At 43.1% G+C, this 72,089-nt stretch overlaps 2 protein-coding genes and 1 pseudogene across 4 annotated transcripts; 1 reads left to right on the plus strand and 2 right to left on the minus strand.

Moving 5' to 3' along the window:
* The first annotated feature begins 15,127 nt into the window (after positions 1-15,127).
* Positions 15,128-46,399, plus strand: LOC117455506 (zinc finger protein 638-like). Of its 2 annotated transcripts, none has more exons than XM_034095033.2 (25): positions 15,128-15,252; positions 22,024-23,803; positions 25,588-25,649; positions 26,740-26,769; positions 30,493-30,638; positions 30,989-31,090; positions 32,003-32,196; positions 32,700-32,888; positions 33,246-33,344; positions 33,539-33,573; positions 33,682-33,728; positions 34,726-34,757; positions 34,959-35,075; positions 35,321-35,452; positions 35,571-35,612; positions 35,950-36,087; positions 36,222-36,386; positions 40,437-41,102; positions 41,239-41,691; positions 41,794-42,084; positions 42,273-42,462; positions 43,057-43,392; positions 44,661-44,783; positions 44,875-44,996; positions 46,154-46,399. In XM_034095033.2, exons 2-25 carry the CDS (start codon positions 22,427-22,429, stop codon positions 46,193-46,195), a joined length of 5,130 nt encoding a protein of 1,709 aa, XP_033950924.1. In that variant the 5' UTR covers positions 15,128-15,252; positions 22,024-22,426; the 3' UTR covers positions 46,196-46,399. The 2 variants fall into 2 exon arrangements, with proteins under 2 accessions (XP_033950924.1, XP_033950912.1); XM_034095021.2 differs by having other exon boundaries at positions 15,132-15,252; positions 34,956-35,075.
* A 5,697-nt stretch (positions 46,400-52,096) lies between these two features.
* On the minus strand, positions 52,097-55,264 carry LOC117445533 (hatching enzyme 1.2-like). 2 transcript variants are annotated; one of them, XM_034081303.2, is made up of 11 exons: positions 55,155-55,264; positions 55,010-55,063; positions 54,891-54,926; positions 54,753-54,803; positions 54,628-54,681; positions 54,501-54,547; positions 53,759-53,828; positions 53,559-53,673; positions 52,907-53,079; positions 52,554-52,635; positions 52,097-52,397 (listed from the first exon to the last, which is right to left on the minus strand). In XM_034081303.2, the coding sequence occupies exons 1-11, from the start codon at positions 55,186-55,188 to the stop codon at positions 52,265-52,267; spliced, it is 849 nt and encodes a 282-aa protein (XP_033937194.1). In that variant the 5' UTR covers positions 55,189-55,264; the 3' UTR covers positions 52,097-52,264. The 2 variants fall into 2 exon arrangements, with proteins under 2 accessions (XP_033937194.1, XP_033937268.1); XM_034081377.2 differs by lacking the exon at positions 54,891-54,926.
* Positions 55,265-63,023: 7,759 nt separating this feature from the next.
* LOC117445717 (hatching enzyme 1.2-like) lies at positions 63,024-66,173 on the minus strand (annotated as a pseudogene).
* Positions 66,174-72,089: the final 5,916 nt, after the last annotated feature.

A 72,089-nucleotide genomic window follows, 5' to 3' on the forward strand; every position in this document is an offset into this window, starting at 1 on the left:
TAACAGCATTTGTGGCAATGACTTAGTTACAATTTTAGTTTAGTTATTTACTTACAATTAACCTAAATGCAGCTTGGGGTAAAAAACACATTATTTATGCAGCCAAACGTTGGTTTTATTTATTTTTCTTAATAATTGTCGGTATTTGTTTTAGTAACTTAAATTACATTCATTTGATTAGGTTACTGACAAAAACCTATTCCCGTTCTCTTAGGCCCAGGTTGCAGCACAGTATTGGCTGCAACACTATCACAAATTGCAATATAAAAGATGTATTCTTTTGGAGGGGGGCCACAGGGTGGTCCAAGCAGTGTTACTGTAGAAATGCCCATGCTTAGTGAACATTTTCCATTCTTTAAACTACTTCCATTTCGGATACTGTTCATCCTTAAGCGTGTCTCACTCAACCTCCCCCTGCTTTGCATTCCTCTAGGCCTAATATAAACCGACACAAACAACAATTTTTCACACCACCAACTAATTTTGTCACCTTGTTTTCTCTTCAGCCCCACTCTCACTTAATCAATCTCTCCTTACTGGCTTACATAGTAACGACAGGCTTCTAGCTTGTATGTGTGTGTGCATACACAGTACTGTGAAATCATCACTGGGATTTAGAATCAGCAGCTAATGATTTAATAAGTCCTTGATGACTGTTATTTATGTTGCATGCACTAACAAGTTATTGGCAGCACATTTAAGGATGAGTGTGCATGATGGTGTAAGAAAACACACCTCTAAACCAGTTTATTATATTTCTACAACAATTTGCCCCATTAATTTCAACTGTTTTGGGAGTGGAGTGGTGAAGTACTTTATCATACGTCAACCAAAGGTCCCTTTAAAAAGTTGAATTTGACATACAATAAAAACCTCTTGAAACTAGTGTCCCTCTAATGTGTACAGAGTCCTTTAAATTGGGTATGGACATAAACGTTAAATTATGATTTAAATCTTGTCTTGATATATGTGCTGAATTCCTTCGAACACCAATACTTCTAAATTGAACTCTAGTATTTATAACACTGGGTTATAAAAACTATCTATAATATAACCATCTATTTCTTGCATTTAATTTAAGGACGTTTCATCAAGTTTTGTCCATACATTTAAACAGCGAATTAGTGAAAGAGAGGTTACATTCAGGTGCTATAATAGTCACAATCTTAGTGATTTACCACAAATGTCAGAAACCATTTAAGATTTAAACCCTGGTGTAGGCTGCATGTCATCTGTTCAGATTCATAATCTCTACGGGCTACAGCTGCTTTTTCAATCTGAACGCACTGAGGACTATATTACTTACCACGGTGCATGTTTCATCTTTGTCACATGCCGAGACTGTTGCTTGCTCATCACATGCTCTCTTATATCTTCCCTCTCTCTATTCTCCATTCCAGTCACTCAGCAAGGTTTCTCTGTTTATTCTGGGACACAGTGGCGGTTCTAGACCAATTTGACTGGGGGGGCCAGGCGGGTGCCAGTTATTTTCTGAGGGGGGCACAATAAATGCAGGACGAAAAAGACAAAGACAGTATGAAGTAATTGTGCATAAGAAAACAATGCAATACAGTTATTGGTATTTGTTTCATTACACATATTTATTTCAGATACTTATAGTTACAGTTTTTACGCTCTAATGCAGGGGTCTCCAACCTTTTTTAGGATGAGAGCTACTTTAAAAAAATAAAACAAGTTATGAGCTACTTTTACTCTTCTTTTGTTGTTTTTTGCAGTGTATATATTTAGCACATTTTAACATCATTATATGCTGACCTTTAACCTTTGTGTGCTGTTTGGGTCTGTGGGATCCGTTTTCAGTGTTTACTAAAAGAAAATGTATCCAATTTAAATTATTTAACCTGCTTTATTTGGGGGTGGACCTCGCATCCTCTAGGGGGGTCTGGGGGCATGCACCCCCAGGAAGATTGTTTTTTTAAATGTCGAAGTGAAATGCATCAATCTGGTGCACTTTGAGCACAAAATGAATTTATGGATACAGCTCTCAACACTCAGATGAAAGGGAGCTGTATACTTTTCAATAATCCAAACAGCTTTAGGCAAGGCAAGGCAAGGCAAGTTTATTTATATAGCACCTTTCAACACAAGGCAATTCAAAGTGCTTTACAAAAAACGAAAGACATTAAGAAAATGGCATTTAAAATCAGTCATTAAAAATAAAAGCTAATAAAATAAACATTAAAAGAAAAAATACATGGATAAAAGTTACAGTGCAGTTTAAGATGTGAATAGTTCAATTAAAAGCAGCGGCAAAAAGAAAAGTCTTCAGCCTGGATTTAAAAGTAGTAAGAGTTGCAGCGGACCTGCAGGTTTCTGGGAGTTTGTTCCAGATATTTGGAGCATAATAACTGAACGCTGCTTCTCCATGTTTAGTTCTGACTCTGGGGACAGAAAGCTGACCAGTCCCTGAAGACCTGAGAGATCTGGATGGCTCATAATTTAGCAGGAGGTCAGAAATGTATTTTGGGCCAAAGCATTCAGTGCTTTATAAACCAGCAGCAGTATTTTGAAATCTATTCTTTGACACACAGGAAGCCAGTGTAAAGACTTCAGGAGTGATGTGATCCACTTTCTTAGTGTTAGTGAGGAATCGAGCAGCAGCGTTCTGAATTAGCTGCAGCTTTCTAATAGATTTTTTAGTGAGACCTGTGAAGACACCATTGCAGTAGTCCAGTCTACTGAAGATAAAAACATGGACAAGTTTTTCCAAATCCTGCTGTGACATTAGTCTTTTAATTCTAGATATGTTCTTTAGGTGATAGTAGGCTGATTTAGTAACTGTTTTAATGTGACTGTTGAAACTCAGGTCAGAGTCCATGACTACACCTAGATTTCTGGCTTTATCTGTTGTTTTGAACATTGCAGACTGAAGCTCAGCGCTAACTTGTATACGTTCTGCCTTGGCTCCAAAGACCATTACCTCAGTTTTATCTTTGTTTAATTGGAGAAAGTTCTGACACATCCAGTCATTGATTTGTTCAATGCACTTACTCAGTGTTTGAATTGGAGCATAGTCTCCTGGTGAAATTGTTACGTAAATGTGTGTGTCATCTGCATAACTATGGTAACTTATTTTGTTGTTCTTCATTATCTGAGCCAGTGGTAGCATGTAGACGTTAAAGAGAAGAGGCCCCAAGATGGAGCCTTGAGGTACCCCACATGTCATATTTGTCAACTTAGATGTGTATTTAGTATTTACCTATAGAAACAAAGTTGTTTTTGTCCTTTAAGTAGGATTCAAACCAATTTAGAACTGTTTTTGAAAGTCCCACCCAGTTTTCTAGTCGGTCGAGTAATATGTTGTGGTCAACAGTGTCAAACGCAGCACTGAGATCTAATAATACTAACACTGAAGTTCTGCCACTGTCTGTGTTTAAGTGGATGTCATTGAAGACCTTTACAAGAGCAGTCTCAGTGCTGTGGTTTAGACGAAAGCCTGACTGGAACACATCGAAACAACTATTTAAATGCAAGAAATTACTCAACTGTTGAAAAACAACTTTTTCAATGATTTTACCTAGAAATGGGAGGTTTGATATGAGCCTGTAATTGTTCATTACTGAAGCATCTAGATTATTCTTTTTTAAGAGCGGTTTAATGCCTGCAGTTTTCAGGGCCTGTGGAAAAATACCTGAGCGAAGAGATTTGTTTACTATATGAAGTAGATCTGAGGCCATGCAACGAAAAACATCTTTGAAAAATCCTGTTGGAATAATATCAAGGCAGCAGGAGGAGGACTTCAGAAGTTGAATAATGTCCTCTAGGTTTTTATCATTAATCTGATGGAATTGTGTCATGCTGTTTGAATTGATATTAGGTGGACACAGAGACAACACATTTGCTGTACCTGATGCAGAGGCACTGACTGCTTGTCTGATTTTCTGAATTTTGTCAGTGAAAAAGGAGGCAAAATCATTGCATGCACTGACACTGGGGGGTTAGTTAGTCTGTCGACGGTAGCAAACAAGGCACGTGCATTGTTTTTGTTTTTAGTAATGATGTTAGAGAAGAAAGACTGTCGTGCGTTTTTCAATTCCAAATTATAAATTATAAATTATTTATAGATTTCAAGGTGAACCTGGAGATTTGTTTTTCGCCACCTACGTTCAGCTTTTCGACACTCTCTTTTTTCTGCTCTCACGGTCATGGCCTTTCGCCATGGAGATATTTTCTTGCCTTTACCTTAGTTGGAGCAATGGCATCTATAACATTTTTAATTGTTGAATTAAAATGATCTACTAGCTCATTTACTGAGATGTTAGCAGGGGCAAGTGTGGAAGAAAAATTCTGAGTAAACATTTCCCTAGTATTTTCAGTTAAATATCGCTTTGTGGTTACCTCTTTTTGAACATTTTTGTGAACAGAAATAGAGCTCTCAAAGAACACACAGGAATGGTCAGACAGTGCAACATCAGTCACCACAACCTTAGAGATATTAAGACCCTTTGAGATAATTAGGTCCAGAGTGTGCCCCTTATTGTGCGTGGGCTCCGTCACATGCTGAGTCAGTCCATAGTTATCAAGAACACAAAACAGTTCTTTAGCCCCTCTGTCCTGGGGGTTGTCAACATGGATGTTAAAATCACCAACAATGACTAGACGATCAAAGTCAATACACACTATAGACAGCAGTTCAGTAAAGTCATCAAAAAAGCTTGCACAGTATTTGGGTGGTCTGTAGATATTTAGGAACAGAGCTCGAGAGGAGCATTTCAGTTGAAGGGCCACATATTCAAAAGAAGCAAAGTTCCCATAAGATGTCTTCCTGCATTGAAGGGAATCATTGAACAGAATAGCAACTCCACCTCCTCTCTTATGCATTCTTTCCTGACTGATAAAACTAAAGTTGGGAGGGGTTGATTCGATAAGAACAGCTGCACTGTTATTTTGTTCAATCCAAGTTTCCGTTAAAAACATAAAATCAAGATTGTGCTCAGTGATAAAATCATTGATTACAAATGTTTTTCCTGCCAGAGACCTGACATTTAATAAAGCTAGTTTAAGTTTGTTAGATACACTATCAGTAAGATGTTTTGTGACAAGCTGTGGCTGTCATGGAATCACTGCTAAATTTGATAAACTCACACAAACGTTTGAGCACTTCCTGTTTCTAAGATGATTCACCGCTCTTAATCTATTACCTATCAAGTTACTGTGGTGAGAGTCAAGCAAGTCAAGTCAAGTCATTGCTCAGGTCAAGCAAATCAAGTCATACAACATTCTGATGAATAAGCCCAGTTTCCACATTTAAATCAGTTAAAAGACAGTGGTTATGAAATGGATTTAACCCACACTATGATCTTCATTACATACACAGTTAATCATTTGAAATCTAATTTAGACCGATGGCAATCATATTAGGTTCATATTAACCCTAGAACGGCAGACAATATAGCTAGGACTCAAAAAGCCTTTTCAAAAAGGCAGAACTCCAGGTGAGAAAATCATATATGGCATTTGCAATTACACATATTTAATTTAAATTGATGTTAACACTAGAACCGCCAACAGCGTCAACACCTACATATCATCACCCGTATCAGGGTTAGTCAAAATGAATCCCTTGGCGGTTCTAGTGTTAATTTACCATTTTGTCTTCTCTTTGCAATGCTTAATCGAAGTCTAACGTAGCTTAAACTTAACGTTAGCTTTCTAGCTAACACAACACATGCACGCACCTTTCTCTGTGTTTTTTTTTGTAGTGACGAGAATGAAGTTGGATGTTGTGGTGCAGACTCTGCATAGGCCTACCGCTGTTCTCATTACCGTCATCGACAAAATAATCCTTGAATCCAAACTTCACTATTTTTGGAGTAACGCTAGCCGCTGCCATGTTAACTGAGACTCCTGCCTTCTAGTGGGTTGCCAGGTTTGCGCGCATGGCGCTATAATCACGTTTTTCGAAAAAACTCAACGTAATATCTCACGCCAAAAACAAACGCAAATATTTAATTTTCAACAGTCAAGTCCTTTCAAGTCATCTATCTCAAGCTTAAGTCAAGTCTCAAGTCATGAATACCAAGTCAAAGTCAAGTCAAGTCTTTTATCAATGTTAGTCAAGCAAGTCTCAAGTAAAAAAAGATGTGACTCGAGTCTGACTCGAGTCATGTGTCATGTGACTCGAGTCCCCACCTCTGCTAATCACTCCCCTTTTAAACTTTTTTTTTTACTGTCTTATAGTACACATTGGAATGATCTCTTACTTTATTTTTTACAACTATATTAAATAGATAAAGGTGTGCTCTCTCTAGCTCTCTCTAGCTCTCTCTGTCTCACTCGCTCACAGAGGCTGTGTGCTCCTCTGTGGCGATGACGGCTTGCGTTAAACATATTTGTCAAGTGGGGGAAACAGGATTTCGACATGTCCCCCTTGTCCCCAGTGTAATTATGCGGAGACCCCTGCTCTAATGGGATGACAAATATCGTTAGTTCCGCCTATTCCGTCAGCCAATCAATCAATCAATCAATCAATCAATCAATCAATCAATCAATCAATCAATCAATCAATCAATGTTTATTTATATAGCCCAATATCACAAATGTTACATTTGTCTCAGTGGTCTTCACAGTGTGTAGTATGACAATACGACACCCTCTGTCCTTAGACCCTCACATCGTACAAGGAAAAACTTCCAAAGAAAACCCAGCCAAGAAATCGTTTAATCATAAACTTTTTTTTAAACTTTTTTTCAGGGGGGCCACAGGGGGGTCCAAAGTCAGTGTTAGATGTTAGTCGCTGTTATTTATATTTCTTCAATATTTTAGGGGTCAGTGGCTTACACAATCGTTTTGAAAAGGTCTTGTTTTAAACATCTTCTGAGCAGATTATAATATTCCATGTTCAGGAGAACAGGTCCGGCTCAGTCGATAATCACTTGAGTAAAGCTGTGTATAGGAAATGTTAAAAAGCGCATTATTTCCAATTGAAATATTTTCTCTTCAAATAATTTTTTTCCACAAAAAATTGATAATAATAAAAGGACAGAATCTGGGAGAAGAGAGCTGTTAATATAGTTGATATGGTGTTTCTGTCCCCCCCTCCTCATAATCATAACATGTTTGGAGGAAACGCTCTTTAAGTATTGGAGCCCTGCCTAACATAAAAGACAATGATTAGCTAGGATCTTAAAGTGCACATAGCCTTTGCTCATTTCCATTTACAGACGTGGAGTTTGGAAAATACCTTAATGTTTAAAAAAATAACTACCTATAATTTATAAATTATACAAAATAAAATTATACAAATGAACATGGCTCACCGTCACGAAGACGGTTTTATTCTGAAAAACTAGGGCGGAAGTGTATTTCGTTGTTTCCGATGGTGGAACACAGACAGTTATGTGAATAAACCGAATAAGCCGCTGAACTGGACTATCCGGTACCGTCCGGTACCAACAAAGACCCACATACATCGACTCATTGACAGGTATTTATAGAACGTGTGATAAGGTCAGAAATGGTGCCAGTGGACATTAATGTCACGGAGCTGAAACGCTTTCCTCTTGGTAGCTAACGCTAGCTAGCCGGCTAGTGAAAACACCCAAAATGGCTGGCGTGGTCTATGACGGATGGCTCTGTATTTCCCTGTTCACGTTATTATTTCTCGAAACAATACCGCATGTACATTACAGTAAACAAACGTGTGTATATGTTAAACAGACGTGCGCATTTTACATGTTCGTTTTTACAGATAGTGATAATGCAAATGTTACCCAGTTACTCGTGATTGAGAACCATCTATCCCGCGGGATGTAACGTTACTTCACGAGAGATATCTGAATATTGAGCTGGTTAATATGACGAGAGGGAGGAGAAATGCACAGTGAAAATATGATGTAACGGAAATGTTATTATTAACTAATAATTTAAATCTTCAAATAATTCACATACATGTTGACCATGTTATAGTTTGCATGTACTTCCGTGCGTAAAATAATCACTACTCGTGGCATCTATATCACCTCTGTACGATGGCCGGGAGTTGCAAACGCGGAACAACGGCCAAAAACGCATACATAAGCAGGAAACAGCTGCAAATAATGAAATGAAAAACAAACAAATCCTGAAAACAAATATAACAAAATAACGCTGCATTTACAGAAATGATGCAAACTAAATACAACACACAAACCCCGAAAACAAACGCAATTGAAAAACGCTACAAATACATTAACGATATGCAAAGTCAAAAACACATACATAAGCAACAAACCCCAAAACACACAATGCTCCAGGCCTCTAGGGGGCGCGTTACGTGGAACAGATGGATGTCTGACCAGGCTTATACCTCATTCACACCAACGGTTCCTGTTCAGACCGCAGTGGAGCAGCCTCTTAGCTCCGTAATCCGGTTAGCATCAAGCACCAAACAATTGTCCGGCTGAAGCAAAAGCACCGCATACGTCACGCTTATGTCGAGGCGGGGGCAGGGGGCGGGATCAACTCCTGAACAACAACAAAAAGCCGGCGTTTTATCCAGTTTGTACACAACGATGGAGAAACTTAACAAGCAGCAGTGGTCCACTGAAGAGACCAGCTACCTACTGGGAATCTGGTCTTCCGAAGAGGTACAGAGGAAGCTGGAGCACAATCGGCCATTGTTGTTGTTGTTGTTGTCGGTGTGAGCTGTGAGGGGTTTCCGCACGGTTTGGCTTTATGAAGCAGGCACGCAAACGGTTACGCCATGACTCAAACGATGACGCAATGACGCAGCACCAGTCGGACTCTGGGCGGTGTGAAAAGAGCCGGAGCTAAACCGAAGAACCGGTTCTGAACCTGAAAAGCTATAGCACAGAGTTTGAACCGGAGTTGCGTTGGTGTGAATGAGGTAATCGAGAGAACGAACGAGAGAGATGGAAATTGAAGCCGGAGAAAAGAAAGTTGATCTAATTGTTGTCAAAAAGACAAATACATCTTGCAGCAGGTTCAATATTAAGAGCCAGTGTGTAAAATCTGATTCTAAATGTATAATGTTCTCTATAAAGATACAACGAATACACAATTATTAATGTATACTATAAGCTGTTTTGTGTATTTAATGCATTGGTCTACAATTTAATGATGGCTTCTACATATTTCACATAAACAGACAATGAAAACATTTGTCCTTCATGCTGATAACTAGTGTATGCATCTGCAATTAGTATTCATAATAGAGCAGTGTGTTGAATCCTTATTTCTTGCATTTCAAACGGATACATAATAAAAGTGAACTTACTGTTGTGTTCAACTTCTGCCAAAAACATTTTTGCCACAGAGCACTTGAACTGTCCCCAGATGTTGGCCACAGAAAGGACAAAACATGGCAGCCTGAAAAGACATACATTAATGTAGTAAATCCATTTAATCAAGTCAATCAAAAATACATAGTCTAAATAGTGGTTAGCTAAATAAATAGAAAGATACATCATGTTCACCGTTGAATCTGTGTTTTGTCTCTTTCTCTCTTTGAATGTCTTCTCTATATTGTTCCAGGGCTCTCGACTAACTTTTTTCACCATCCTCCCGGAACCGTCCCGAAATACAATCTAAGCCGCCCCCGAAATGAATGTGGACCGTCCCGAATATAAAATGTTAGTTTTTCTACATTATCATTAGTTAAAATCATTCAAAGTGACCTTTAACATAAATAAAACATCATACAAATCATTAGATGATAATTCATCAACCTTTTTATTTGAGTAAATCATTCAATCACATGAACAAAGGCCAAATATATTTAAACAAACGAGAAAATTACTCTAATATTGAATCCAATCAAGTCCCATCCAATTAACAAAAAAAATCCAACACTGTGTCCTGAAGACAGAACCCAGAGTAACCACTAACCAGGATGACAGTCTGAAACACAGTCAGGAGACCTTTACAAACGGCCCCGCCCCCTCGCACACAGACGGGAGAGAGAGATCTCATCTGGATTGGAAAGCTCGAAAATACATCATAGACGCATGTTGTAGTCTTATTGCATATTAGAAACAGAGTTGGCGAAACTAAAACTGCGATATAATGTATATGTAGCAATAATACATATATTTTTTTTAAATGTCTCCAGTACCGTTAAAAAGTCCGATAACGTCGGAGCTTAACGTTACCACTGTCTTTAATAATTCCGGCCCGGGGCTCGGTACCCATCCCTACATGGGGAGAGGACTAAATCCGATGGAGGGTTCTCTTGCTCAGCCTTATTACTCATAGGGGACTGAAGAGGATTAAGTAAATAAAGAGGCCGGCGCTCCAGGGTCTGGTTCTTCTGTGCGGTTTTGTGATGTAACGGTGAAACATTTCCAGAATTCCTCCACGGGATGCCATTGTCCTTAGTACATCACTCAACCCCGGGAAATGTTGCGGGTTGCTAAATGTTTTGTGCGTGTGTGTTATGGTGACAAGGAGGTTTAATAACTGTGCTACACAAAACTGCAGTCGGTTTCATTTTCATCGCCGTTTGTAGTAGAGTTAGCAGGGGTATTGTTATTATTTTAACTCGTCCCAAAATAATTTTTATATCCCCCGAACACTATTTTTCCGCCGGCGGGACGTCCTTAAGCTCGAGCCTCGATTTGTCTAATGCAAACTACTCTCCTGTCATTACTTATGCCCCTCTTCACATTTTATCACTTCTCCGCCGACCATAGTTACATATATAGTATTGCTAAAGCTCTGTATAGTTGCAACATCTATACACAAATACATATAAACAACTGCTAAGAATGTATCTCTCCTCTTCACAATGTTTCCGCGGTACTCACTATGGCCCGTGTTTATAGCCGCTTTCACACCAAGTACTTTGGCAATGTTCTTCCCTCACTTTATCTTCTCTTCAGGTGAAGCTCTCCTCTCCTCAGTCGGTGTAGTAGTTACTGTAGGGACGCTAACGGTAGTCTGCGTAAATATGACGCTCTTTGTATAAAAACAAAACAAAACGTACCCTTCTTATATATCGACTTTGTCCACTTCAATCAAACTTTGTTTCCTCCGGCTTCAATTTGCATCACTCTCGTTCGTTCTCTCTATGTCTGGTCAGACATCAATCTGTTCCACGTAGCGCGCCCCCTAGAGGCCTGGCGCACTGTGTCGTTTTTGGGTTTGTATGTGTTTTTGACTTTTGCATATCGTTTTTGTTTTTGCACCGTTTTTCTGTTGCGTTTGTTTTCTGGGTTTGTGTGTTGTATTTAGTTTGCATCATTTCTGTATGCAATATTTTTTGTTGGATTTGTTTGTTTTTAATTTCATTATTTGCAGCTGTTCCGCGTTTGCACCTGCCGGCCACCGTACCCCTGAACTTTACAAATAAAACAAGTCGACCTGAGGTGAAGCCAGTTACTGACAGTAGGGCTGCACAATTATTATTTTTTTCATTATGATCTCTACCAAACAAGGATTGTAATGATATTTTCACATCATTTGCCCGTACCAAATAATGTGCTTACTGCGATTTGGAAATTGCAGTAAAAATAATCAAATATTATGTGAACTGAAAGTTGCAGACAATGCACTGAGTTAACATGTCCTATATTCAGACGATTAATGCACATATCTTTCTGTGACATTGTGCAGATGTTTCTATCATTTGTATTAATGTTAAAAGTCCTGTGGGAAGTTAGTCCTCTGAGGTTAAAAAGAAAGAATTTGCTCTGATTCTCTGACTCTTGATGATATTCTGGACTGTAGATGATGATATTTCTTTGCAATTTCACATTGAGAAACGTTGTTCCTAAAACTGTTGGACTATTGGCTCACGCCAGTTGTTAACAAAGTGGCAAACCTGGCCCCATCCTTGCTTGTGAATGACTGAGCCCTTCGGTGATTGCTTCTTTTTTTGACACTCACCCAATGGACCTGTGTGGAGTATTCCAAACGGGTGTTTTTTTTAGCATTCCTTAACTTTCCCAGTCTTTTGTGACCCCTGTCCCAGCATTTTTGGAACATGTGAATATTTTGCAAAAAAAACAAGTTTATCAGTTTGAACATTATACATGTTGTCTTATAGTGTATTCAATTGAATACAAGTCGAAAAAAGGATTTGCAAATCATTGTTTTGTTTTTATTTACGTTTTACACAACGTCCCACCTTCAATCGGAATTGGTTGTTGTAAATGGTACTTGGCTTATACCTTTTAACCTCCTTCCCTAATATTTTCTAAGATGATTGGCAACAAAAGCTTCTCTAGTTTGCCCCGCATACACCTAATAGATGATGATAGGTTGCTCGGCTTGGTCTCTAAGAGTAGACTCGTCCTCAAAGACTGGAGAACTCACCAAACTGATTGTGCACACCAGCTTATAGTATACTTATAACATGAATTTAAACAAGATGCCAGGGTTGACTGTTTTCTCATGAGAGTATAAATTGAGTGACACTGTGTTTTGAGTAAAATCATTGAAAAATGAGTTTGTAGATCTTAGTTTAATGAAAACAAGCAACAACTCAGCCCACGTTGGACTCAGGTACAGTATATAGAAAATATGATACAGTGGATAGTAGGGGCCGATATTCCGCATTTGACCGATTATCGGTATCAGCCTTTTTTTTTATCAAATTGCCGATAAGACTTTGGCTCTGATGCGGCCGTTTCTCTGGCTGTAGTCACCACTCTGTGTACACGAGCAATGTCCCGCCCACAGCGCTATCTGATAGGCTATTACTGAAGAGCCAGCCAGAGAGGCGAGACCTTCTCAGATTACAGGCAGGTGCGAAAGAACGCAGACACAGACTGAAGCAAGCAGCAGCAGCGCTGAGCGGCAGAGCCACATGTGTTAAGACGAAGTTCAATAAACATCCCTATCCCCTATGCTGAAGTGAACACCACGATCTTATGATCCAATTCTATCAGTTTCCCAGTTACACAGGGACGCAGGAAGTCAGTCAGAGTTGGGGGTGCGTGCAGTCTCTCGCAGCGGAGTAACTGTGGTGCGGATGGGGGGGGGGGGGGCTGCGAGTGGAGCCTTGCAGTTTTTCAGGTTGATATGTGAAGCTCATTAGCTAGCCAACATGTATCTAGCTAATGTTTAGCAACATATTAAAAGTGAGGCTAGACTAACGTTAGGTCTACTGTAATAGCCTCACTTTTAATAGTTTGCAAAACATTAGCTAGCACTAGTGTTTTGCATTGCTAGCAGCTTATTGGGATTTTATGCTAGATAGACAGATATAATAAATTAAGCATTCTTGTTAGTTAAGCATGTCAGCCTGCAGCCCACTTCTTGTCTCTCTCTAACTCATTGCAGATGGCTGCACTAAAGAAAAGGGCACAGAGAGGAAACCAGTTGTAAGATGTGTAAAAGTTAATTAAACATAATATAGGCTATGCTTAAATGCATTTCAAAGAAGTTGAGTTGTGTTGGAGTTTGTGTTATTCTACATTTTGACACCAAGAGGTTTTTTTTTACTGCAAATGTATATCGGTTCCAAATATCGGTTTATCGGTCTCCTTGATACTAATAATCGGTATCGGTATCGGCTTTCTAGCTAAACAACACATGCACGCACCTTTCTCTGTGTTTTTTTTGTAGTGACGAGAATGAAGTTGGATGTTGTGGTGCAGACTCTGCATAGGCCTACCGCTGTTCTCATTACCGTCATCGACAAAATATCCTTGAATCCAAACTTCACTATTTTTGGAGTAACGCTAGCCGCTGCCATGTTATCTGAGACTCCTGCCTTCTAGTGGGTTGCCAGGTTTGCGCGCATGGCGCTATAATCACGTTTTTCGAAAAAACTCAACGTAATATCTCACGCCAAAAACAAACGCAAATATTTAATTTTCAACAGTCAAGTCCTTTCAAGTCATCTATCTCAAGCTTAAGTCAAGTCTCAAGTCATGAATACCAAGTCAAAGTCAAGTCAAGTCTTTTATCAATGTTAGTCAAGCAAGTCTCAAGTAAAAAAAGATGTGACTCGAGTCTGACTCGAGTCATGTGTCATGTGACTCGAGTCCCCACCTCTGCTAATCACTCCCCTTTTAAACTTTTTTTTTTACTGTCTTATAGTACACATTGGAATGATCTCTTACTTATTTTTTACAACTATATTAAATAGATAAAGGTGTGCTCTCTCTAGCTCTCTCTAGCTCTCTCTGTCTCACTCGCTCACAGAGGCTGTGTGCTCCTCTGTGGCGATGACGGCTTGCGTTAAACATATTTGTCAAGTGGGGGAAACAGGATTTCGACATGTCCCCCTTGTCCCCAGTGTAATTATGCGGAGACCCCTGCTCTAATGGGATGACAAATATCGTTAGTTCCGCCTATTCCGTCAGCCAATCAATCAATCAATCAATCAATCAATCAATCAATCAATCAATCAATCAATCAATCAATCAATGTTTATTTATATAGCCCAATATCACAAATGTTACATTTGTCTCAGTGGTCTTCACAGTGTGTAGTATGACAATACGACACCCTCTGTCCTTAGACCCTCACATCGTACAAGGAAAAACTTCCAAAGAAAACCCAGCCAAGAAATCGTTTAATCATAAACTTTTTTTTAAACTTTTTTTCAGGGGGGCCACAGGGGGGTCCAAAGTCAGTGTTAGATGTTAGTCGCTGTTATTTATATTTCTTCAATATTTTAGGGGTCAGTGGCTTACACAATCGTTTTGAAAAGGTCTTGTTTTAAACATCTTCTGAGCAGATTATAATATTCCATGTTCAGGAGAACAGGTCCGGCTCAGTCGATAATCACTTGAGTAAAGCTGTGTATAGGAAATGTTAAAAAGCGCATTATTTCCAATTGAAATATTTTCTCTTCAAATAATTTTTTTCCACAAAAAATTGATAATAATAAAAGGACAGAATCTGGGAGAAGAGAGCTGTTAATATAGTTGATATGGTGTTTCTGTCCCCCCCTCCTCATAATCATAACATGTTTGGAGGAAACGCTCTTTAAGTATTGGAGCCCTGCCTAACATAAAAGACAATGATTAGCTAGGATCTTAAAGTGCACATAGCCTTTGCTCATTTCCATTTACAGACGTGGAGTTTGGAAAATACCTTAATGTTTAAAAAAATAACTACCTATAATTTATAAATTATACAAAATAAAATTATACAAATGAACATGGCTCACCGTCACGAAGACGGTTTTATTCTGAAAAACTAGGGCGGAAGTGTATTTCGTTGTTTCCGATGGTGGAACACAGACAGTTATGTGAATAAACCGAATAAGCCGCTGAACTGGACTATCCGGTACCGTCCGGTACCAACAAAGACCCACATACATCGACTCATTGACAGGTATTTATAGAACGTGTGATAAGGTCAGAAATGGTGCCAGTGGACATTAATGTCACGGAGCTGAAACGCTTTCCTCTTGGTAGCTAACGCTAGCTAGCCGGCTAGTGAAAACACCCAAAATGGCTGGCGTGGTCTATGACGGATGGCTCTGTATTTCCCTGTTCACGTTATTATTTCTCGAAACAATACCGCATGTACATTACAGTAAACAAACGTGTGTATATGTTAAACAGACGTGCGCATTTTACATGTTCGTTTTTACAGATAGTGATAATGCAAATGTTACCCAGTTACTCGTGATTGAGAACCATCTATCCCGCGGGATGTAACGTTACTTCACGAGAGATATCTGAATATTGAGCTGGTTAATATGACGAGAGGGAGGAGAAATGCACAGTGAAAATATGATGTAACGGAAATGTTATTATTAACTAATAATTTAAATCTTCAAATAATTCACATACATGTTGACCATGTTATAGTTTGCATGTACTTCCGTGCGTAAAATAATCACTACTCGTGGCATCTATATCACCTCTGTACGATGGCCGGGAGTTGCAAACGCGGAACAACGGCCAAAAACGCATACATAAGCAGGAAACAGCTGCAAATAATGAAATGAAAAACAAACAAATCCTGAAAACAAATATAACAAAATAACGCTGCATTTACAGAAATGATGCAAACTAAATACAACACACAAACCCCGAAAACAAACGCAATTGAAAAACGCTACAAATACATTAACGATATGCAAAGTCAAAAACACATACATAAGCAACAAACCCCAAAACACACAATGCTCCAGGCCTCTAGGGGGCGCGTTACGTGGAACAGATGGATGTCTGACCAGGCTTATACCTCATTCACACCAACGGTTCCTGTTCAGACCGCAGTGGAGCAGCCTCTTAGCTCCGTAATCCGGTTAGCATCAAGCACCAAACAATTGTCCGGCTGAAGCAAAAGCACCGCATACGTCACGCTTATGTCGAGGCGGGGGCAGGGGCGGGATCAACTCCTGAACAACAACAAAAAGCCGGCGTTTTATCCAGTTTGTACACAACGATGGAGAAACTTAACAAGCAGCAGTGGTCCACTGAAGAGACCAGCTACCTACTGGGAATCTGGTCTTCCGAAGAGGTACAGAGGAAGCTGGAGCACAATCGGCCATTGTTGTTGTTGTTGTTGTCGGTGTGAGCTGTGAGGGGTTTCCGCACGGTTTGGCTTTATGAAGCAGGCACGCAAACGGTTACGCCATGACTCAAACGATGACGCAATGACGCAGCACCAGTCGGACTCTGGGCGGTGTGAAAAGAGCCGGAGCTAAACCGAAGAACCGGTTCTGAACCTGAAAAGCTATAGCACAGAGTTTGAACCGGAGTTGCGTTGGTGTGAATGAGGTAATCGAGAGAACGAACGAGAGAGATGGAAATTGAAGCCGGAGAAAAGAAAGTTGATCTAATTGTTGTCAAAAAGACAAATACATCTTGCAGCAGGTTCAATATTAAGAGCCAGTGTGTAAAATCTGATTCTAAATGTATAATGTTCTCTATAAAGATACAACGAATACACAATTATTAATGTATACTATAAGCTGTTTTGTGTATTTAATGCATTGGTCTACAATTTAATGATGGCTTCTACATATTTCACATAAACAGACAATGAAAACATTTGTCCTTCATGCTGATAACTAGTGTATGCATCTGCAATTAGTATTCATAATAGAGCAGTGTGTTGAATCCTTATTTCTTGCATTTCAAACGGATACATAATAAAAGTGAACTTACTGTTGTGTTCAACTTCTGCCAAAAACATTTTTGCCACAGAGCACTTGAACTGTCCCCAGATGTTGGCCACAGAAAGGACAAAACATGGCCGCCTGAAAAGACATACATTAATGTAGTAAATCCATTTAATCAAGTCAATCAAAAATACATAGTCTAAATAGTGGTTAGCTAAATAAATAGAAAGATACATCATGTTCACCGTTGAATCTGTGTTTTGTCTCTTTCTCTCTTTGAATGTCTTCTCTATATTTGTTCCAGGGCTCTCGACTAACTTTTTTCACCATCCTCCCGGAACCGTCCCGAAATACAATCTAAGCCGCCCCGAAATGAATGTGGACCGTCCCGAATATAAAATGTTAGTTTTTCTACATTATCATTAGTTAAAATCATTCAAAGTGACCTTTAACATAAATAAAACATCATACAAATCATTAGATGATAATTCATCAACCTTTTTATTTGAGTAAATCATTCAATCACATGAACAAAGGCCAAATATATTTAAACAAACGAGAAAATTACTCTAATATTGAATCCAATCAAGTCCCATCCAATTAACAAAAAAATCCAACACTGTGTCCTGAAGACAGAACCCAGAGTAACCACTAACCAGGATGACAGTCTGAAACACAGTCAGGAGACCTTTACAAACGGCCCCGCCCCCTCGCACACAGACGGGAGAGAGAGATCTCATCTGGATTGGAAAGCTCGAAAATACATCATAGACGCATGTTGTAGTCTTATTGCATATTAGAAACAGAGTTGGCGAAACTAAAACTGCGATATAATGTATATGTAGCAATAATACATATATTTTTTTAAATGTCTCCAGTACCGTTAAAAAGTCCGATAACGTCGGAGCTTAACGTTACCACTGTCTTTAATAATTCCGGCCCGGGGCTCGGTACCCATCCCTACATGGGGAGAGGACTAAATACGATGGAGGGTTCTCTTCTCAGCCTTATTACTCATAGGGGATGAAGAGGAGTAAGTAAATAAAGAGGCCGGCGCTCCAGGGTCTGGTTCTGCTGTGCGTTTTTGTGATGTAACGGTGAAACATTTCAGAATTCCTCCACGGGATGCCATTGTCATTGTACATCACTCAACCCCGGGAAATGTTGCGGGTTGCTAAATGTTTTGTGCGTGTGTGTTTATGTTGACAAGGAGGTTTAATAACTGTGCTACACAAAACGTGCAGTCGGTTTCATTTTCATCGCCGTTTGTAGTAGAGTTAGCAGGGTATTTTTATTTTTAACTCGTCCCAAAATAATTTTTTATCCTCCCCGACACTATTTTTTCCGACGGCGGGACGTCCTTAAGCTCGAGCCCTGATTTGTCTAATGCAAACTACTCTCCTGTCATTACTTTGCCCCTCTTCACATTTTATCACTTCTCCGCCGACCATAGTTACATATAATAGTATTGCTAAAGCTCTGTATAGTTGCAACATCTATACACAAATACATATAAACAAACTGCTAAGAATGTCTCTCTCTCTTCAAATGTTTCCGCGGTACTCACTATGGCCCGTGTTAATAGCCGCTTTCACACCAAGTACTTTGGCAATGTTCTTCCCTCACTTTATCTTCTCTTCAGGTGAAGCTCTCCTCTCCTCAGTCGGTGTAGTAGTTACTGTAGGGACGCTAACGGTAGCTGCGTAAATATGACGCTCTTTGTATAAAAACAAAACAAAACGTACCTTCTTATATATCGACTTTGTCCACTTCAATCAACTTTGTTTCCTCCGGCTTCAATTTGCATCACTCTCGTTCGTTCTCTCTATGTCTGGTCAGACATCAATCTGTTCCACGTAGCGCGCCCCCTAGAGGCCTGGAGCACTGTGTGTTTTTGGGTTTGTATGTGTTTTTGACTTTGCATATCGTTTTTGTTTTTGCACCGTTTTTCTGTTGCGTTTGTTTTCTGGGTTTGTGTGTTGTATTTAGTTTGCATCATTTCTGTATGCAATATTTTTTTGTTGGATTTGTTTGTTTTTAATTTCATTATTTGCAGCTGTTCCGCGTTTGCACCTGCCGGCCACCGTACCCCTGAACTTTACAAATAAAACAAGTCGACCTGAGGTGAAGCCAGTTACTGACAGTAGGGCTGCACAATTATTATTTTTTCATTATGATCTCTACCAAACAAGGATTTGTAATGATATTTTCACATCATTTGCCCGTACCAAATAATGTGCTTACTGCGATTTGGAAATTGCAGTAAAAATAATCAAATATTATGTGAACTGAAAGTTGCAGACAATGCACTGAGTTAACATGTCCTATATTCAGACGATTAATGCACATATCTTTCTGTTGACATTGTGCAGATGGTTTCTATCATTTGTATTTAATGTTAAAAGTCCTGTGGGAAGTTAGTCCTCTGAGTTAAAAGAAAGAATTTGCTCTGATTCTCTGACTCTTGATGATATTCTGGACTGTAGATGATGATATTCTTTGCAATTTCACATTGAGAAACGTTGTTCCTAAACTGTTGGACTATTGGCTCACGCAGTTGTTAACAAAGTGGCAAACCTGGCCCCATCCTTGCTTGTGAATGACTGAGCCCTTCGGTGATGCTTCTTTTTTTGACACTCACCCAATGGACCTGTGTGGAGTATTCCAAACGGGTGTTTTTTTTTAGCATTCCTTAACTTTCCCAGTCTTTTGTGACCCCTGTCCCAGCATTTTTGGAACATGTGAATATTTGCAAAAAAAACAAGTTTATCAGTTTGAACATTATACATGTTGTCTTTATAGTGTATTCAATTGAATACAAGTCGAAAAAAGGATTTGCAAATCATTGTTTTGTTTTTATTTACGTTTTACACAACGTCCCAACTTCAATCGGAATTGGTGTTTGTAAATGGTACTTGGCTTAACCTTTTAACCTCCTTCCCTAATATTTTCTAAGATGATTGGCAACAAAAGCTTCTCTAGTTTGCCCAGCATACAACTAATAGATGATGATAGGTTGCTCGGCTTGGTCTCTTAAGAGTAGACTCGTCCTCAAAGACTGGAGAACTTCACCAAACTGATTGTGCACACCAGCTTATAGTATACTTATAACATGAATTTAAACAAGATGCCAGGGTTGACTGTTTTCTCATGAGAGTATAAATTGAGTGACACTGTGTTTTGAGTAAAATCATTGAAAAATGAGTTTGTAGATCTTAGTTTAATGAAAACAAGCAACAACTCAGCCCACGTTGGACTCAGGTACAGTATATAGAAAATATGATACAGTGGATAGTAGGGGCCGATATTCCGCATTTGACCGATTATCGGTATCAGCCTTTTTTTTTATCAAATTGCCGATAAGACTTTGGCTCTGATGCGGCCGTTTCTCTGGCTGTAGTCACCACTCTGTGTACACGAGCAATGTCCCGCCCACAGCGCTATCTGATAGGCTATTACTGAAGATTTTCCGGGCGGGAGCCAGCCAGAGAGGCGAGACCTTCTCAGATTACAGGCAGGTGCGAAAGAACGCAGACACAGACTGAAGCAAGCAGCAGCAGCGCTGAGCGGCAGAGCCACATGTGTTAAACCGAAGTTCAATAAACATCCCTATCCCCTATGCTGAAGTGAACACCACGATCTTATGATCCAATTCTATCAGTTTCCCAGTTACACAGGGACGCAGGAAGTCAGTCAGAGTTGGGGGTGCGTGCAGCGTCTCGCAGCGGAGTAACTGTGGTGCGGATGGGGGGGGGGGGCGGCTGCGAGTGGAGCCTTGCAGTTTTTCAGGTTGATATGTGAAGCTCATTAGCTAGCCAACATGTATCTAGCTAATGTTTAGCAACATATTAAAAGTGAGGCTAGACTAACGTTAGGTCTACTGTAATAGCCTCACTTTTAATAGTTTGCAAACCATTAGCTAGCACTAGTGTTTTGCAGTTGCTAGCAGCTTATTGGGATTTTATGCTAGATAGACAGATATAATAAATTAAGCATTCTTGTTAGTTAAGCATGTCAGCCTGCAGCCCCACTTCTTGTCTCTCTCTAACTCATTGCAGATGGCTGCACTAAAGAAAAGGGCACAGAGAGGAAACCAGTTGTAAGATGTGTAAAAGTTAATTAAACATAATATAGGCTATGCTTAAATGCATTTCAAAGAAGTTGAGTTGTGTTGGAGTTTGTGTTATTCTACATTTTGACACCAAGAGGTTTTTTTTTACTGCAAATGTATATCGGTTCCAAATATCGGTTATCGGTCTCCTTGATTACTAATAATCGGTATCGGTATCGGCCTTGAAAAAGCCATATTGGTCGATCCCTAGTGGATAGTAATAAAAAGAACAATATAATTGTTTACTCCACATGGACGGTCATTTCTGATTATAGACTTTGACCAAAACTTTTTGCATATTAGCCTATTAACATGCTGTTCAATATGTTAAGTTAGTGCTTAACATTTGTATATTATTTATCATTAGTGTTCTGCAATAAAAACCACTAGTTATCTGCCTTTGTACTTTAATGCATTGGAGAAGATGGTAAGTGTGATAAGAATGTGGAGACATTGCAATGATGTCATGTGAGCTGCAGGAATAGCCAGAGAAAACTGCGTTATGTGCTGTTAAAAGTGTTCTGCTGTGAACATTCCAGAGTCCTGCACCATATTAGAAAAAGGCAAATGTGTTGTGGTGTTGAACATGTGTTGTATGCTAGCAAGTGTTTCTTCGAAAGCGGTATTATACAAGTTTCCTTGTTGTGTCCCAGAAGGTTAAATCTGTAAACGGTGTTTGTGTTTTCATGGTTTTCAGTCATTCAGTGTTGCATAATGTTGCTTTGCTCTACCGTCCTGAAAGAAAAGCACAGCAGGACTACAGTAATGAGGTGTAATTTCTTAGAAATGTTTAACAAAAAAAACACAAACAACATAAGGAGTGCGCCAAAAAGGACTTCAACTGAAAGCTACTTCTAAAATGAGAAATTAAATCTTGTTCATCTGTAATAGTATATCTCTGCTTTCCACCTCACAGCTTCGCTGTGCACACCAACAGTAATTTCCGACACGTTCCTGCCCTTGGTTTGGAGTCCAGTGCAACATTGTCCGTGGCCAACAGCACCAGAGGGACCCATTTCATATTTGGACCTGCGTCGTCGTCTGCTCCAGCTGCTGTTGTTGCTGCTGCTGCTGCTGCAGTGACTGCTCTTAGATTGGCTCAGATTGAGACTAGGGCGCAAATTGCTCTCCAGCAGGTTGCCACTCTTGCAACCATAACTATTGGCAACCAGTGTCACAACAACGGATTGTCAGTAGCATTGCTTCCTCATCTGGCTCTCCTGAACTTTCTCAGTAAACATCAGGTATATGCTGTTGGGGCAAACATAGACATTAACAACAAAATCTACAGAAAAAATCAACAGAATCCGTCTTCTGCCATGTACCACCACCACAACAACCAGCAACAAGGGCCACCGCCCTTCTCTAATGGGTCAAGACCTCCCCATCATCAGCCATCTCAAAATCCACATGCAAGTCGTTCTCCCTCCAATATGTTGTCCATGGGTTTCCAGTTTCCTCGTCCCACCCAGCTCCCCGCGGAGCTAGAGTCTGCCCTGGCTATCCGGGGTGCTAGGGACATGGACCACCGCCTCATTGACCACACAAACCGACAGAACCAAGGCTCAGGTTCTGGTATCAGCCAACATGGAAGCTACGGCTCCAACCAAATAACACCTACCCCTGATAATCAGCCTGACCATCAGCAAGGAGTAGACTGGTCAAACTACCAACCTCCATCTAAACTGTTTGCCAGTCCTCCACCTAGTAATAGCCACCAGTCCCAGCGACACCAGGGGCCTCAACAGCAGCCTCAACAGCAGCCACAGAGCAGCCATGCTGGAACAAGCATGCCAAACTGGACTACCACTGACTCTGCTTCATCCACAGCCCGACATCCCCATGGCGGCAGGAGTGGTGGCGGTGGGGATGGTCAGGCTTTGTACACGCCTGAGAGTGCAGGAAGCATCTTGGCTAGCTTTGGACTTTCTAATGAGGACTTGGAAGTGCTGAGTCACTACCCAGATGATCAGCTTACCCCAGATACTTTACCATTCATACTCCGTGACATCCAGATCAACAAGTCAGGCACCCAGAAGACTCAGGCTCCCACAACCTCCTCTGCGTTCTCACGTGGGATCCATGATCCGTCTGCTTCCAACTCTTCAAAATTGGCGCGTTCACGCTCACCGGAAGTGCCCAGTCTGTTGACTGTTACACAGACAGCAGGTAAAGTCATCGACTATGGTCATGCAAGTCGGGCAAAGGAGGAGAATAATACCAGAGAAACTTTTAAAAGAGAGCCGCTCTCCATCGAAAGGACAGTTAAAATGTTCCCATCTTCATCAGCCTCATCGGCTCCGAAACTAGAAAAAACTGAAAAGCGACAGGTTCGTTTGGAACACAGTGAATCAAGCAAGCACGGAGACCGGGACTATCGCAGGGCGGATAGCGACCATCGCAAGAGCAATCGAGCATCAGGGGGAGGATTTACACCACCATCCAAATCTCGTAATCTAAACCAAGACTACAGGCGTGAAGGACCCAAACCTAGGCCCTCACCTGAAACCAAGAACGAAGCTTCCTCGAGGCGGTCTCTCTCCTCTTCATCTGGCTCCCAACCGCACAGCAGCAGCAGCAGCAGCAGCAGCAAGAAGTTACCTACTCCCATCATGATAAGTGATTTCTCAGCTGTGTCTCCAAAGGTGTATCCCCACACCTGCTCCCTGTGCCACACTCAGTGTGATCAGGAAAAGGTGAGTGCCAAAAATGCCCTCGTAATGATTTCTGAAAGGAAAACCCTCATATTTGTATGTTAGCTTTTATCCTACATTACACCAGGCCGTTAGAGACGACAGTGATTATGTTGTCATTTACGTTGTGTTTTACATGTTTTTTTTCTCCACTGAAATAGTTGGGAACTGTTGCTATAATGACCCACCTAGCTTGGAGAAGCAAACCTTTTTGTTTTGAATAATCAATACAAACTATTTATACCCTACATTGTGGTGACTGCATTTGGCCACCATCATGCCTGGTAGATAGAGTGAGGGCTGAAGTGAGTTCCGATGCAGCACTGCTAATTGCTGATAAAAACACTTAATACAATCTTCTCATGTCTCTTGTTTTTGGTGGAACAATTATTGAATTGTTCCATTAAGAACATTTGTTAACACTAAACTCACAAAAGTTGGTTTAAACTATGTCCTTTATTCAACAGAGATTTCAGTTTTTCTCTGAGAAAGTCCAGTGCTCTGGTTTCTCATGTTCTCAAATGGTGTTGGTTTGACAATAAGGAGAAATAACTTTTTTTTAATTTCCTTTACGTTCCTTCAGTAATGTTACAGTAATTACTTGTAGGTGAGTGAGACTATCTTATTATATAATGCCAAGGGTGACATTTAAAACGGTCCAGTACATGTGGAACCAATTTAACTGCCATTTATGTCAGCCTAATTTCATGAATCTATTGGTCTAAAGGTTTCCCTCACATCTACAAAAATGTCCTTATCAAAAATAATAAGCATTCTACCCTAATGAATAGTTGGTCGCTTAAGGCCTGTGCCATCATAGTGCCTTTTCTGAGCTGTTTCTAATTGATTCAAATCAGAACAGAGCACATGCCCTCGCATGCAGCCGCCTCCTGAAGAAGCACTCAACCCAGAAACTTTTTTCGGAGCACTCCACTATTTTTGTGTGGCCACTTCAGGAGCTTTGAATTGGAAATATTTTCACTCTCAGATGAGTGCAGTGACGTCACTGTAGAAATAGGAGGAGAGGCTTGTTTTTGGTGTGTCTTTCAGACAGAAACCCTCAAACAAAGACAGAAAAGCCCACCTGTGGGTGTTGAACTTTTACCAGGGTGCAAGGATCGTACTCCCCGCTCTAGGCTGACAGGCTGAGCACCCTGCCAGCTATTTCCTGCCAGTAGAGGCGCTATGTGGACACATGCCCTAAAATTGATTGATCAATTATATATACTGCGCCTCTGGAGAAAGTAAATGAGTTAAAGATAGGGATTTTTATTTATTTTTGTACTTGGCTGTCTTGAATTCCATATAGCATAGGTAACAGATTGGTGGATGAACAGATCATAAGGTAATGATTTGTTGAATAATTTGTTTGATTTGTGGTCATTACTTGGGACATAATAAGTTAACCGAACAGCATTTGGTCCAAGAAGATTAAAAACTATTTGTTTCTGCTAGTGTAGTGTGTTAATGGGGTAAACGTATGGTCACAGTGAAGATAATGGAAAGTAGAATGCAGAATATGTCTTACAAGACTATATTTATGCGAAACAGAAATGCAAAACAATAATTAGATATTGAAACTAAAGGAAGACACAGATCCAATCATGCTTCTGTCTCTGTACTTACTATTTATACTAATTATTTCAATGTAGATGGCCTGGTTAAACGGTTGCTTACTCATTTGTTTAACTTTATACCTGTGAATTGTGATAATAGTTTTGTTGCTGAATATTTATGTTGGTGTCAGATTGTGATATATTCCTCTCCCATTTGTCGTTTTTCTGCAGGACTGGTTTTACCATATAAACACCGTCAACCACACTGCTGCCTGCAGAGACCTGCTCAACAAGTGAGGGCACTACTAATGTTCTGCTAAAGTCTTAAATTCATCAGCATATATTCACTATTATGCTGTAGCAACTCAGAAAAAAACGTGTCAACATTAAACATTTATTTCTAAAGAGAATGAAACAAAATATGGGAAACACAACCCAGAGATGCTTTTGGTTAAATGGTCTTCTTTCACATCCAGAAGGGTGTACTACGAATTAGTCGGTTAGGAGGCATGTTGACCCAACACCAAGCGTTTTCTGTTTTACCAAGGTGGCCCTGGACCAGGTTCAGAGTTTAGGCTTGAAATTAGCACTAACTAGATCCTTTGAAAATAACCTGGCTTTATAGTCAATCTATAAGTGGTAGCTATACTCAGCTGAGGGAATCATTTTTAAATGTAATCATGTTGAGCCATAAGATCACATTAATGCCACTAAGTAAAGCCTCACAATTACAGTAGCACATACTGTATGCATCGCACTACCTTTCCTTCTCCGCTGCAACCTAGCCATTGGCCAAAACTGTCTTTAAAATGTATTTCCTATAAATATGCAGCTGGCATACATTTATAATCATCTGTAGTATTCAGTATTCATTTTTGTGTGACGTTGTGTTTATAAGGTGCACCTTTTGCTGGTTTAGTCCACTGTACCCTGATAGAAAATTCCTCGGTCTTAAGCTTTCTAAGGTCTACATTTCCCCCAGCTCTCTGGCACAGCTTAAGCTGCACTTGCTTTTGGCGCTACCTGTTTTCTTGGGGATTTTTAAGGGGAGTGAGTGTCAACAATACAACTGATGTGCAGGCTGTACAATCAAAACGGAAAAGAAAAGGATTAATGTGTGTGTGTGTGTGTGTGTGTGTGTGTGTGTGTGTGTGTGTGTGTGTGTGTGTGTGTGTGTGGTGTGTGTGTGTGTGTGTGTGTGTGTGTGTGTGTGTGTGTGTGTGTGTGTGTGTGTGTGTGTGTGTGTGTGTGTGTGTGTGTGTGTGTGTGGTGTGTGTGTGTGTGTGTGTGTGTGTGTGTGTGTGTGTGTGTGTGTGTGTGTGTGTGTGTGTGTGTGTGTGTGTGTGTGTGTGTGTGTGTGTGTGTGTGTGTGTGTGTGTTTAGATACCCTGACTGGAAACCAAATCCACCAAGGTGAGTTATACTCTTGTTGTTATGTTTCCAATAATCAGTTCTATTTCGTATATGGCTTCGCCCTCTAAGGCTGTCGCTACTTGTAGTCCACGCCCACCCGCTAGGTGGCCCCCACCCTCGGGCCACCTTCCGGTATAAATAGGGAGGTTGCCCGGTGATCTGCTCCCTCTTTTCTTCAGCAACCTGCAGTTTACTGAAGGACGAGAAAGCAACAGCATGAGCAATAAAGAGTGTGTCCATATGTGCCCTTCGTGCAATACAGGCTACATTATGAGCTATGATTTGCATCCGATATGCGCAGCCTGTCTGGGGTCAGAGCACGCGGACGCGGCTCTCAGCCAGCAGGTCGCATGTCCTCATTGTGTGCGTCTTCCTTCATCCGACAGGAAGCAAAGGGCAGACGCTCTAGCTGCTGCGGGTGAGGAAGACGTCTGGGGTGGGCAGGTGCCCATCCAGGACAGCCTGTTTATGGAGGCGAGTGGGGGGCAGGAGTCGGACGACTCCTTCCCCACCTCCCTCCAGGGCTCGCCATGCGGCTCTCCCCTTCCCCCTCTCCCCCGGACGGGGGAGACGGGGTCGGAGCGAGAGGTGGCGGTCGAGTACGTGGTCCGCTTCTCCGTGGCCACGGCGCTACCGGCATTGGGAGGCATCATGCTGGAGCTGCCGGAAATAATCGGCAAGGCAGCAGCGTGTAGTGGTCTCCCCGTTCCACGAGTACGGGAGAGGGTGGCTCTGGACGACATGGCGGGCGTGTTTTCCCGGGTTCAGACGGGCAGGAGTGATCCGATCTGGCCGCGCTTCCCTGCCATTAGGCGGCATCAGGAAGGTGCAGCGGCGAACCCGAGGAGCTTGAGGGCTCCGGTGGCCTCCCTTGTCCCCTTCACCAAGGTGGAGGGTTTCACAGATGAGGTTTTCCCAACCACCCCCGCTCTGGAACCGAGCTTAACGGCATTTTTCGGGATAAGACAGGCCAACTTGGTCGCCGGACGGCGCCCTATGTTGGCCGACCCCAAGGACCAGTATGTCGCCCGCCAGGCTGACCGGGCGCACCAGTGTGCGTTCCAGGCATCAGCAGCGGCAAACAACATCGCTTTGCTGACCAACTCGGTGGTGACGTTGGTCGAGCAATCCACCACCGTGGCTTCAGAGGAGTCGGAGGAGATCGCTAAGGCGGCCAGCACGGCGCTCACGCTGTGCGCAGCCGTGGCGGTGTCCCAGGCGAGGATTACGGCATGGATGACACAGATCCAGCGTCACCTCTGGTTACAGCAGGCAGCGGTCACAGAGCCAGTCAGGAAGGTCTTACTGGACGCTCCGATCAGCTCGGACGGGCTGTTCGGGCCCCAGTTCCTGACCATGGTTGATTCCATGAAGGCGGCTTCGGAGCAGGCGGAGGACATCCGCCAGCACGTCGGCTGGCTCCAGCCAGCGGTGAAGCAGCAGCGACACCAGCGGCGGCAGCAGCCAACCCGGCCACAGCGGCAGACGGACAGACGCCAGCAGCAACAGCAGCCGAGGCGTCAGAATCGTCCGTCAGCGGCGGGCACCGACCCGCACCTCCAGGGCACCGTCCCGCACCGACGGGCCCCCACCAGAGAGGGGGAGTAAGAAGGGAGTGAGGTACTCCCGTTCGGCGTCTACTCCACGAGAGCCGCCGAAAAAACAAAACCGACCTTGACGGTTTGGGGGGGGAGTGTGATCGAAATAAAAGGTGTTTATTTCCTAACACGTGGTCTGAGTCATCAGTTACACATGTGTGTCACATATCCCCCACCCTGGGAGCTGCCTATGACCTGTCGGTTAATAGCCAGCCGGGTTCGGTACAAAAGCCTGCGCTATTTAATCTATCGATTAATAAGCTGCGGAGCACAGTAATTACACCAACTGCCTCCAATCTGATGATTAGTAGGCGGCATGGTTCGCGACAGATTTCTGATGGTTATGACTCTTCGGTTATTAAACCACAGACCTCGCGGCATTCCTCTGTCCGAGATACGCCTCCTACACACGGTCACAATAAGCCATGAGAGCAGTGGTAACGCCTCATGTGGATATTACACCTCCATCCATCCTCTGAGCGTGTACACGTCTCATGATGCGAGGCGGAGTGATACGCAGCGTGTGGAGGCCTCCGCACAGCCCTTTCGCTCTAGGCCCACCTTGGGTTGCCTCACGGGCAGCGGCGGCGAGGGCTTTGGAGTGGCTCGTCGCCATGTTCAACCACAACACATCTCGAACAGGCGCGCCCGCTGTCAGAGTGTTTCTCGGAGTGGCAGCGCGTGTGTTTGATGGACAGATGGATGAGCAGGCTGATCAGCAGAGGGTACACCCTGCAGTTCGCCTCCACCCCACAGTTCAACGGGATACAGGTGACACGCCTAAAATCCCGAGAACAGTGTCTTGCGCTCCAAGCAGAGCTACGGGAACTCCTGTTGAAAGAGGCTATTTCCAGGGTTCCCCAGGAGGAAGAAAATCAGGGGTATTACTCCTGCTATTTTCTTATCCCGAAAAAGACGGGGGGAAAGAGACCCATCCTCGACCTGTCAGTTTTCAACGAGGCAATAATAGAGAAAGAAGGCCCCCGGGGAATATCAAAGCGCACTCAACCAGAGGAATTTCCTCCTCCACGGCGTTGAGCGGAGGAATGTCAGTGGAAGATATTTGCACGGCTGCATCTTGGTCTTCCCCCTGTTCATTTATTCAATTTTATTTGAGGGATGTCTCCCTTTCCTCTCTGACACACCCCGTACTGGGTGTCCTGTCGGAGTGAGTGACGTCAGGGATCCAGCTGAGCGCTCCCCTACCTGGCTGGCGCGCAGAGAGCGGCTGTTCCCCTTCTATGATCGCTGGGCAAGGTGGGACCTTCGTCTCTACTTTCTCACAGCGGTCGGTATGTATTGTTCTCAGCCTTCACCCCGTCAGGAAAACGGGTATGTTTGCTATGTTCCAGGGATGGTGATGCGCCATTACGCATGGCACAACAGGCAGGGGGTGTTATTGAGCAGGTGTGTCTGTGCTTCTAGTGCCGGGCGGACCCAGTGGGGCGCAGACTACATCATGCTTCGCCCTTAACCCAATAGCGATAGCCTTAGAGGGCGAAGCCATATACGAAATAGAACTGGGGTTACCTACTGTAACCCAGCTTCTATGAGTAATGGCGCAGCCCTCTAAGCGCTGGGCCCCACTGGCTCCACGAATAGCTGAAGAAAAGTTATAATGTATGGGAGCAGATTGCCGGGCCACCTTCCTATTTATACCGGAAGGAGGCCCGAGGGTGGGGCCCACCTAGCGGGTGGGCGTGGACTACAAGTGTTTTCAGTGCTGTGCGGGGGCGCAGAGGGATAACCCAATAGCGATAGCCTTAGAGGGCTGCACCATTACTCATAGAAGCTGGGATACAGTAGGTAACCTCAGTCAGTCCCACACATTTAACAAAACGGCAAATTGACACAGATCATTTCGTTATCCATTTCCAAAAAGTATTATTAATTGTTTTACATTTCTTGTGAATAAACGGGTTAGTGTATAAGTGAAGTATAGTTATTTTCATGTTTTAGAACCTAAAATATCATGCTTCCTACATTTTTCTTTCCCATCATTATTTTGCTCGCTACCTCATAATAGTTCTACATGTGTGCACTTGAATATGCAAATTGTATTAACAACAGCTTAGATGCCCTCACCAGCTCCTCCACTTGATGAATGTTTTCTTTAATCCATTAGGGCCGGACAGCAGGGCAGCTCTCCATCCGACTCCGTGCCTCGGTCCCTCTCTGGTTCTCCTCCTGCTGGCAGACGCAGGCTCGGGCCCCATAGGCCGCACACCAGGCCGTACTCGCCTCACCAGCCTCGACACCAACCCTTCACAGGTAGACTGTCTGCAAGAGAGTGACTCAACAAATTGGGGACATGTCAAACTCACTTACTCCAATAATGTTAATAACATGTCATGAAGATTTTATATTAAATATCAATTTAGGATTTTAGGATTTAGAAATGTATTGAAATAGGCTTTTCTCTCTAATTTAGTATCCTTTGTTTACTTTAAACCTTACTACTAAAGGTACATTCATACTTAGCTGTGTTTGAATAAAATACTGATTTAATTGTTTAGTTTAGGTGAGCACTGCTCATTCATTACTGAACATATGGATTGCTTTAGACTCGGTAACATATGACTGGGATGAGGGACTCAACCATGTTCTTTTGCTCTCCTCAGAGCACAGCTATCGACCCGGCTCTCGCAGCCCCACTCGATCACACCAAGTCCCCCCTTTCTTCAGAGAGAACCGGCCTGAAAGGAGAGACAGGGTGGCATCAGGTAATGACTTCAAGATTTGGAGACAACCATTTATTTGTTTGAAAATGTATAAACATATCCTGGCTTCATTCAACCTGTTTAAATTAGATCCACTTTATTTTTCCAAAATTCAAAAAGTGTTTTGTCAAAGCAGCATGTTAACAAAAATGAGTTAAAATAAAACAATATAATACAAAACAAACAATATATATACACATATCAACAGTAGAAAGATATATATATATATATATATATTAGGGCTGTCGAGTTATCACGTTAACGCAAAAAAAATTAACGCCACTAATTATTTTAACGCGATTAACGCATATTTTTTGTCCTCGGCCGCCCCGTAGTTTCAAAGCGCATCGAGTTTAAAATACAAGCTGATGCTGACAGCCCCGCTCCTGCTGACAGCTTGTGGCAGACCACACTTCCACGCTCACCGGCAGGAACCGACTGGCCATCGGGAGGACCGGCCCTTTGAGTGCAACCATAATGCTAATGTGGCCCGTGATGAAATTGAGTTTGACACCCCTGCCATACAGGGCTCGGTCCGGAGTTTGAGAAGCCCTGATCGACAGTATGCACAATATGAAATACACAGAATATTTAGTATACTCTATAAGAGACCATTCGGTCTCTTATAGAGTATACTTCTAAAAAAATAGAATAATGAGGTAGAATATATACAACACTATATACATTATAATATTGGGCAAAGTAGTTGCCGTTTTCTATAATAAATGTCGAACAACACAGGCTTACATCCCAGATTAGAAAACCCCAGAGAAACTGTTCACAAAAGCTTTAAACGATCAACCATTTGCTTTCTTTATCTTTTCATATGCAGGAAATTAATCGTTTTTCTGCTTTTAATTTGATTGTAAAATGAATGATTTGAACCCGGTCCTTCTCCCTCTATTTCATGATCAGGGAGTTACGCTCGCTGTGGTGTGAAGCGTCCACATGATGACATCAGCCGACACCCGTCCTCCTTCAGGGCGGGTCAGGGCTTCAAGCATGGGCCGCCACATGCCTTGGGCAAACCTTTCAACAAAACGTTCAAGAGCGGACGCAGGCCTGGAACAAAGACGGCCAAGACAACAAGTGCCAAGCCTCCTGGAGCTGTAGGTGTTCTTCACACGAGTTGCTTCACAAAGAAGTCTGCTCTTTTGTCTGCAGTGTGGATTAAAAGGAAGAGTACATCGTACAGATGTTTTTGAGTGCAACAATTAACACAACACAAAAACACCTGCTGGTGTGTCTGAAATCAACTGTTCATTTAGTGGCGTTGTCCGAGTTTAGTGACTCATTGGTAAAGTGAAATATCGATGACACAGTCAATGTGATCGGTAAACAAACAGTAACAGGAAACATTTTTGAACTATTCATCTTTGAAATCAGTCCAGTCAAACTAACTTTAACATCGTTTTAGGTGTTGCCAATAGGACCTCAAGCATTTGTTTTTAAGTGACGCTTGCAGATGATCTCTAGAAATGAGTTAATACTGTATGTTATAAGTTAATATCAACATTCTAAAGACCACTAAAATGCTATTGTGACAAATTCAGAGTGCAGTACTTGATACTGTCCGGTTCGTCTCTAAGATGTCATGTGTTGCTGTTTCCAGTGTGCCAAGCTTCCACCAGCCAAGAAAAAGAAGAAAATGGGTTTTGGGTGTCTGGTTTATCTGACTGGCATCCCAAAGGATGCAACGGAACAGGAAGTGACTGACCTGGTGGGGTCCTTCGGCAAGATCAACAACGTGATCCTCATGCCCAGCTCTGAGGAAGAGGGCGAGAAGGACGAGGGGCAGAAGGTGATATTTATGTGTGACATAATGGTTATTGGTGATTTGGAAAGAAATGAGCTGTTATGGGAATTATAGAGTCGTTTTTTGTTCATTCAGTAATTATGTGAATATCACAGAAAAGGCTTTAACATACCAGCAAAACAAATATTACATTGCATTGCATTTAGCTGACGCTTTTATCCAAAGCGACTTACAATAAGTACATTCGACCAGGAAGACACAACCTTGAGGAAAACAGAATCATATAAGAACATCAGGTTTCAAAGAGCCAATCGTTTCAAGTGCTACTCAACTATATTTTCCTTTTGGCCACGTCCTCAGGTTGTGCACACTTTCTAACATGGTCACATTCCCCTGTTGCAGGCATCTGTTTGCATGATGACTGCTGAGGATGCTCTGGCTCTAACCAACTCCACACAGCTCTCCATTCGAGACCAACAGATCACTTCTTTAACAGCCAAGGTACCTTCAATCACAATATTATAATTAAACATCATTATATTTATTATTTATAATAAAACATTAATGGCATATCTATCATTAAACCTTGTGATACATGGAAAACATAGAGCTTCCACCAAGAAGCCTTTGTTTTGGACACATGTATGTCATCTCATGCACTCTTTCAGTTAACACATTCTGTTCCTATGTTTTAGAAACCTGAAATAGTATGGCCTTCTGAAGCTAACAGGTTTGTGACAGCTATCTTCTTTAGCGTTCCCCGTATTAACCCCGCATGGTTACCATACCAATGTTCGAACTGTTCTGGTTTCATTCAACTATTTCTATTTGTTCACAGCATACCTGCTCCAGGACCGGACAGTGGTGCTGCCGGGCCAGACTATGGTAGGACAAGTAGCATAGACTCAATATCCACCAATAAAATAAGTCATGGCTGATATATCCCGTAGCTTATTCTGCAGGTACTAAACCATGTACTTGACTTGCAGTCAAGTCAGGCACAGACCTCCTTCCAACACTATGGAGTGAGTTCAACAGAGCCAGGGTGTCTTTGACTCCGCTGGCTCCAAACCAAAACCCCTGATCAGAGATAAGTGGCACTACGAAGGTGGTTATCAACTGTTTTTGTGAACCCAGGCTTTCCCCCTCAGGCTCTGTGCTTGCTCACATAAAAAGCTGCGTTTTGTGCGTCATTTGAGTCAATTGATAGCCGCCTATTGCTGCCTTATAAGAATACAACAAATTAAAACACAGCATCAGCCAACCTGTTACTTAAAAAAGGAGATGACTATTGGAAGAAATGTACTAATCTGTAAACACATGAGAAATGTATTTAATTTACCACTCGATGCAATCTGTGCCTCCGGTGTATTCTATAAGCTTGATTCAGCAGATTCAAACCACAGATATTTGAAAGTGCATATATGTGGTTGAACAGTGTCCTTTTTTGAATGAAATGTGTTGATTAAATTACATCTGTGATACAATAGACATATCAATTTTCTAATCGGCTTTGGGTGAGCTGCAATATAATAATAATATATTCTGCTAAGAATATTTACCCCTCATAGATTGAATACAAAGGCACGCTATCTAAAGGAACTAGTTGGTAAACAGCGAAGTTGGCTGATTTCAAGCCTAAACTCTGAACATGACCTGACCTGGAGCAGGTTATTTCTGCAGCAGAAGTTCCCCTTTGGTTCTCCTCCTCATCAGTGGAGTGTTTGGACCTGGAAACCTCACAAACATGACCCCTGTGAATTGTGGTCCCACAGGGCGATGCACGTGTTCACATATTAGTGGGGTTGTGGTTTTTGAAAATGTTCTAACGTAACTCTCTCTGCTCTTGGCCCCTGATCTCCTCCCTCATGTTCTACTGCAGGAGCTGAGTCTGAGAAGAAGATGTCTGATGAGGTACATGATCACCCTGTATAACTTCATTAGTGTGTGCTCATCTCCTGCTGAGTGTCAAAAGTGTCAAACAAAGAAGCATTCTGCCTTATTGTATCTTACTGTACCTGGATGTGCAATCCAGGTTTTTTGTGTAATAATACAATCATGGTATTAAATGATTTGGCATCCCATTTAACTTCCAACACGTCTCTGCCACAGAAGGCCATGGTGTTGATCACAGGACTTCCTGAGAGCGGCTGGTCAGAGAGCAGCATCATTGAGCTGGTGCAGCCCTTTGGAACTCCCTCTGACATCATCCAGGCAGCGCACATCGGAAAGGTTGGACACAGTTTGATCTGAAGCTTTTGCCGTTTCCCGGAGGGCAGAAACACAACAGGATAGCCGTAAAAGAAGCTAAAACACGTCTTCTAAGTACCTTGTTTTTGCAAGATAGTTCACTTTCTGTTTTGGCTGCAAAGCTGTGCAATAGAATTGTCCAATAAATGATTTGTTTTATTTGTATATGTTTGTAACAAACGTTGATGTGCGTACAACTAATATGAAACATTCTTTGTGTGTGTTAGGTTATTGTGTCGGTGCCAGACATGGAGATTGCTCAAGAGATGGTAAAAGTCCACTCCTTCACTCCTGCCAGGATGAATGACTCGGAGCTGAAGATGATCCCTCTCAACCAGCGGATCAGTGTCGGAACACCGGTAGGGCTCCCATCACCTATCCCCTCTTCCTGTACAACAACATGACCATCTTATCTCTTCTGTTCTTTGTCCGTTATCTCACCTCCTTTGGGATGATACTCTTCATCTCTTTCCACAGGTGGCTCTCTACAATCTTCTGATGGGATCAGTGGACCCATTAGTGAGTATTTCATCCAGTATAGATCCGTCTAATCTATACCTTTTTAACAGGGACAGTGCACATTCATAATAAGTCATCTAAATGACATTTGTGTTTATATGTAGTACCTTTACAATATTCATGTTATTGATCATTCAGAAATATGTAGGGCAAAAAAGACAATTGTTAAATTGATGATGAAAAATGTTTAGGAACACATTTGATGGCAGTAAGTTGTGGCTGCGCTATGTCACCGTAAAGGCTGCGATGAATTGGGATCATTTAAACCTTTAAAAGCAGTGGAGTTGCTGAGGCCTTGGGTTGTGTATGTTTGAACTGGACTCGCTGCGTCCTGCAGGAGGGTTTTGCTCCAGTCGGCTGGAACTGCCTGCTGGTGATCAGAAACGTTCCCAACACGCCGTCCGGCTGCTCCGAGGTCCAGAAGCTGGTGCGACGCTTTGGGACCGTCATCAAGACCCTAGTGCTCAACAAGCTGGTGAGGGTGCTCACCATTACCACGTGCCCCCCAACACTTACAGCTATGGTCAATCTTTCTGCCTCAATTCTTTATTCATCAGGCAAACGCATCTCAAATGTTGTTGACATAGCGATCTGTGTCTCCCTGCTCAGGTGGTTTGTGAGATGGCGACAGCAGCTATGGCGTTGTCTGTTCTGAAACGCTTCAGGAATTTTCCGTGCATCATCCAGAACAACCCTCTGTTCTTCTCCCGCAAGCCGGACCCCAGAGCCCGCACACAGACCAAAGTCATCACTGCATCCCATGATCCATCTGAGGTGGGTTGCTGATATTTCATTTAGAATGGTTGTAAAGAGTTGTGGGAAATTCATTTAGATACTTTTTCATTTTACTGCTATCGTACGTATCTGCAGCTTTTGTATGTATTGTTGTGGAGACACGTAACAGGAAGAGGAGTGAAAGTTATAAAATACACTTTATATACCTTATATTATTTGCTTCTGCTTTTTGTTATAACATTTGTCTATGTAATCAAATATAGCTGCTAATATGTAACCAAAGATAAGTAGATATTGCTGGTTCAAGTCTGCAGTACTTGGGATTAAGTGTTTAATTATTTTAAAGTTTCCAGGCTTAACATTAATATTGTCATATCCATGAGAGAGGGTATGTGATGCTGCTAGTAACAGCTATTTCTAACTTAAACTTTGTTGTACTCTTTTTAAAAAAATGTTTTAAAAGAAGAACTAGAACTGTCCAAAAATACCAACAGTTAGCTAAATTGATTGTCCATCCATCCATCTTCTCCCGCTTACCCGTGGTCGGGTCGCGGGGGTAGCAGTTCCAGCAGAGAGCCCCAAACTTCCTTTTCCCTGGCGACATCAACCAGCTCTGACTGGGGGGTCCCAAGGTGCTCCCAGGCCAGTGAAGAGATATAATCCCTCCACCTGGTCCTAGGTCTACCCCTTGGTCTCTTCCCAGCTGGACGTGCCTGGAACACCTCCCTAGGGAGGCGCCCAGGTGGCATCCTAACTAGGTGCCCGAACCACCTCAACTGGCTCCTTTCGACGCGAAGGAGGAGCGGCTCAACTCCGAGTCCCTCCCTGATGACCGAACTTCTCACCTTATCTCTAAGGGAGACACCAGCCACCCGGCGGAGGAAACCCATCTCGGCCGCTTGTATCCGCGATCTCGTTCTTTCGGTCATGACCCATCCTTCATGACCATAGGTGAGGGTAGGAACGAACATGGCCCGGTAGACAGAGCTTTGCCTTCTGGCTCAGCTCCCTTTTCGTCACAACGGTGCGGTAAAGCGACTGCAGTACCGCTCCCGCTGCTCCGATTCTCCGGCCCATCTCACGCTCCATTGTTCCCTCACTCGAGAACAAGACCCCGAGATACTTGAACTCCTTCACTTGGGGTAAGGACTCATTCCCTACTTGGAGTGGACAGTCCATCGGTTTCCTGCTGAGAACCATGGCCTCAGATTTGGAGGTGCTGATCCTCATCCCAGCCGCTTCACACTCGGTTGCGAACCGATCCAGTGAGTGCTGAAGGTCGCAGACCGATGAAGCCATCAGAACCACATCATCTGCAAAAAGCAGTGGTGCAATCCTTAGTCCACCGAACTGCAGACCCCCTCCCCCACGACTACGCCTCGAAATCCGATCCATGTATATTACAAACAGGATTGGTGACAAAGCGCAGCCCTGGCGGAGGCCAACCCTCACCGGAAATGGGTCCGACTTACTGCCGAGGACCCGGACACAGCTCTCGCTTTGGGAGTACAGAGATTGGATGGCCCTGAGTAGAGACCCCCTCACCCCATACTCCCGCAGCACCTCACACAGTAACTCCCTGGGAACCCGGTCATACGCCTTCTCCAAGTCTACAAAACACATGTAGACTGGATAAGCGTACTCCCAGGCAATCGGCCTGACCCTCCTTTTGAGTACCTTAGAGTAAACTTTCCCGGGGAGGCTGAGTAGTGTGATGTCTCTGTAATTGGCACACACCCTCTGATCCCCCTTTTTAAAAAGGGGAACCACCACCCCGGTCTGCCACTCCTTCGGTACTGTTTCCGACTTCCACGCAACGTTGATGAGACGTGTCAACCATGACAGTCCCTCAACACCCAGAGCCTTCAGCATTTCCGGGCGGATCTCATCCACCCCCGGGGCTTTGCCACTGTGGAGTTGTTTGACGACCTCAGTGACCTCCCCCCGGGAGATTGGGGTTGTTCCCCGTCATACTCCAGCTCTGCCTCTAACATAGAGGGCGGAGTTGTCGGGTTCAGGAGTTCCTCAAAGTGTTCCTTCCAACGCCCCAACACTCCATCAGTTGAGGTCAACAACGTCCCATCCTTACTGTACACAGCTTGGATGGTTCCCTGCTTCCCCCTCCTGAGGTGTCGGACAGTTTTCCAGAACAACTTTGGTGCCGCCCGAAAGTCCTTCTCCATGTCTTCTCCGAACTTCTCCCACACCCGCTGCTTTGCCTCGGCCACGGATGAGGCTGCTGCCCTTCGGGCCTGTCGGTACCTTGCAACTGCCTCGGGAGTCCCCCGGGATAACAAATCCCTGAAGGCCTCCTTCTTCAGTCGGACGGCTTCCCTGACCACCGGTGTCCACCAGGAGGTTCGAGGGTTACCGCCCCTTGAGGCACCTAGGACCTTGAGACCACAGCTCCCCGCCGCGGCTTCGGCAATAGAGGCTTTGAACACCGACCACTCTGGTTCAATGTCCCCAACCTCCACAGGAATGCCCGAAAAGCTCCGCCAGAGGTGCGAGTTGAAGGCCTCCTGAACTTGGGCCTCCTCCAGACGTTCCCAGTTCACCCAAACTACACGTTTGGGCTTACCAGGTCTGTCCAGAGGCTTCCCCCGCCACTCGACCCAACTCACCACCAGATGGTGATCAGTTGACAACTCCGCCCCTCTCTTTACCCGAGTGTCCAAAACATACGGCCTCAGGTCCGATGATACGATAACGAAATCGATCATGGACCTTCTGCCTAGGGTGCTCTGGTACCACGTACACTTATGAGCATCCTTATGTTCGAACATGAACAGAAGTCCAGTAACAAACCACCACTCCGGTTCAGATCAGGGGGGCCGTTCCTCCCAATCACGCCCCTCCAAGTGTCTCCATCATTGCCCACATGTGCGTTGAAGTCTCCCAGCAAGACTAAGGAGTCCCCTTCAGGAGCCCCATACAGGACTCTTTCCAGGGTCTCCAAGAAGGCCGAATACTCTGAACTGCTGTTGGGTGCATAAGCACACACAACAGTCAGAGTTTTCCCCCCCATAACCCGCAGGCGTAGGGAGGCGACCCTCTCGTCCACTGGGGTAAACTCCAACAACGAAGCACCTAACCGGGGACTTGTGAGTATCCCCACACCCGCCCGGCGCCTCACACCTTGAGCAACTCCGGAGAAGAATAGAGTCCAACCCCTATCCAGAAGTAAGGTTCCACCTCCCGCACAAGCTCCGGCTCCTTCCCCCCCAGAGAGGTGACGTTCCACGTCCCCAAAGCCAGCTTCTGCCGCCCGGGTCTGGTCCGTCGAGACCCTCCGCTTTCACTGCCACCCTTCTGGCAGCGCACCCGACCCCATCGCTGTTTCCCGTAGGTGGTGGGCCCGCGGGATACAAATTGATTGTATTGAATTTATTTTCTGTCAACCCACTCAATATTGTAGGTGTACAAAAATATAATGTCAGATAGTTGAATCATAAAGTAACTAGTAAGCGAAGTTGTAAAATAAATGTAGTGAAGTAAAAGGAGAATATTTCCCTTCTGATGGTAAAGGAGTAGAAGTATAAAGTGACGCAGATTCTATTCCAAGTACCTCAGTACAGTGCTTGAGTAAATGTTCTTGGTTACTTTCCACCGCTGGTGTTGGGATACATTTCAATCCTATTTGTAGCCTTCTCTCATGTTTAATATAAGGTGCAAACGATCAAGTAGTGATGCTTGGTTGTGCCTGGTTCACTGGGAACTGGTAGAGGTTAGACCGGGCTGCTTAGGTTGAAGCTGTGCCGAGGGGGACGAAGAACTCCTACACTTTAAAAGCATTCAAAATCTTAAGTAAAAGTAGTGCATATGACCTATTTCAGAATCGTAAATATATAGAGATACTGGGTCACCATTATGATTATTAATTGTTTGAATCACTGCTGTTGATTGTAGAGCTACTTGAAATACTTGAAATACCACTGCAGAATATCTTCACCTAAAACGATATGTGAAAGTTGATCTAATAATTGATTTATGATCCACCACTGCGCCTAAGTTCCGTACTCCTCACACACTTACAGTTTCTAAGACATGATGTTTGACGTGTCGTTATTCTTTCCCCCTTGATTGTAGAATACACCTGTGAAAAGCAGCACGGCGGAAACAGCTGAAGAAGAGTCGGTCCATAAAGAGAGCTCTGAATCTCCATTGGAGGTGATTGAAAGAGACGCTCACGGGCAGGAAGAGGAGACAGCTGTTGAAGGTGAAGTCGTGGGACAAGAGTCGAGTAAAGACGATGAGATCCAAAAGGACGAGCCTCCTGCTTCTGACTCTCTGGCTGCACCCGAGGCCCAACCGGAGGCCCAACCCGAGGCCCAACCGGAGGCCCAACCGGAGGCCCAACCGGAGGCCCAACCGGAGGCCCAACCGGAGGCCCAACCCGAGGCCCAACCGGAGGCCCAACCGGAGGCCCAACCCGAGGCCCAACCCGAGGCCCAACCCGAGGCCCAACCCGAGGCCCAACCCGAGGCCCAACCCGAGGCCCAACCCGAGGCCCAACCCGAGGCCCAACCCGAGGCCCAACCCGAGGCCCAACCCGAGGCCCAACTGGAAGCAGGCCCGGCGACAGACGTGAGAGAAGATTCAGCTGAAACTGTCCTGGAGGCCTCGGAAGAGAACATGGACGTCACTGCATCCACAGCAGGAGATGATGTGACTCCTGCTGATGAAGGAAGAAAGCCATCCATCTCTGCGGGGAAAGCAGCTTCCCAGGAGACGGCCCTGCCCGAGCTCCCTAAGGTCAGATCTGTTTCTGTAGCTCAGGTCTCAATCCTCCAACATCTTATTTTATAACTTAGTTTATATTTCAGTTTCAGTTCCATTGTACAAAACAAATGATATAATAATAATAATCCACCTTTTTTGTTGTCATCAGGTTACTCAAGCGATGGTTAACGCACTGCTTGTGGAGTGCAGAACTCACCATCCCAACAACAGAGCAGCCGCTAACGGAGAACCAAGGGAAACCCAGACGGAGACAGAGCAGGGGGAGAGAACAGCTGAGGAGACAACAGGGCCCAACAACAACACAGAGGAGGGGGGGAAGATGCAGGAGAGGGAGAAAAAAGAGAGGGAGGCCAGGAAGGAGAAAGAGGTGAGGGAGAGAGAGAGGAAGGACAGGGAGAGAAGGGCCTTGGAAAAGGAGGAGAGGGCCAGGCGGGAGAAGGAGGAGAGGGCCAGGAGGGAGAGGGAGGACAGAGCCAGGTGGGAGAGGAAGGACAAAGAGAGAAGGGACAGGAAGAGAGCGCACAGGGAGGGGGCAAGGTCCTATGGAAGATCAGGGGGGTACAAGCAGAGCTCCTGGAAGGAGGAACCGAAGAACAGAACGGTAAGATGCGGCTGTGAGCTGAAGACGTGTTGGAACTCTTTCCTCTTCATCCTCTTCCTCACTTCTACTGCTTTTTATGTTATTGTCCCGTCATAAACTCAGGAGGAGGAGGAGTGTGACGACTTCCCCTTCAACATGAGTGACTTTGTGACGCTGGATGAAGTTGGAGATGTGGCAGACCTTCCTTCCACTCCTCCAGCAGGGGGGGGGGAGGCTGCTCCCACATCTGTCCTGCAGGCTGCTCCCACATCTGTCCTGCAGGCTGCTCCCACATCTGTCCTGCAGGCTGCTCCCACATCTGTCCTGCAGGCTGCTCCCACATCTGTCCTGCAGGCTGCTCCCACATCTGTCCTGCAGGCTGCTCCCACATCTGTCCTGCAGGACACTCCAGAGGTAAAGTAGAGCTCCTACGTCAAAGTTCCCTTCCCCCCCTTTATTCAAGAACTTACAATGTTTGATGTGCATCAAACATTGTAAGCACAGTCTGACATCTTGTGAGTGTCTTTTTTACAGGATATATTGTATGAATATATCAAACTTCTCTCTTCCAACATGGTCCTCTTCATGTTTTCTGTTTGTAGGACACGCCCATGGAGGTCACAACCGAAGCAATGATGTCTGAGACCCCGGGGCCCCGGCCTGAAGAGCCCGAGTGTGAAGCTGTGACCATGGTGACAGCCGAGACTTCAGACGGTGTAGTGTCTTCAGAATCAGCAGATTCCCAAACACACGTGCCGGCGTGTCAACAGGCTGACGTCACTCCTCACGCAGGTACAGCCTCACACCGACTCACCTTAAGGAAGAGAAGGAAACGGCCTCTCAAGGTGCCTTCACAGCGGACGCAAAGGAGCCATAGATTTGCGTAACGCCGTCTTGTGAAAGCCAATAGCGGGGAAATGTCAGCCTCTCGTTCCTGACTTTATTGAATGAGAAAACCAAACCAGTAGCTGTTTGCTCCGGGCGACGGCACACCGCGCTCACAGTTCCTCATATCGGTCCCAAACCAGACTCGCCTAGCTTAGCCTGCTCGATCTTATCTCCATTCAGAAAGCACTTATTCTGAAAGGGTTGTGTGCAGGTTTGCAGACGCACTCACCAAAGCACTAATTAATGTTTCTAACTAACCAGTATAAGTATGTAGTTATTTGGGCATCATTGTGAAACATGTATTACAATGTGCCTGGAGATAAGCCCCGCCTCCTCGCCAGTGTGTCTCGTGTGATTGACGCGAGTAAACACAAATTAACACCCCAGCCAAACTTTCGCAAGTGAATTAATGCAAAAACGTGCTTTGCGTCCGGTGTCAACGACCTTCAGATCTTTGATTGTTTAACATGTTGGCTGGAATCTGTTGTTATTGTTTAGGAGCCACTCTGGACTCCAACGCTGAGGGTGAAGCGCTTCCTGCAGCCGAGTCCTCGACACGTGAACCAGCAGGAACAATGACTTCAGAGAGGGAAAGAGGGAAGAAAGAGGACATGGTGTCAGCACACACTGAGGAAGAGGAGACGGTGAAGGATGAAGAGGGCCACACGGAGAAAGAGGAGAAGATAAAGGATCAAACTGAAAAGACAAAGGGACACGACGAGCTGAAGGGTGAAGAGGGCAACGCCGAGAATCAGGAGAAGATGGATGCTGAACAAGAAACGGCAGAGGAGCAGGAGAAGGACGAAGAGACGGGGGCTCCTGCCGTTGAGACAGGTAGGGTTTACTTCGGTTGTCACCTCCAAAAAGATTAGACTGGCCAGTGGCCACCATCAGGACCACGTGACATACGGGACTACCCTGTTGAGCTGAGTCCAGACGTGAGCTACCTCTCCCTACGGGTTAGAAACGTTTGCAGTGTTGTGGAGTTAATAGCAGAGATGGCATGATTCCACTTTGAATTATAAATGGCTTTCACACCTGGCGGTCAACGTTCGAGTGCTGCTTTTTAAATATCTACAGGTGATTTGAAAGAGGACAACTGTCATTACCATTAAAATATATATAAGGTACGAGGTCTCAAACTAATACATCCCATACAAGTTTCCAATTCTTTTTTTTATGACGAACTCTTGAACGCAGCACATTGACACCTGCAAACGCCACCAAGTGCAGCTGTTCTGTTAAAGACGCAGTAGACGTGGCCGTGGTGTCCAGGGCAGCGCCGCTGAAGGCTTTGGTGAAACACAGTCGATGTGATTGTTTAGTTATTTTCAGAGACGTTGAAATAAGAGAGACTTGCCGATCCCGCTCTGATTCTGAAGATCCAAATCTGATTTTAAATGATTCTCTATTCAGTATTGAAATCGTCACCACTGTTAAATAGACTAGCAGTGGAGTTAAAGGGCTGTCAAATATTCTCCTCTGGATCCTCCTTTTTCAGATTACATTAAATTAAGATTCATTTGACCTCCGTCTACGATTTAAGCTCGTAACCCAATCTCTGACTGAAAAGGTTTCTAAGCATGCTGAAATAGAAATATCGTGGGGAAGTTAAAACAAATGTATTTTAATACTCTATTTTAAATTCTATGATCTCAATATTTAGTCTTTTATATAATATCTTTTTTTAAATGATCGTTTCCTTTAAAAATATTTCAGGGATTCTGCAAAGTCCCCCCAGAGGGAGCCGACGTATTGTAGCCAACTGTTTGAGAAGCAGCGGTGTGTTAGACCATGTGGGTGGCAGCAGGGCCTTAGTGGGGGGAGACTCAGGCTTGTTACCAGGACAACATGTAGATGTATTTAACGAGCAGAGGGTTGTATTGGAAGCACCTATATTTCTTAATGTAATGCTTACGGTCCTAATTGTCCTCATCTGGGATGGAGCTTAATCTGTGTGCTCTGGAGCTGCTAGGGTGGAAGCAGAGTAAAGCAGCACGAGGTCCTGGAACCCCTGCCTGTTCCAGGTGAATAAGATCTCTCTCCCTCCCTCTCTCTCTCTCCCTCTCTCTCCCTCTCTCTCTCTCTCTCTCTCTCTGCAGGAAAGCACAAGATGTCTGAAGTTGAAAACATAGCAGAGGAGAGTGTGAAGAAGAAAACAAAGATGGACACTGCAGTGAGCACAGGCTACTCCCTCCCTCCCTTCGACCCCACGAGCCCAGTTGGTAAGACCCATGTCTGTATTTATTTACCAGGCCTGCCGTTATATTTCTACAAAAGTGTTCATCAGCTTGTGGCCTGTGTGTGTTCCCACAGGTATGGAGTTCTTGACCCCAAAGACGGGTTTCTTCTGTAAGGTGTGTAACAGGTTCTTCAACGGAACCAAAGAGGCCGAGATGAACCACTGCAAGACCCTCAAACACTACGAGAGCCTGCAGGTAGGCAACATGCACACACACATACCTGTAGTGGTTTCGTGGTGAGGACCCTCGGGACATCCTTACTAATCCCAACCCTTAGCCTGTCTCTAGACTCAGTCTAATGGAGTGCAGTGATGACGTCTGTCTGAAGACCAGACCTGGCGGTTAGCATCGCAGGGCTCCTTCAACAGGAGGCTATGCGAGCTCCCCTCTGGGCTCCGGTAGATTGCAGAAAATATGCTCTGTGGTTAACACGCGTTTATGATACGCAACACGTTTTGTTCAGCAGGGTCATCTCAAATACAATTTACCTGAAATAAAAAGCTAACGCTAGGCTAAAAACAAACGACATCACGGTCACATGGCTACATATCGGGTAAAGGCGGTTTAGGAAGCTTACTTAGAATAGAATTGGGAGGGAGGAAGCCCTCTGTAATGGTCACGCGCGCAGAGCTCACAGTGACAGGTGTTCTCTGCTTTGAACCCATCCTCGCACCAGGAGTCTAGTACTAGGAGCAGTGGGCAGCTAGTGTACAGCGCCCGGGGAGTAGGGGGGGGAGGGGGGTGTCCGGTGCCTTGCTCAAGGGCACCACGGCAGGGCAGGAGGTGAACTGGGACCTCTCCAAGTAGCCGTCCACAGTCCATATTTTAGGTCTGGTCGGGGACTTGAACCGGCGACCCTACGGCTCCCAGTCCAAGCCCCTACTGGCTGAGCCACGGCCGGATTTAGCGAACTGTTTGCAACCAACATTTTGAATAAGCTTCGGACATGCAGGAGTGAAGCATCTATTGGCGTCTTTTATGTCATAGAATAAAACGTGCCCATTTTCTTAAGCTCGTGTTAACCACACACTTTCCTAAAGACTTCAAGACGAGGGAACGGGCAGTATTTTCCAGGTTTTAGACTCTTTGCCACTCCATGATAAACCCTTCAAGAGGACTGACCAAATGTCCTCACTGTGTAAAAACCTTGTTCCTCACGACCAGAGGTGGAAGAAGTGCTTCGATGTAGAGGCAGCAGTTTACAGATGTGTCGGCACTAAAGAGAAAACCACCTAGCCTGGCGGCGCACACTGACTTAGCTGTGAAGAAGAACAAATGGACACCTGCGGTGTGAATACCGCCAACAGCCAAACGCTGCAGGGCTAACGGGGCTTCCCTTCTCTCTCTTCTAGAAACACCTGCAGGCTGCGGACACAGCCACCCTGAACACCTGAGTGGCTTTGGACATCTTCACTGAATGCGTCATTCCCCTCCTCTTGTATTGTCTCTTCATTTCAAGGATCCAGATCGCCATGTTGATGTAGATTAGTGTCCGTTTGAATATGTATTATAGATTTTTCATTTACGATTTAAGGGAAACATGTTGGAGATGGCTGGCAGAAGGAACTGTGCACAATCAATAAACTGTTTGAACAAACTGTGCGTTATCACTTGTTCCCTGCGTCTGTTCCCACGGTTACAGCTCTGACAGAAAGTGAACGTCGCTGGGAGTTCGCTCTTCTCAGATCACTAACTGCATCCTGTGACCAAACACACACTGAAGAACATCAACTCCGATAAATGTATCATGTCAACAGATTTCACATAATTGTATTAGGTTAGTTAAAAGCAATACTTTTAAGCTTAAATAAAAAGGTTAGGTTCAACTTAATATTATTGCTTTCAACTAACCTAATACAGTTATGAGAATATGAGTAATACATTTAATAATGTTGACATTTCAGTCGTTTCATTGCAGAATGCTGCATAACATTAGGAGAGGGACAGTTTGTAGGATTGCCCGACCTGAGGTTACACACACGGTTTTTAACAACTTTAAACATCGTCTAGTTCCTGGAATATACTGTAGAAAGATTTTACTGCAAAATGAGTTTGGATATTGTTCATAAACAAAAGTAGTAAATATGTAGGCCTCTAAAAAGTGCTCCGGTATTACATTAGCAAGAGCATAGTGCAGATTAAGGGAAAAAGCTGACTTGCATATTATATTAAAAAAGTAGGCCGACGTTTTTATTAACGAAAAAGAAACTTAAGTAGAGCATTGTAAAAAGAATTGAGTGACTATTTAAAAATATAGGAGTAGCTGGTACTGTTGACAGATTGTAAATAAATAAGGTGTAAATTGCACGAGGGCATATTGTACATGACTCTTTATTGCACACAGCTTTGTGTACTGCATCATATCTCTGCATATAGTGATCAGAATGTCTCCAAATGGACCGCACGGTGCCAGCCAGTCTTTGCATACGGAAACAATATTAGTACCTTTGTTCCACTTCAATTCAAATTTGAAATATGTTTTCACATCATACCAGATCTTTATCATTAGTTTTAAAATTAGATTTTTGTTTGTTTACTTAAGTTTTCTTTCGATATCTGAATACATGTATAATGGAAGAGGTCGTTTCAAACAATGAGATTACATTTCAGTCCAATGAGGAGACTCCTTTTAGACAAATAGAACATAATAGTTCTCAGTTGCACAGCCCAGTAGTGCCGAATGACATGTGGACACTGTTCACCTCCTCCATCATATGGTCCATACAATAAAGACAAAGGAAGTCCTGACCTCATAGAATTCCATATTAATGTTTCTTTTTAATTTGAGAAAACATTTAATGGAGTTGGCAGGGGAATATTTTTGAAATAAAGTAATTTTGGTAAAATATAAAAGATGTAAAACATTGATTCTCCCAATTATAGATAATGGTAGTGCCATACAGTACATATATCAATTACAATACACTACACAAAGGTAGGACACTCCTCATCATTGAATTCGGGTTTCATTCAGTCCCACTGCCACAGTTGAGTGCGTTAAAGTGGCAATGGCTCTGCTGACTCAATAAGTGCAGAGTTCCCGCTCTGGCATTAATATCAGCACCAAACTGGAGCTTCATGGGTTTTCCTAGCCGAGCAGCTGCATCAAGCCTTACTTCACCAAGCGTCAGATGGAGGGAGCACCACTGGACTCTGGAGCAGAGGAGACGTGGTCTGGGGAGCAGGGCGGATCCAGAGTATTTGTGTTGGGTAATCTATAGGGCTAACCCATACAGCGGTGGGGCTCAAGTCAGTATTTGCATGTAATTACATACACGCTCCCCTTGACAGTGAAACACCACGCGTGAGGTTTAGATTATTCCCCTGTCTCAATCCAAATTGAACTGTATGAAATAAAAAGGCACATTTGTCTTGTAGTAAATAAAAAGGGCGACCTGGAGCCAATCCTGCAATTTCCCCACAGGTGAAAGAGTTGACATGCTGAAAACCAAACCCCTGCAGGGGGTCTGGGGGGATTCTCCCCCAGGAGATTTTTTGAAATACTAACATAAAATACACATTCTGGTACTCTCTTGAGAAGAGAAATAAATACATCTATTACTACACGACATTTAAAAAAAAAAAAAAATGAATTCCATTTTAGTTTTGTGTTACTTTGTTCTGAAAGCTGAACCTGCTGCTCCTCACAGAGAGAAGAGGGAAGAGGCTGTGAATGACTTTACAGTGTGGATAAGGGTGGATAGCCCCCATTGTTCTGTGTGTCAAAATGAAAGACAGCCCACATACCTATCAATCATCAAACCGTGGGGTCTTATTTCATTACGTGTTGATTTCTATCAACACGTAATGTTGTATCGATGTATATAGAGATGTACTACAGCAAAACTATTCTACGTCGGGACTTCCTGCAACAACACCACACCGTTATCGTGATTCTGATTGGCCAGAAGACATTATCAAAGATGTTCTATTGAGAAGACGATCAAACTTTTCAAAACCGTTTCTAGTCTTCGGTATTTCCAGACAAGTGGCTACTGAAATCAATCTTACTAGCTGCTGTCTGTGCAATTTACTCCGCGAGTTGGCGGACTTTATTTTGCTTACTTTAACATCATTTTTCATTTCTTGGTATGGCTGTAGCCTACCCCAGCCATACCCTGGCGCCGCCACTGCTGGGGAGTGACCAATCACGCTTCTCTATCTGGCCGTCTGATGGACGAGTCTGGGTTTGGCAAATGCCAGGAGAACGTTACCTGCCTGACTGCATTGTGCCGACTGTATAGTTTGGTGGAGGAGGGATAATGCTATGGGTTGGCCTAGGCCCCTTAGTTCCAGTGAAGGACATTCTTAATGTTTCATCTTACCAAGTCATTTTGGACCATTCTATGCTTCCAACGTTGTGGAAACAGTTTGGGGAAAGCCCTTTTATGTTCCAGCATGACAGTGCCCCACAATGCAAGGTCCATCAAGGCATGGTTGGATGAGTTTGGTGTGAAAGAACGAGGGGTTACTTATGGTAACCCTTGTTATATAAGCACAGGTGAAGCCCTCTACTGGACTCTATGGGTACTCTCCTTGATCATATCATGCAAGCATTCATCCACTGAGACTTCTATAGACGTAGCCGGCCATGGGGCGGGCCTACCTGAATGCGCGTGCATCTCACCGCATAAAAGGAGGCCTCGCCTCCTGTCTGTCATCCTACACTTCCCTTCAGCGAGCAGCACAGGACAGACAGGGCCCGAGTAGAGGGCTCCGCCTGAGTTTATATAACAAGGGTTACCATACGTAAACCCTCGTTATATCTCTCACAGGCTCCGCCCTCTACTGGACTCTATGGGTACAGTGGGCGGAGCCCCGATGTATACACGCGCTGTCGTCCAACAACAACACTGTTCCATCTCACTGTCCCTGACCGGTTTTCTGGTTGGCAGTCGCTGCGCCTCACTCACCTCTCCCTCGGTCGTAACCATGGAGAAGTTGGGGCTGCGGCTGACAGAGCACACTCTGACATAGGCAGAGAGACGGAGAGAGTCCTCAGCCCCGTATGGGCTCACTTGGGGTAAGTTGAGCCAGTTTTTCAATGGAGAAATGAATGAAAGTAGGCCAAGTTGAAAATAAGAGCTCATTGTAGGCTACATTTAAAGTTGAATTTACCCTGTGTTTGATTGGTAAGATGTATGAAATTGTATCACCATTTGTATGATTACTTTTCTTTTAACATTAAAAAATCGAAATTTATATAAAAAAAATTGAAAAACTAAACTTGTATTTGGTTTATTTATAGTTTATAGTTACCTTTAAGATTTGTTGTAGGTATGCCCAGGTTTGAACAGTGGTTCAACTTACCCCTACACCTGGGCAAATTGAGCCACAAGACTTTTTTTAAGAAGTAATATTTTCACTGCCCTTGATCAATATCATTGCCATTGACAGGAGACATCCTGAACTATAGGTGTGTGTTTTCATTTGTACTGTGTCATTTCTCCTTGCTTAGAGAACAGCATAGCTAACAAATGGCTCAACTTACCCCACTCTCCCCTTTATGCATCCAGCCATGCATTATTTATTTCTTTATTTAAAATAAAATGTGTTTTGTAAGCAGACCATGCAGGCCAGCCCGATGGTCACCAAGGTTCATGTTTTAATAGCATTTTTACAAAAAAAGCCCAGGCGAGCCCAACATGTGAACAAATGGCTTAAGTGTACACTAGCACACAGGCTGTGCTTTTAGCTCCTCCTACAACACACACGGTGGTCAGATACAATCAGAGCCTACTGTTACAGGGTATATGCAGGAATCCTGAAGTCAAATGTAATACCTTTTAAGACCTTTTTTAAGACCCTTTCCATACATTTTAAGAGCTCATCGCAACTTTGAGTTCTAACCGGTTACATTGGCGACACACTTTATCTCACATTTACTATTGATTGTAAGATAACATAACTAAACAGAGTGCAGAAAGACTACTGAAGCCTCCTCTTCACATGAACTTCAACCTCTCTGTGAAGGTCAGGGTTAATGCAGCATGCTGCTTTATTGCTTCTGTGTTCTTTCATTCCAGTAAAACTCCTCAGAAACCAGTATTTGACCAATAAACAAAACAATTGACAAAACTTTGAAATATGAAATATGAAACTTCATGAGCTTCAGCGGGGTAATGCCATATAGGAGCTCCCTCACAAATACCCAGGGGTTAAATTGGGCTGGGGCTGTCCGGGGCCAAGCCCGGCACATAGGACGATGCTCTGACGTCATCCCCCTCACACATTTGTCATATGTTTACAAAAAACAATATGTTAAGACTTTTCTCGTTCTTAATATAGACTATTTAGGGTAGATATGTGTTGACCTTACTTTAAAATAGCAGATCTCTGTGACCGGATATAGTTTGGCTTATACCCCGGCCCCACGAGGGGCCTCATACAGAAAAACGTAAATGCAAAAAAGTCTTCCGTTCACACACGCATTCCATTCATTAACGTGTCCGTTCACACTAGACCGCTGGAAATGCTGGAAACGCTGTAGTACATATGCCAGGCCTGTAAGTGGCGCTGCTGCCGCCACAAAATACACCAAAAGCAGCGAAGAAGACCCCGGAGCATGGTTGCGCTGGACGGCGTGTTCTCCTGCTGTATATCTCTCAGGTAGTCCACCAGCAGATAAACCCCCCCCACAGAGCGGAGCAAGGCAACGAAACTTAAAATAAGAAGCAGCATTTTATGGCACGCTATGCATGAGGGGGTTTCCCGACATGTTGTTTCAGTAAATTAAAGGGTGTTTCATGTTGTCGTTGCTGTGGACCTTCTTAATACCTTGGAAAATGCCGTTCAATACCCTTAATTTTCGCTAAATTGATTTATCAACTTTTAATACTTTTTAAGTATTATACTTAAAAAGTACTTAAAAAAATTCTTTTTAAGTGCCAACACCCTGTGTTAGCACTTCATTGTTTATTTGAATATATTGTGGCGATACCAACGAGGGTTAGAACTGTTTAAGGTACAACAAATGTTGGCATTTTAGCTCTGGATATTACTTACTTGGGGAAAAGAAAAAACATGAAGTGGCCTTTCCAGTAGTGACCCCAATTTGCTTTCAATTAGATGAATTGATCACATTTTCTGAAAATAAAAAAAAAGGTTTTCACAAGAAAGATGTTTTGATGTTTTGATTTCAGTGTCTTTCAAAGATGAAGAAATTAAATACTTTCAAATTGTTACTTCTGATCACAGAGCGGTATATTAACCATTTTAACAATAAATAAACAATATGCATTAGGGCTTGTAGGTATACGGTTTCAATAAAAGGAAAGAGCAAGCGGGGTAGGATTTTCAAAAACTTTATTAATCTCATGGTTAATGTCAGTTAACATCAGCGTGGCTCAGCGCGTCCCTCCTCATGTCTGAGTAGAGTTTGAATACTTTGCATGAACTGAAAACTGTACTTCAGTTTGGATTATGCATGCGTCTGTAATACATTTCGACAGTAGCGCAGTTGGTTAGTCGTTACCACAGTGGTAGAGTGAGTTCAGTCTCAGTACATCCAGCTCACTGAGGTGTGACCTTTGACCTATCTGCACCCCGCTACTCTTCGACAACACCGTCGGACGGCCATCTTGACTGAAGTAATACCTGAAACAAAAGATCATTTACTAAATAGTTGTGTAGGATTATCACATACAGTTCTTCCCAAGTTAGAATTCATTCATCCTGTATTGGTATTATTATTCGTTTCTCTTTTTAAATGTTATGCAGGGGAAGAAATACACGAGGATGGTTCAGACTTACTCTCCGTAGTGCATGATGGAGTTGAGGTCATACGGCAGGTTCTGAGTGTCTCCTTGTTTCACCTCGAAGTTGTTTCGTTTCCCTTTTTAAAACAGGAATTATTCATTACACCTTGATTTCTGCAGAACATGGAGTTGGTTTGTACTAATCATCCTAAGCTACAGCACCATTTGATGTTTTATTTCTGTGCCTTTAAGGATTTGTATCATCTAAAATAAAACATTAAAACCTTACAATGTACTTCTACATCGAATTGCCCCAAAAATACATATGCAGTTTAAAATATGCGAAATGGAAAAACTATTCATTGTGTTTTCTTAATACAGGATAATGTCTCCCAGCGAGGCGTTCACCTGGCATGATGTTGCTCCACTCCACAGAGATGTACTGGTCGCGGTCCCTGCGGTTGTGTTCGTGGTGCAGACCCAGAGCATGGATGATCTCATGGCAAACATTACCCACAGAGCACGAGGGGGCGGAGTACAGCACCTGGGCTCCTCCTACACATCCAACGTAGGACGCACAGCTGCAGAGACAAGAAAAGGCATCTACTCTCCTACTTCTGGGAACAAAGCCATGCAGAAAGAAACTTCTTAAACCAAATGTATCCACGTGTTGCTGCAGTACAGAGAGGCGAAGTGCCTCCCTTTCCGGGGACCTCCATGGGACCTTATTTCTGAGAGTTATTTGCACCCCAAGAAAATCTATGTTCCCAGTTATCATTGGAACTATATCCACTGGAGAAACTCCCTGAAATAAATACAGATAAATAACCTTCAGTCGAGGCTATTTATACGAGAGCAACACTTGTATTTTAACTTCTAATACTTAAAAAACAAAAAGTTTGCCTTCATTTGCTGCCTTATGTGAACAGAAAATATATATTTAAGGTGTTCACAAGTGTTATATTACTACTAGATAGTTATGAGTGTAGACACAAATCAAAATACCTCGAGACAAGAGAGAAATAATAATAGTGTTGGGTTGAATAGTAACATCGCTCACCCTTTGCCAGAGCGGAACTCGATGTAGTTCAGCTCTGTGGTGTGAGGCCTGAAGCGAATGCAGGTGAGGTCTGAGATCATCTTGAAGGCAGCGTGGATGTCAAGCGCTCGATCAGCTGTTGGAATGAAAACATAACAGTTGCTAATCACTTGTTGCTCATGAGTCAAACATTAGAGCGGGTTAATAAAGAATCCACCCACTGAGTTCCTGACTGATGGTGTACGGCATGACGGCGTCCGACCACAGGTTCTGCACGGCATTCCTGTCCTCCTGAAAATATTAACAGCAACAACGGTTCGGTTTTATCGCCACACTTTCAACACTTCCATGGATTTATAAATATGGTTGTTCATCGTCTTAATTTACCAGTTTTGAGCCCAATTTCCATCAACAATTGCAGAATTTTGCAGACTTTTTTACATCTTAAAAGGTGGGGTTTTAGGTAAAGTCTTTAGTCTTATACATCCATGGGTAAAATACGCAGCCGGAAAAAAATCTGCCTCTCCCTTCAGACTTCCTTACAGAGCCCCTCCTCCAACGCGCACATGACCAATGAGGGCACGAGATAAGTGTGTGCGGGCTGACAGGCAGGCAGGCCATCCAGTTACTTTAGCCGGGTCGGCTCAGAAGTGTTTCTGAAGTGAATTACCTAACCCACCTTTAACGTCTTCCTGACTTAAAAAAAAGCATTATTATTATTAATAATTCTAAGAAGTAGTCGGGGAGGGGAGTAGTGGCAAAGGTAGAATTGGTATTAGTTTAAATATGTGTAGTTTAATGCATTTGTTTTATTAATTTCCCCTTCAATGCTGTCCCTTAGTGTGCCGGCTCGCCCCTCGGTGCTCAGGAGTCTTTATTCTTTGTTTTCAATAATAAAAACAGTTGGCCAGGAATGTCATTGCATCCTAAAGAAATGTGGGAAATAAAAGTTGTCCTTCTTACCGGGATCAAAATGTCTCCCTCTTGGACAATCGCGTCATCTTCAAGCCCTACGACGTGATCAAACGAGTCACTGTACATTGCAGCTATGAAATACTAGATTTGTTTTACACATGTATTCAAAGTTTACCTTCTAGAGTTTCTGAGCTGGATCGCTGTGGCTCTAGCATTGAAACCAACACACCTAGAGAAATCTGAGGGTTAAATCAAATCATTTTAAAACACGGCATTCAATTCAATATCTGATACACGTACCTGTTGCAGGACGAGTCATATTCTGGGTGCCATTTAAGGGAATGACACTACCTGTACATTAAATATTGAGGGAAACATAGTTTAAAAATAAATAGAGATAAAAACAGAATGTTCAGTTTGTATAACATTACAGTTTACCTTGTTTTTGCTCATCTGACATCGTAGTACCATTGTCTACAAAAACAAGGAATTCCTCGTTAATAATTTCTATATTTCATCAAATGCTTTAAAAAAACAATAATCAATTGAACACCAACCTGTTGCATGACTGGTATCCTCCAGTGTTGCATTTATAGGGACACCACCAACGACTGCATGAAAAGAAAGAGTGAATAATCATTATTATTATTATTATTATTATTATTAGGCACAATTTGTACTTTTGAATGCTTACATGCTTACCTGAAAGCATGCAGATGAAGACCAGACGCCACATAGTGCAACACAGTTTCAACAAACTAACAAACTAGCGTCCTGACTGTCTCCTCAGCAGCTGTGATCACTTCACTGATTATAGGCTCTATATATAAGCATTCAGCCTGACCTGTAGAGGGCGCTGCAGCGGGTTTAAAGGGGCTAACACAGTATGATATCTATTCATAATGTATTGGTGTTATTTGTAGGCTTTGTCTTGTCATATATTGCGCAATGGGGACTAATTATTAGGGTGTAGGTTAACAATTTGCAACAATATTTTTGACTCATCACTTTTACGCAACATATTTATTTTCTCTTACCTTCTTTGCAAAGAACCTGGTGTTTTCTGTTATTCATTACCTAAGTCACATGTGTCAAACCCAAGGCCCGGGGGCCAAATCAGGTCCTTGGTGGATTTCATTTCGACCCGCAGGATAATTTCTAATTACTATTAGATCTGGCCCGCCGGTATATTGCATGCTCCCCAGGGAAGATTTTTTTTTAAATATTGAAGTTAAAAGCATCAATCTGGTGCACTACACCAACAGCAACATTAATCCTACTTTAATAATACCTTAAAGGGGACATATCATGCTATATTTGAACAATATATTGTAGGGCCATACCTATATAAAGTATATAAATAGTTTTTTTTTTCAAAATACCAAACAGATCCTGCATTTTAGCCATGCCTCATTTCGCTCTATTTGCTCTTTCCAGCCCTGTTTTTGCAGGGGGCTGATTCTGTGAGCTGCACCATGCCCCCCTGCAGGAGAGGGGAGCGTGCTTTGAGATCAGCTGCTGGGCTGCAGCGGGGAGAAGAGGGGGACAAAAAGAGATCTCCGTCCTCCGTGTTTTATTCTTATATGATTATAGAGTCATTATTAATTTGTTTTAAAGCTCAATAAATAACAAAGAAGACCTTTGACCGGCACTTTTCTAATTTTGTCCGGAAGATTTAAACTTTAACAGACATGTTGACAGGCGGAAAAAAATCGAACTGGAACTCTGCCGCACGGTCCCCTCGTTCCTTGGAAGAGGCGGAGAGGTGGGTGTTTGTCATCTGCCGGTGGACTACCGGAGAGAATTACAGCGAGGGAGGGATTGCAATGAATTACAGCAGCAGAAGCAAACGCTTGCCTCGGGGAGGGAGAAAAAGAGCCACAGCGGAGAATAAACAGAAGGGCAACCATGGCAACCATGCGCGGGAAGTCTTCTTCGCTGCTTTTGTGGCAGACTACAGCGCCACTTACAGGCCTGGCATATGTACTACAGCGTCTCCAGCGCTTTCGAGCGGCAATGGCCGGCCGTGGCCCAAGCCCACATTCCCCTGATAGGTGGAGAGTTGACCACTAAGCGGAGCACCACTTCTGTGACGTAGAAAATAATTCAAATCTGGATCAGTCTGTATCAGATCCGTTGCAGCCCCGTTTTTAGAGATTTGGCTATGGAGGAAAAGAGAGAGGGTTGTGTTTTCTGACACTTGGTGAGTTCCCTGGAACACCGGGGACACATATTCATGCATAAAAGACGTACAAAAGTGCATTTTGCATGATAGGTCCCCTTTAAAGCGGACAAAAGGCACGGAGAACACTTATTCATTAACACCCTTTAATGAAGCAAACTAATGCCTTAACTCACTCAAATACAGTCATTTACTTATTTCGGTGAAACGAATGTGCGTAGAGTTTTAAAGGATGCGGATAATCTCAACTTGATTCTGGCGCATTGCTTATCGTTTTATAGATCTATTCTCATCCACCAAGAGTTTGTGACATAAAGAGTGTAAGAGTCACGTTTCAGAGTGTTGCCTGTCAGTTCCGTTGCTATGGTTCCGTTGTTATGTGTACTGAAACGAGAGCCGGTATAATTCCACGCGCGAAAACAAAACAAAAGTTGGAATACGTTATTTTAGTGTCTTAAAAGTATACTGAGGTATGAAGGGTTAACGTTACATCTTAGAATAATATTTAGTCATGTTCTGTATACATACTAACATATAAGGGTATTGACTTAGTGTGGTTTATCTTTTTGTCGCTGCTTTTAATTGAAACTGAGCTGTTGTGTTCATCAGTAAAGTGGAACTTCTGTGTGAACTATTCATATCTTAAACTGCACTGTAACTTTTTATTCATGTACTTTTATTCATGTATTTTTTCTTTTAATGTTTCTTTTATTATCTTTTACTGTTTTTAAATGCCTTTGTCTGAATGTCTTTTATTGTTGTAAAGCGCCTTGAATTGCCTTGTGTTGAAAGGTGATATATAAATAAACTTGCCTTGCCTTGGTTACTCCATGTTTACTAGCTATAAGATTAACGTTACCGTACATCACTCTTTGTCACTTCTTACTCAGTCAGCCAGAGCGCAGATATCACCATTAGATTCACAAACCTGAAACATCATCCATTTCTTCACTGCTGGTGATGACATTGTTGTCAGCTGCTGATACTGCTGCTGCTGCTGCAGCTTGTGGCGCCTGCTTCGATGAAAATAACTTTCTAATATCCATAACTTTATAGGCTATTAGCTTAAAACTCGTCAGGCACTAGGAAGGATCACTTCTTCTTCAGGGCAGGGAAGGCTACGCAGTACGCAGGCTAATGTCCCACAGCGGCTGCCTCTCTGGTGGACTCTGTTACTGCACATTACTCCAGAGACATTTTCCAAAAAAAATGAAATCTTTTTTTAAGATTTTTTTAAGTGAAACATCCAGGGCTTGAGACCAGTAGCCACCCCCTAGCGCCGCCACTGATCTACATCATAGTCTATCGTTTCTGGCAGGTAAATTATGTGATGGTATAAGAAGCTGTTAGTGCAGGGGTTCCCAAACTTTTCAGCCCGCGACCCCCAGAATAACAAATAACAGTGCTAGTGACTGGCGACCCCTGTCAGCTGGGGGACGTTCTCTCCATCTCCTCCAACATCCCTCCTGTCTGTTTTTCCTCTCCCACTACTCCATCGCTATCAGAACCAGACGGCCTACTTGGCTCCGAGGCCCCGCGGCCGGCACCGCTGCTGCTCGGTACAGAACTCATCTGTCTTTCCTCCTCATCCCGGCCTACAGGTTTAAAATAACCTGTAAGCTTCGGAATTTTTTGTAATAGCTGCTTGTCTCGAAACTCCTTTTCCCTCAACAATTTCCTTTCCCGAGCGCCACTCTCAAACTTTTTCTTCTCCGATATTTTCTCCTAAACAACCTTCATCTGTCACTCAATCACTCGCAATTTGAATAAGTCACATGTGAAACATATTCTCATTCTGATTGGCTGTTAAGTGGTGCCCACTGAGTGTTTCGGAGTCATCTCTGGAATCCATCGATCTGATTAATTAGCGGAGCAAATGATCATAATACTACGGAGGGAAGATATTTTCGTTTGGATTACTGGTCTGGGGGAAGCTCGCGAGTGTGTGTGTTTGTGTATTTTTGCATGTGTGTGTATTGTGTTTGTTTCCCGGGGAAAACACTCACGAGAAACACCGGCTGTTGTTATGTCTGCTGTGACGTCAAGTTACTCCGTTCTCCGCTTGTAATTATGCCGAAGCTTCAAAGTTGTATTTATCATCTGAATTTGCCGAAACAAGTTTAATATTCTGAAAGCCAAGACTTTGTTTATTTGAAACCAGATGAAAACAAACTGTAACGGACCCTGCCGTGTTATCTATGATTACTATACGCCTTACATTTATAATGTCAGAGGAGGGAGGGGAACAGCAGAACAGCAGAGTGGCGAGGGAGAGCTGTCTTCTTCCCTTTACAAGCTTCAAAAATGTATTTATGTGTGATTTTGGAAATAAAAGTTTCATATTCTGAAAGCCAAGACTTTGTTTATTTAAATGTTTTTTAAAAACATCCGAAATAAAAAACTTTTTTTTTTTTTAACTTTTGTATTGGCTCATGATTAGGGTTGGGTACCGAGAACATTTCCAACATTTCGATTCCAACGGCATCATTTAGAAATGTGAATTTCGGTTCCGCTTTTCGATTCCTGAGGAAATGTTTCTCGCCTACTGCATGACTGCAGCGGGGCGGGAAATGTAGCGTTGTATCTACATTTCCTACAGTGTAACCTGAGACCAGGGCCGGCCCGTCGCACTGGCATTATAAATGTTCGCCTAGGGTGCCAGATCTGTGGAGGCGCTGCGCTGACAGCTCTGGGAGAAAAAATAAATGTTTTGACAGTTGGTGCTCATCCTAATTTTCGGCCTTGATGTAACAACATTCATAATTAAGTAAATGTAACACCCTTTTCATCCCGGATACACTTTTCATTTGCCCTGTACGATGGGCGCTGCAAGTGATGAAAATGGGGGATGTTGGCTTATCTGGCAACCGCAGCTCACAGCCAAAGTGCGCGTGAGCGAGGGAGAAAGGGAGGGTGCACTGGAACCGGCGCTGTTGTTATTAGCTTCTGGTGCTAGCTGCTCTAACGGAAGAAGAAGATGTTTCTACAATGATGTGGAGGGAGAGTCCTCTCCAGTCAGACTGAGAGGCTGATAACTTCAGCTCAGTGAGGTAAAGGACTCTGAAGAGGCTTCTCAATACTCAAATTTCCCCTCCTCAACTCCTCGACTCCTCGGTTCTCCGGTAATGACCCGGAAATGAATTTCAGCGCGCCATTTTGAAGGACGTCTCATTTCTCTAAATGCACACCGAGGACCGAGGATCGAGCGTCGAGGAGGCTCTCTGGAGGAGCTATAACCGAGGATACACTGATGGTTCCTCCACGGCTCCTCCGCGGATGCATTTCCGGGAACGGTGGAGGCGTGACGCACGGCCGGACTTATCTCAGCCAATGACAGCTCTTCATGCAACCCCTGGATATTATTTTAGAAACTGCTCTCATCGCAACGCGATGTTTACAGTGAGAACAGCTGTGAGTCCCGTGCAGAAAGCAGAGCAGTGTGTAAAATATATATCACTCAGTATAACAGACCTACTCTCTTTATTTGCTTTAGTTTAGTAGATATCTACAAAGAGTCGATATTTTTCTAAGACCATTTAGTGCTTCACATAATAAAATACACAAAGGCTGTAGCCTGATTATGCGTTAGGAGCTGTAGGTGTGTGTGGTACAGTGTCGGTGCGTGTTGTACAGTGTGTAGGTGTGTGTTGTACAGTGCGCAGATGCGGCGGACAGACAGGTCTCAGTTGGTTTGGTGTCCTCTGCTTACTTTTAATACTTGCATACAACTTTTGGCCCGTAATTTCAATTCCCCATTTCAGCGACCAGAGAGAGGGGGGGATATATCCAGTCTCTGATTGTGTTACGTTATTATGAGAGTGCTCTCATACTTTAAATTGCATATATTTATATAAATATATTTGTGTGTGTGTGTCCGCATCTGTAGCCTGTTATTGTCTCATTATACCGCACTCTCAATGAATTAAAAGTACATATGTGGGGGAACAATGTTCAGCTGATCTAACAGAGATTATAAAATATGACAAAACACTCGACAGCTGATGCAGCTGTTGCCACGTAATAATGAACGGACGTCGCTTTAATATGACCGCTCAGGGAGAGGAGTTCTCATTTCTTTAAACGTCTGCTGCTTCCCCTCCTCTCTCCTCGGTTCCCCTCCTCGGTCCTCCGCTCGCATCTCCTGTGGGCGGGACTAAGTCTCGAGGAGGGGAGTCGAGGAGGGGAAATTTGAGTATTGAGAAGCCTCTTGAGTGTTTAGATAGTTCACTTTAGTCTAAGTTATCTCAGTGGGTCTCAAACGTTTTGGTCACAATTTATGTAAACACATATTTCCAAGGCACTCTTTTATAATTATTGGGATAAAACAGGTTTGAAATCATTCCAATGTAAACTATAGGACAGTAAACCAGACATATCGTTTTAAACTGGAGAGATAAAAAAATATGCATAAATAAAATAGTAAAATAAAATATGAATGAACAACAAAAATAAAATGCGTTACATGTAGGCTATTTGTTATTTAATTATTAAAATGTAAACCGATCTTTTTCATATGGGTGTTTAGAGTTGTACCCCCTAGATCTAGTCTCTAGTAATTCTGCGTGTGCACCAGATTGAAGCATTTTACTTAAAAATGTTCAAACATTTCTTCCCGGTATGCCTGAGAAGGCAGATATGCTTGTTTTTCTCAACAAGAACTGTTTTTAAAAGTTGGACTGTTGAACTGTTGTAGCTTCAGGGGTTCTCAGGTTAAAGTTACATAGCAGTGAATATAAACAGACTGATTAATGTGAATATTACTTTAAACTAACCTGTGTAAAAGTTTCTCGAATAAATGTAATTGTTTTGGTGGAAGAAGCATGTATCCTTTTTTTACCCTGCCCCTCAAAGAATCGGAATCGAGAACCGTTAAGAACCGGAATCGAAAAGTAGAATCGGAATCGTGGAAATTCAAACGATACCCAACCCTAGTAATCAGTGACTAGAAATTATGCAAGCTCCACCCATTTCTCATTGCCTGTGAAAGAGAGATGCTCATTGTGGTCTGGTAAGTAAACATTTTTACAAAAAAACGTTTTTTGCTTGTCAAGTACATTTTCTAGATGTCAGCATATCGGCAGTCATGTCAAAAAAAAAGTATCCAGGTTTAAACATATATTGTATATGTTGATGTGTTGGCAGCGTATTAAACCATGTGAATTATTAAGCTAAAGATGACTCTGAATTGTAATGCTATGGTATTTTTTCTAAAATGGTGGCGATGGGGTAAAGTGAACCACGGGCCTTGGGGTAAGTTGAGCCAGTTTTTCAATGGAGAAATGAATGAAAGTAGGCCAAGTTGAAAATAAGGTCATTGTAGGCTACATTTAAAGTTGAATTTACTCTGTGTTTGATTGGTAAGATGTATGAAATTGTATCACCATTTGTATGATTACTTTTCCTTTTAATATGTTAAAAAAATCAATTCAATCGAAATTTATATTAAAAAAATTGAAAAACTAAGCTTGTATTTGGTTTGTTATTTATAGTTTATAGTTACCTTTAAGATTTGTTGTAGGTATGCCCAGGTTTGAACAGTGGTTCAATTTACCCCCTGACCTGGATCAATTTACCCCTACACTTGGGCAAATTGAGCCACAAGACTTTTTTTAAGAAGTAATATTTTCACTGCCCTTGATCAAATAATTATTATCATTGCCATTGACAGGAGACATCCTGAACTATAGGTGTGTGTTTTCATTTGTACTGTGTCATTTCTCCTTGCTTAGAGAACAGCATAGCTAACAAATGGCCCACTCTCCCCTTTATGCATCCAGCCATGAATCATTTTTTTTTTTTTTTAATTTAAAATAAAATGTGTTTTGTAAGCAGACCATGCAGGCCAGCCCGATGGTCACCAAGGTTCATGTTTTAATAGCATTTTTACAAAAAAAGCCCAGGCGAGCCCAACATGTGAACAAATGGCTTAAGTGTACAGCACACAGGCTGTGCTTTTAGCTCCTCCTACAACACACGGTGGTCAGATACAATCAGAGCCTACTGTTAGCACTTCATTGTTTATTTGAATATATTGTGGCGATACCAACGAGGGTTAGAACTGTTTAAGGTACAACAAATGTTGGCATTTTAGCTCTGGATATTACTTACTTGGGGAAAAGAAAAAACATGAAGTGGCCTTTCCAGTAGTGACCCCAATTTGCTTTCAATTAGATGAATTGATCACATTTTCTGAAAATAAAAAAAAGGTTTTCACAAGAAAGATGTTTTGATGTTTTTATTTCAGTGTCTTTCAAAGATGAAGAAATTAAATACTTTCAAATTGTTACTTCTGATCACAGAGCGGTATACTGACCATTATAACAATAAATAAACAATATGCATTAGGGCTTGTAGGTATACGGTTTCAATAAAAGGAAAGAGCAAGCGGGGTAGGATTTTCAAAAACTTTATTAATCTCATGGTTAATGTCAGTTAACATCAGCGTGGCTCAGCGCGTCCCTCCTCATGTCTGAGTAGAGTTTGAATACTTTGCATGAACTGAAAACTGTACTTCAGTTTGGATTATGCATGCGTCTGTAATACATTTCGACAGTAGCGCAGTTGGTTAGTCGTTACCACAGTGGTAGAGTGAGTTCAGTCTCAGTACATCCAGCTCACTGAGGTGTGACCTTTGACCTATCTGCACCCCGCTACTCTTCGACAACACCGTCGGACGGCCATCTTGACTGAAGTAATACCTGAAACAAAAGATCATTTACTAAATAGTTGTGTAGGATTATCACATACAGTTCTTCCCAAGTTAGAATTCATTCATCCTGTATTGGTATTATTATTCGTTTTCTTTTTAAATGTTATGCAGGGGAAGAATACACGAGGATGGTTCAGACTTACTCTCCGTAGTGCATGATGGAGTTTGAGGTCATACGGCAGGTTCTGAGTGTCTCCTTGTTTCACCTCGAAGTTGTTTCGTTTCCCTTTTTAAATCAGGAATTATTCATTACACCTTGATTTCTGCAGAACATGGAGTTGGTTTGTTCTAATCATCCTAAGCTACAGCACCATTTGATGTTTTATTTCTGTGCCTTTAAGGATTTGTATCATCTAAAATAAAACATTCAAACCTTACAATGTACTTCTACATCGAATTGCCCCAAAAATACATATGCAGTTTAAAATATGCGAAATGGAAAAACTATTCATTGTGTTTTCTTAATACAGGATAATGTCTCCCAGCGAGGCGTTCACCTGGCATGATGTTGCTCCACTCCACAGAGATGTACTGGTCGCGGTCCCCTGCGGTTGTGTTCGTGGTGCAGACCCAGAGCATGGATGATCTCATGGCAAACATTACCCACAGAGCACGAGGGGGCGGAGTACAGCACCTGGGCTCCTCCTACACATCCAACGTAGGACGCACAGCTGCAGAGACAAAGAAAAGGCATCTACTCTCCTACTTCTGGGAACAAAGCCATGCAGAAAGAAACTTCTTAAACCAAATGTATCCACGTGTTGCTGCAGTACAGAGAGGCGAAGTGCCTCCCTTTCCGGGGACCTCCATGGGACCTTATTTCTGAGAGTTATTTGCACCCCAAGAAAATCTATGTTCCCAGTTATCATTGGAACTATATCCACTGGAGAAACTCCCTGAAATAAATACAGATAAATAACCTTCAGTCGAGGCTATTTATACGAGAGCAACACTTGTATTTTAACTTCTAATACTTAAAAAACAAAAAGAGTTTGCCTTCATTTGCTGCCTTATGTGAAAAGAAAAATATATATTTAAGGTGTTCACAAGTGTTATATTACTACTAGATAGTTATGAGTGTAGACACAAATCAAAATACCTCGAGAGAAATAATAATAGTGTTGGGTTGAATAGTAACATCGCTCACCCTTTGCCAGAGCGGAACTCGATGTAGTTCAGCTCTGTGGTGTGAGGCCTGAAGCGAATGCAGGTGAGGTCTGAGATCATCTTGAAGGCAGCGTGGATGTCAAGTGCTCGATCAGCTGTTGGAATGAAAACATAACAGTTGCTAATCACTTGTTGCTCATGAGTCAAACATTAGAGCGGGTTAATAAAGAATCCACCCACTGAGTTCCTGACTGATGGTGTACGGCATGACGGCGTCCGACCACAGGTTCTGCACGGCATTCCTGTCCTCCTGAAAATATAAACGGCAACAACGGTTCGGTTTTATCGCCACACTTTCAACACTTCCATGGATTTATAAATATGGTTGTTCATAGTCTTAATTTTCCAGTTTTGAGCCCAATTTCCATCAACAATTGCAGAAATTTGCAGACTTTTTTACATCTTAAAAGGTGGGGTTTTAGGTAAAGTCTTTAGTCTTATACATCCATGGGTAAAATACGCAGCCGGAAAAAAATCTCCCTCTCCCTTCAGACTTCCTTACAGAGCCCCTCCTCCAACACACAGATGACCAATGAGGGCACGAGATACGTGTGCAGGCTGACAGGCAGGCAGGCCATCCAGTTACTTTAGCCGGGTCGGCTCAGAAGTGTTTCTGAAGTGAATTACCTAACCCACCTTTAACGTCTTCCTGACTTAAAAAAAAGCATTATTATTATTAATAATTCTAAGAAGTAGTCGGGGAGGGGAGTAGTGGCAAAGGTAGAATTGGTATTAGTTTAAATATGTGTAGTTTAATGCATTGTTTTATTAATTTCCCCTTCAATGCTGTCCCTTAGTGTGCCGGCTCGCCCCTCGGTGCTCAGGAGTCTTTATTCTTTGTTTTGCAATAATAAAAACAGTTGGCCAGGAATGTCATTGCATCCTAAAGAAATGTGGGAATGAAAGTTGTCCTTCTTACCGGGATCAAAATGTCTCCCTCTTGGACAAACACGTCATCTTCAAGCCCTACGACGTGATCAAACGAGTCACTGTACATTGCAGCTATGAAATACTAGATTTGTTTTACACATGTATTCAAAGTTTACCTTCTAGAGTTTCTGAGCTGGATCGCTGTGGCTCTAGCATTGAAACCAACACACCTAGAGAAATCTGAGGGTTAAATCAAATCATTTTAAAACACGGCATTCAATTCAATATCTGATACACGTACCTGTTGCAGGACGAGTCATATTCTGGGTGCCATTTAAGGGACTGACACTACCTGTACATTAAATATTGAGTGAAACATAGTTTAAAAATAAAGAGATAAAAACAGAATGTTCAGTTTGTATAACATTACAGTGTACCTTGTTTTTGCACATCTGACATCGTAGTAACATTGTCTACAAAAACAAGGAATTCCTCGTTAATAATTTCTATATTTGATCAAATGCTTTAAAAAAACAATAATCAATTGAACACCAACCTGTTGCATGACTGGTATCCTCCAGTGTTGCATTTATAGGGACACCACCAACGACTGCATGAAAAGAAAGAGTGAATAATCATTATTATTATTAGGCACAATTTGTACTTTTGAATGCTTACATGCTTACCTGAAAGCATGCAGATGAAGACCAGACGCCACATAGTGCAACACAGTTTCAACAAACTAACAAACTAGCGTCCTGACTGTCTCCTCAGCAGCTGTGATCACTTCACTGATTATAGGCTCTATATATAAGCATTCAGCCTGACCTGTAGAGGGCGCTGCAGCGGGTTTAAAGGGGCTAACACAGTATGATATCTATTCATAATGTATTGGTGTTATTTGTAGGCTTTTTCTTGACATATATTGCGCAATGGGGACTAATTATTAGGGTGTAGGTTAACAATTTGCAACAATATTTTTGACTCATCACTTTTACGTAACATATTTATTTTCTCTTACCTTCTTTGCAAAGAACCTGGTATTTTCTGTTATTCATTACCTAAGTCACATGTGTCAAACTCAAGGCCCGGGGGCCAAATCAGGCCCTTGGTGGATTTCATTTCGACCCGCAGGATAATTTTTAATTCCTATTAGATCTGGCCTGCCGGTATATTGCACGCACACCTTCACTCCATCCTGAGGGTCTCCTCAGCTCAGAGCCTGAGCCCAAACATTGAAGAACCTGCACCCAAGATGAGATGCCAAGTATCTGAACTAGCATCACAGAGCAGCACACTGAGTTTACATGGATGTTTCCTTCTGCCCTTTTTCTTTTGCGACAACAGGGCATGTTTGGTTTTCTCTTTGAGGGAAATAGTTTTTTTGAAACTGTTGTTGCCCCGTGGAAAAATGTCATAAGAAAAGCTGCAGATAGAGATATTGAGATATTTAACATTTACGCTAGTGGGGGGTGGACCGAACATCCTTTGGGGGTTCGTTGCCTCCTCTAGGGGGGTCCCGGGGCATGCTCCCCCGGGAAGATTTTTTTTTTTTAAATATTGAAGTTAAAAGCATCAATCTGGTGCACTTTGCGAGCAACATTAACCCTACTTTAATAATACCTTAAAGGGGACATATTATGCTATATTTGAACAATATATTGTAGGGCCATACCTATATAAAGTATATAAATTAGGGCTGTCAAACGATTAAAAATTTTAATCAGATTAATCACAGCTTAAAAATTAATTAATCATGATTAATCACCATTCGAACTATGTCCAAAATATGTCATTTATTTATGTATATTGTTGTGGGAATGGAAAGATAAATGAAAGAAGGCGGATATATCCATTTAACATACAGTATCTATGTTTATTATAACATTTTTCTACGTGTCAAAATGAAAGACAACCCACACACCTATCAATCATCAAACCGTGGGGTCTTAATTCATTACGTGTTGATTTCTATCAACGGGGGAGTACTTCAGGAAAGTCGACAGAGGGGGGGGCTAGTGGAGTACTTCAGGAAAGTCGACAGAGGGGGGGGGGGGGGCTAGTGGAGTACTTCGTGACCACAGAGTGTGAACGTTCTGATCAGCTGTTTTAGCGCAGTTCTCCAGTGATGGGGGGAGTCTCCCTCCGCAGCCGGTTGGCGTAGTTTTGGCACAAGTCCGTTGTACAGACCGACGTTAACAGCAGCCTGTCTGTGCACACGGAGACCGACTCTGTCGTCCGGTGATCTAACCGCCTTCTGGAGCTTCACAAGTATGTCGGTACGCAAATGCGCTTTGTGACACAAGTGACGGTACGCATTTCAGATTAGGCCATAACCTGCGTACCGGTTATGTGCACCCCTGTACTACAGCAAAAGTGTTCTCTGTCGGGACTTCCTGCAACAACACCACGCCGTTATCAAAGATGTTCTATTGAGAAGACGATCACTACGTGACAAAAGTTTTCAAAACCGTGGCTGCTGAAATCAGTCTTACTAACTGCTGTCTGTGCAATTTACTCCGCGCGAGTTGGCAGACTTTATTTTGCTTACTTTAACATAATTTTTCATGGTGGGGCTAAGCCATTTCTTGGTATGGGTGTAGCCTACCCCAGCCATACCCTGGCGCTGCCACTAATGGCATGTATGGGGCGGGCCATTCTGCACATGCGTTAAATGCGTTAAATATTTTAACGCAATTAATTCAAAAAATGAATTACCGCCGTTAACGCGATAATTTTGACAGCACTAATATAAATAGTTTTTTTTTCAAAATACCAAACAGATCCTGCATTTTAGCCATGCCTCATTTCGCTCAATTTGCTCTTTCCAGCCCTGTTTTTGCAGGGGGCTGATTCTGTGAGCTGCACCACGCCCCCCTGCAGGAGAGGGGAGCGTGCTCTGAGATCAGCTGCTGGGCTGCAGCGGGGAGAAGAAGGGGACAAAAAGAGATCTCCGTCCTCCGTGTTTTATTCTTTTTTTGTCCGGAAGATTTAAACTTTAACAGACATGTTGACAGGCGGAAAAAAATCTAACTGGAACTCTGCCGCACGGTCCCCTCGTTCCTTGGAAGAGGCGGAGAGGTGGGTGTTTTTCATCTGCTGGTGGACTACCGGAGAAAATTACAGCGAGGGAGGGATTGCAATGAATTACAGCAGCAGAAGCAAATGCTTGCCTCGGGGAGGGAGAAAAAGAGCCACAGCGGAGAATAAACAGAAGGGCAACCATGCGCGGGAAGTCTTCTTCGCTGCTTTTGTGGCAGACTACAGCGCCACTTACAGGCCTGGCATATGTACTACAGGGTCTCCAGCGCTTTCGAGCGGCAATGGCCGGCCGTGGTCCACCCCACATTCCCCTGATAGGTGGAGAATTGACCACTAAGCGGAGCACCACTTCTGTGACGTAGAAAATAATTCAAATCTGGATCAGTCTGTATCAGATCCGTTGCAGCCCCGTTTTTAGAGATTTGGCTATGGAGAAAAAGAGAGAGGGTTGTGTTTTCTGACACTTGGTGAGTTCCCTGGAACACCGGGGACACATATTCATGTATAAAAGACATACAAAAGTGGATTTTGCATGATAGGTTGAATGTGCGTAGAGTTTTAAAGGATGCGGATAATCTCAACTTGATTCTGGCGCATTGCTTATCGTTTTATAGATCTATTCTCATCCACCAAGAGTTTGTGATGTAAAGAGTGTAAGAGTCACGTTTCAGAGTGTTGCCTGTCAGTTCCGTTGCCTCTCAGTTCCGTTGCTATGGTTCCGTTGTTATGTGTACTGAAACGAGAGCCGGTATAATTCCACACGCGAAAACAAAACAAAAATTGGAATACGTTATTTTAGTGTCTTAAAAGTATACTGAGGTATGAAGGGTTAACGTTACATCTTAGAATAATTTTTAGTCATGTTCTGTATACATACTAACATATAAGGGTATTGACTTAGTGTGGTTTATCTTTTTGTCGCTGCTTTTAATTGAAACTGAGCTGTTGTGTTCATCAGTAAAGTGGAACTTCTGTGTGAATTATTCATATCTTAAACTGCACTGTAACTTTTTATTCATGTACTTTTTATTCATGTATTTTTTCTTTTAATGTTTCTTTTATTATCTTTTACTGTTTTTAAATGCCTTTGTCTGAATGTCTTTTATTTTTGTAAAGCACCTTGAATTGCCTTGTGTTGAAAGGTGCTATATAAATAAACTTGCCTTGCCTTGGTTACTCCATGTTTACTAGCTATAAGATTAACGTTACCGTACATCACTCTTTGTCACTTCTTACTCAGTCAGCCAGAGTGCAGATATCACCATTAGATTCACAAACCTGAAACATCATCCATTTCTTCACTGCTGGTGATGACATTGTTGTCAGCTGCTGATACTGCTGCTGCTGCTGCAGCTTGTGGCGCCTGCTTCGATGAAAATAACTTTCTAATATCCATAACTGTATAGTCTATTAGCTTAAAACTCGTCAGGCACTAGGAGGATCCTTCTTCAGGGCAGGGAAGGCTACGCAGTACGCAGGCTAATGTCCCACAGCGGCTGCCTCTCTGGTGGACTCTATTACTGCACATTACTCCCGAGACATTTTCCCAAAAAAATAAAATCTTTTTTTAAGATTTTTTTTAAGTGAAACATCCGGGGCTTGAGACCAGTAGCCACCCCCTAGCGCCGCCACTGATCTACATCATAGTCTATCGTTTCTGGCAGGTAAATGAAGTGATGGTATAAGAAGCTGTTAGTGCAGGGGTTCCCAAACTTTTCAGCCCGCGACCCCCAGAATAACAGTGCTAGTGACTAGTGATGGCGAGATGAAGCCTTATGAAGCTTTGAAGCTTTCCAGCCAATTGGTTCGCAAAAGGGTTCATCTCATGAGGCTTCATCATAGGCTTCATTTGAACACAAACCCCCCTGCTGGTCAAAGTGTGTAAAACAGGCAGATTGGACATCTCAACAGTGTGCTCTTTCTCATACCGAGTTCCCATTGAGTAAAGCTTTAGAATAACTCTAAACAACGAACAGAAAATCATATTTTCATGTTAACAATATTGTATTTATTCCAGTTGAATGATTGTGATTGAAAAGCCTAAGGAGGCTGGTAAACATTGCAAAGAGGGATTTGTATTCCTTAATAATATTCATAAACGTAACCATTGTCATGTCTAGGAAACTAATAGTGAAAGTTTATTCTTTATGTTAGTTTTGTCATGTCCCTTTGCCCTGTGCTTTATGTTTATTCCCTTAATTAATCATCCCTCTCATTTCAGGCCTCCACGCTCCCCGCCCCCTTCTGTCTCCTGCGTCCTTGATTGTTTTCCCCGCCCTGATTGTTTCCACCTGTGTCCCCTTTACCTGTGTATATATTGTGGTAGCTTCCTCCTGTTCATTGTCAGTTCGTTGTCTTACTATGACCCACGTTCCTGATTACCTCACGGACTTCCCACGGATCTACCTCATTGATCACTTGCTAGTTTTCCTCGAAAGAGTATATTTGTTTTCCTTGTTTTGATTACTGTGCTAAATTCCAGTAAAGTCTTTATTTTTTGAAAACACTATCTGAGTCGTGCATTGAGTTCATGCCTCAGAGTCTCTCCTTGACAGTACGAACTGACCATTAAAATGAACTCAGCCGACTCAGACCAGCTAAAGAACGCCATCCACTCTCAGGGCCAACGTCTTGGGCAACAAGAAGAGCAGATGGCCGCCATACAGCACGGAGTGCAGCACCTATCCAACAGCCACGGGGAACTACAATCATCGGTGACAACCCAGGTGAATCTGCTGGCAGCTGAGGTCCAGCGTGTGCTCACTCACCTGCAGGCTGCTTCTCCTCCCACGACTCCCCCGGTTCCGGCGGCGACCGGTTCCGATCCCAACCGGTCTACTGAGCCGCACAGTACTTCCATGCGTCTGGCTCCACCCGAAAAATACTCCGGAGACTCGGAGGGCTGCCGGACGTTCATTGTGCAGTGTGAGTTACACTATCACCACCAACCGGCTGCTTTTCCCACGGACAATTCCAAAGTGGCTTTCATGATCTCCCATCTCTCCGGCCGAGCAGCAGCGTGGGCTACGGCAGAGTGGTCCCGAGGCTCCCCCATCTGCGGGTCTCTGGAAAACTTCATAGACACTATGAGAAAGATCTTCAATCAAACCCCGCCGGGCAGGGAAGCAGCTCGGGCTCTGATTAAGCTGAAACAACATCAGCGGAGTGTGGCTGACTACGCCATCGAGTTCCGGACTATGGCAGCCGATAGCGGCTGGAACTCCGCTGCATTGTTTGACGCTTTTGTCAGCGGTCTCTCGGATTCCCTACAAGACCAGCTGGCGCCTCTCGATCTGCCCGCTGACTTGGACTCTGTCATATCCATGGCAATACGGATAGACAATCGTTTGACGGAGAGGAGAAGGAATAAATCCAAGGATGCGGTTGATCCGCCTCCCCAGAGGAGACGCTCGCCGCTGGATACTACTTCTTCTTGGAGGCCCCGTCACCCCTCACCTGCGTTCCGGACAACAGCGCTCCGTGGAGGAGCCAATGCAGTTGGGCCGCGCCAAGCTTTCGATGGCAGAACGTCAGCGTCGATTAAAGGAGGGTCTGTGCTTCTACTGCGGGCAGCGCGGACATCCACAAGCGGCTTGTCCGGTAAAAGAGGAGGCTCACCAATAAAGAGGAGTACGTTGGTGAGCCGGATCTCTTCCTCTGACTTTCC

The sequence above is a fragment of the Pseudochaenichthys georgianus genome, chromosome 1 (genome assembly GCF_902827115.2).
Source record: "Pseudochaenichthys georgianus chromosome 1, fPseGeo1.2, whole genome shotgun sequence".
Taxonomy (NCBI): domain Eukaryota; kingdom Metazoa; phylum Chordata; class Actinopteri; order Perciformes; family Channichthyidae; genus Pseudochaenichthys; species Pseudochaenichthys georgianus.

Coding starts and splice junctions, on each gene's coding strand:
- LOC117455506 (XM_034095021.2), top strand. CDS start 22,427: ATGTACCACCACCACAACAACCAGCAACAAGGGCCACCGCCCTTCTCT. Junction 32,889..33,245: donor AGAAGGACGAGGGGCAGAAG/GTGATATTTATG, acceptor CCCCTGTTGCAG/GCATCTGTTTGCATGATGAC. Junction 44,784..44,874: donor CGACCCCACGAGCCCAGTTG/GTAAGACCCATG, acceptor GTGTTCCCACAG/GTATGGAGTTCTTGACCCCA.
- LOC117445533 (XM_034081303.2), bottom strand. CDS start 55,188: ATGTGGCGTCTGGTCTTCATCTGCATGCTTTCAG. Junction 54,927..55,009: donor GGATACCAGTCATGCAACAG/GTTGGTGTTCAA, acceptor TTGTTTTTGTAG/ACAATGGTACTACGATGTCA. Junction 54,682..54,752: donor TATGACTCGTCCTGCAACAG/GTACGTGTATCA, acceptor AGATTTCTCTAG/GTGTGTTGGTTTCAATGCTA.